Source organism: Panicum virgatum, chromosome 5N (genome assembly GCF_016808335.1).
Source record: "Panicum virgatum strain AP13 chromosome 5N, P.virgatum_v5, whole genome shotgun sequence".
NCBI classification, from domain to species: domain Eukaryota; kingdom Viridiplantae; phylum Streptophyta; class Magnoliopsida; order Poales; family Poaceae; genus Panicum; species Panicum virgatum.
In genome coordinates, this window is record NC_053149.1 from 59,546,404 (window position 1) to 59,612,128 (window position 65,725).

The following is a 65,725-nucleotide window of genomic DNA, read 5'->3' on the forward strand; positions in this document are numbered from 1 at the left end:
ATCACTTAAGAAAAATAGACAAAGCTAAACATTTTTATAATACAGGAACATTCTAGAAGTCAAGAACCATTTCCCAAATGTAGGCTATAGGTGCAGATGTTATCTCCTATAATGAATTGGTAGTTATCTATTTGATTTGCCTATGTTTGTAGTTAGTGTGGAGTATGCGATATAATGCGAAAATGTCTTTATCTAGTTTTCTTAAGTGAGAATTTCATGTACCTAGCAAATGAATATAATTCAGCATATGTGGACTTTGATAGTAGACCACCATATATCATCCTAGAGAAAAGATTGCCTTTCCATTTTGAGATATTACAAAAGGCCAGGGGCGAAGCCAGATCAAAAATAGCACCAGGGGTCTTGTGTGTTGCACACCGGGGTCTTTGCCTTTAAAAAACAATATAGAACACTAATATTATTGATTCTGCACAAATTCATTGTGGCCCGCCAACCTCAATAACAAAAGGCAGCTCCACCCCTGCAAAAAGCAGAAGCAATGCCTTTATATAAATCAAAAAGCTTGAAATATCTTGCCACTACAAGGATCCTCTCTTTGTTGCCCCCCTTATAGTTTTTCATTTGTATAACACTTGTTAGTCCAAGCTTAACCTGTGGAAGGTTTTAACTTTTGAAAACCGTTAGCAATTGTCATTCATCTTTTAGACCCAAAACTCCTACTTTGGGAGGTTGTTTTGCATTCACATATGAACCTCGTCATATATAGTGTTTTCTATATATTATCTAATTACCTTAAAACAGTAGTGCTGAGTCTCTTGATGCACGCCAGGAAGTTGAGAAAGAGATGATGACTGAATTGACTAGAGTGAGCATACTTCCTGGAGGTTGTCAATTTGAAGTGACCAAAAGCTTGTTTTCATGTCTCTTTTAACAAGCGGTATTAACTCTTGTATTATTGGCTTCATAAGGCATGGGGTAGATGGGTGAGTGAAAGATAGGGAGCTTTTGAAAAAAGAAAAAAGAAAAAAGAAAATAGGGAGCTAATAATGCAGCGAAGAAGTTGCTACAGAATTTCCAATTTTTTTTCCCTGAAGCTGTCGCAGAGGGGCTCACGCCCATGCAAGATGGGGAGGCCATGCGATCGTAGGCACGGTCCCAACGGTCGCAGACTCGCAGAGGGCTCGCTGGAGCGGCAATTTCGGCATCCGGAAGGGGGCTGCGCAGAAGAACACAAAGGCAAACCACAACCCTTTTGTCGCAGCCTCGCAGGGACGCGCGGCGCGGTGCGATCTGACGAGGAGCGCTCCCCGCTCCTGATTCGCGATTCTGATTCGTCGGCAGCTCAAGGACGCTCGGGGTTTGGTGGAAATTCGTTGCCTTGATTGCTCGCGGGTTTCTCTCCGCGTCACCGGAGCGGGGCCCGGGGGGCGGTAAATTCCACGGAAATCCGGCGAGCACGCCCCGGCTGCTGGCCCCGCCGCCCCGGCCCGCAGGAGGAAAAGTACACGCGTTGTTCTCGTTCACACCTCGCGCTGGGAACTGGCACTGCAGAGTGCATGGGCGCATGGCTGGCTGCCTTTCCGGTGACGGACACTTCCCGTCAAAGAAGCAGCGCGCGTTCCTGCAGCGCCGGAGTACGATCGTACTCCAGCTCCGCTGCAACCATGACGGTGAAGCATCGACCTCGATAGTCGTCGCTGAGATAAACTACGCAAGGCGGCAAGGGGGAAAAAGGGAGTTAATCGCGCAAGAAAACAGGAGGCGCACAAAATTACTCTAGGCAGGTTAAAAAAAGAAAAGGGAATCACCCCTGGTCTTGTTTTCGCAGTTACCTCGGCCCTGTTTCTTCGAAACTCCAAGGCAGGCACCAGGCAGCATGTACACATACTCCTGCGGTCAGTCCTGCCTGCGGTCCTGCCTGCTCAAGCATCGATCGGGCTTTGCGTTGACCTGACCGCAGCAAATCCTTTTCCCTCGGGAGGGGGGACGACGGACGAGGACGAGGACCACCGTGACGGCCAAGCCGACAAGAATACTTGTCCAGTTGTTCCAGAGGCCACTAGCAGGCAGGGTAAAGAACGAGATCATGTCGCCGTCGGCGCGCGTAGGTCATCTGGCCGCCCGAGTCGTCTCGTGCTCTCGTCCGTTGCCCAATGGCCATGTTTTTTGGTTAAGGCAAAAAAAACCGCGAAAAAGGAATTTTGAGTACTAAATGTAGTCTATTTATAAAATTTTTTCATAGTTGAGTACAGTTTGGCGCGACAAATCTAATGAGACTAATTAATTCATGATTTGCTATAGTGATGCAATAATAACCATCCTTTAATCTACGATTAAAGATTTTATTAGATTTGTCTCGCAAATTTACCCAGAAATTCTGTAAGTGCTTTTATAATTAGACTTTATTTAATACTCATAACTAGTGGTCAAAATAAAAAAAATCACAAAATCTAACCAAACACAGCCAATTTCCCAATGCGTTAAGTCCGCGTCAACACAGGCCTCTGCATACGCACTAGGCAGCATGGCTGGCTTCATCCTCTCCGAAACACAAGCCTGCAGTACTGCACCGACACACGCCCTCTCATCGGAAAAAAGAGCGTTCATACTAGAGTACTCGATTATTCCCTCCGTCCCTGTCGCTTTTGCTTTTCGAAAAATAATTTTAATTAATTTTATATAAAAATATTAATATTTATGATACATAATTAATATCATTAGATAGATATTTTAATCTAGTTTTTAGCAAATTTATTTAAAGATACAAATATTGCATGTTTTTTTACAAATCGAGTCAAACGTGTAGCACGCACACCAATAGCGACACTTAAAAAGGGACAGAGGGAGTAGGTATCTAGAAAGAGTAAGTTCCCGTCAAGTCATGCGTCTCGCCGCGACGCCGCGTGGTCACGTGGAGTCCTCCAGTCCACTTCTATTACGCTGGCCGCCGGGGCCAATTAAAAAGATATTTACCGTGTTCGGCTAGCCTGCTTACGGCTGCTCTCGGCTGCTCCTGGGCTGAATCCCAGCCTAGCTGTTCGGCAGGCCCACTCGAGCAGTTCGGCTGGAGGTTTCTAAGCTGCCGGACCAACAGCTCATTGCCAGCGCTCCGCATCAGCCGAAACGGCTCATTTCCAGACTTCCAGTGGCTCTCTGTCTCTCGCATGTGGCCTAGGATTTCATCCATCGGCTGCTGGACGGCTGCAAAAAGCAGCCGGCTACCGCATGCAGCCGCAAGCAGCCCAAAGTGAGCCAGCCGAACACAGTGATTTTGATTTTATTTAAGAGAGATCACCTACTTTTATAAAAAGCGAATAAAGTTTAGGTATATACTCCTATTTCATTGGGGATACCAACTTATTACAAGAGCGCACAGGACAAAACGAGGGGAACAGACTCCAGCGGCACCGAACGAAAGAACAGCAGGACGCAACCTGACTAATAAGCAGAAAGAGAGAGAACGCTAACTCCACCGATCTTCAGGGCGAAGGAGCCTCGTCTCCTCAAAGCACTTCACCAGCTCTCCATGCTTGAGTACGTCAACGCCAATTTCACCGCCGGGGCCTGTTAAAAAGATGTTTTGGTTCGATATGTCACGAGAGGTTAAGAAAAAAAACGGAAAAAGTACGAGTTTCCCCCGAAAGCATGATAGAGCACCCTTTCCGCCAATTGTGTGATATACTGCCAGGTAAATTTTGCTTAGCTCGGTGAAGTTTCCAACGAGTTCGCATGTTTTTTAAGCCTGAATTTTTTTTTAAGAGAAACTACGGCAGGCAAGAAGCCGGCCTGAAATAAGCCTGGACTTTGACGTTCTCTATATGTAAAATCGCAATTTACGCGAAACCTGCTATGTAGCTTCCAGAATGCAGATAAGGCACCTACCTCCATCAAAGCCCAATTAGTTGAGCAGGTGAGATAAACATATTCAACATTTGATGTTCAAAATGTTGAAATTGGAAGACCAAATGTTGAATGACAACTTAGACAGCCTTTTCTCTGGCGAGCTGGGCGGCGGCACGGGCAGGGCGTGGGGGTGGCGCACGGCCCAGCGGCGGCGAGCGAGACGGCGGCCGGTGGCAGTGTGGGTACAAATGTGGGCAGGTAGTCACAACCAGCCCACCTCCTAGAATTTTGCGCGTGACCCTGAGCGAGCTAAGGCCCGCCCACGAGATTTTATATTTTAGGCCTCAAATCGGCCCAACAAACCAGCCCACACGTGTGATCCAATTGGACTTGTTAACGATTTTTTTAACTAGAACAATTGTTATTATTCTAGTAATAAAAAATGTTCCCACAATAAAAAATATTCCGTAATAATTATTCTAGGAAGGGTTGGATTTCATTATCATAGTACCAGAAGATATATAGGAAAGGAAAAGGTCCACATTACAACCCTCATCTCTTCTCCGAGTCCACAAAACAACCCTAATCTCCAAAACCGGCCACCGCGCAACCCCCAACTAGCGAAACCACGCAGCGAGCCCCCCCCCCCCCCCCCCCCCCGCGTCGCTCGTGCCCCGGTTTCCATCCAGCTGGGCGAGACGGTGTCTACGGCAGCTTCTGCGGCGTCTTCATAGACGCACGGCACGGCGACGCCCCTCCCTCATTTGCTTGTTCCCGTTCTGCTCCTTCCCTAGCAAGGTGAAGCGCTGCCGCCGCCGCCCTTGCTCAGTTCCACCACGGTTTGGGCAAGCTCGCAGCTCATCCATATGAGAATGCGCTAGGAGTACAAGATCTGGTTCTAGTGAGGTGAGTCCTTCCTTCCACAGTTTTTATTGGTTTGGATCCATGCGTTTTGCTTACAGGAATTAGGGTTAGGGATTTTGTTCTGAATCTGGTCCTTCCTTTGTTTTATAGATGGATGATCAGGAAATGCTTGCTGTTAGATTTCATTATGGGGGAGAGTTTTTCTTTGATGGGAACAAGATGCATTACCATGGTGGATCAGAAGGATTGTCATACATAGAGCGTGATTTAATCTCATTGCCTGAGATTACTGGCCATCTGAAGGATCATGGAGTGGATGTAGATGGTGTTTTGTTGCACTGGTTGCACTCTGGTACAGACCTAGGTGATGGGCTTAGGGTGTTGCATGATGACAGTGTGTGCCTGGCCATGTCAGACCACATCAAAGGCAGTGGGGTTGCAGAGGTATTTGTGGAATCAACGAAGGTGCAATTGGAAACCCTTGATGAAGATAGCTCTGATGAAGTGCAATATATAGGGGAGAATAGGATTAGTGCCATCCAACCTGCTCCTATAAAAATTGAGGAGTGCCAACACCCACAGATTAGTAGCAAGGTGGGAGAGTCAGATAGCAGTTCTGATAGTGAGTACCTTCCTGGTGGGTTTTGTTCCTCAGAAGATGATGATGAAGCAAAGGAGATTGAAAAAAAATTCAAGGAGTTTAAGGTGAAGTGCAAGGCCCAAGAGCTGAAAAGCCTAGATGATGTTGTATATACATCTGCTTCGCAGACAGAGATTGCACAACCTGATCTGGAGCTTATAGAGGGATGTGACCTTGTGGATGGAAACTCGACACCATATGCTGACTCTAGTGGTGGTGAAGATGAATCATTTGAAGAATGTTCTGGTGAAGAGGTCATTGGGAAAGAAGAAAATTTCGATAGGTTTGACAGAAAGGCTGATATTCCAGATTTTTCTCTAGGAACGAAATTCAGTGGCAAGAAAGAGTTCAAGGAGGCAATTGTTAAGTATGGACTTGCTACTAGGAGGGTTCTGAAATTTATCAAGGATGAAGGAGATAGAGTTAGAGTTATATGTGATTGGCCCATGTGTCCTTAGGTATGTTTGTTGAAAAAAACCAGTCTAGCAGGCAGTTGGTTAGTGACAAGCTTAAAAGATGAGCACACATGCCCGCAAAGAAGAGACAACAAATTAGTGACAGCTAGAAGAATTGCAGACAGGTTTGAAAGTTTGATCAGGGCCAACCCATCATGGAGCTTACATCACCTTCAAGCAACCATTCAAAGGGAGATGTTTGCCAATGTCAGCATTTCTAAGTGTAAGAGGGCAAAGTCTTTAGTAATGGCTAGATGGTTGGACAGGGTTCAGGGTGAATACAGTAAAGTGTATGATTACCAAGAAGAACTACTAAGGAGCAATCCGGGCAGCACAGTTGTTGTAAAGATGGACCCAGAATTTCATGTGCCTGTGTTCCAAAGGTTCTATGTGTGCTTGGATGCTTGTAAGAAGGGCTTTTTGGTAGGATGTAGGAAAGTAATAGGTCTATTTGTAAACCAGACACTATGCTGCTTGGTGATGTACTATGCCAAACGTATGGCTAGAATCTGCTATGATATGCTTATTTGTAATGCAGAAACTATGCTGCTTGGTGATGTATTATGCCAAACTTATGGCTAGAATATGCAAACATGCTTATTTGCCATGTGCAACATTAATCACGTGTCATTTGCAAACATGCTGCTCATTTGAAACAAGTGGATTGTTGATCATTCATCTTACTCATAACATGAACATAGTTCTCATTTACAGCCATAGCAGTTTACAACCAAAATGGAATGGAATGACACTGCTCTGACCAGCATACTACCTACCTAAATAGCACACCTACAGAAACACAAGCACACACTAATATTGCTAACAGTAGCACCACTCTTTGTTTTTTCTAATTTTTTGACTCTTTCACCAACTCCAGCTAGCTGAACATTCTTTTCTGCTACTGCTCTCCTTTCCTGAACAAGCAGTTGTTGAATATACATTTGGTCCCCCGGCCTGTACATTCATACCAGAAAGAAGTCACTTGTCTGATTCATATTGAACCGAGCCAACCCAAGAACTCAAAATGCCAAAGAATACTTACCCAACGTCTCATGCATGTGTAGTACCTCATGCCCGGGTTCGCCGAGGTCCAAGAAATCCATCGCGCTGCCTTCTGCCCGCACTTACAGTAGATCGGCGGCGTGTACTGCAGTGGCCCCTCCCTGTACGGCACTGGGGGCCCTCCCGGTCTTCTCCGACGCCACGGGCTGAGGAGGTGCTCGACCGGCTGGAGCTCCTGCTACTCACGCTCGCCATCTCCTTCTGTAGGCTAACCTAGGGTTTCAGCTTGAGGAGATAAAGATGGAGAAGGGGGAGCAGAACAGAGCACAATGGGGCGGTGGGGAAGAAGTAAATAGGAACAAGGTAGGAAACGTACAGTCAATTGGAGACGCCGTGCCCTTTCAAGCCGTCGCCGTTAGGCTGCCGTCGACGTGAGCGGATGGAAACCGGGGTGCGGGCGTCCGCGGGCGACGCGGGGGGGCTCGCTGCGTGGTTTCGCTAGTTGGGGGTTGCGCGGTGGCCTGTTTCGGAGATTGGGGTCGTTTTGTGGAGTCGGAGAAGAGATGTGGGTTGTAATGTGGACTTTTTCCTATAGGAAATCAGATACCAGACCCATCTTTGTTGGGCCATGGTCCAACTCTAAACGAGGTTTCTGGGCTACAAGGATCTCAGAGCCCATTCCGCTCGGCACACCAACAAAAAATAAAGAACAACTGAAGAGGATCAAAACTAAGCCCAACCTAAGCCCGCTACCCACATGCCTATCGTCTAGTCGATTCTTTTGCAGCCCCCTTGGTTGGCGCGCGAGAGGCTTTTGCGGCTCGGCCGTTGTTGGACGACGGCCAACGGGCCAAGGGCCGAGCCGGCCGGGGAAGACGCCGCCGCCGCAAATCAGGGGACGTTGATTTGTACGCTCAGCTATAGCTTTGAGCCTTTTGTCTTTCGCAGCCGGTTTTTTTAGTCTCGAACGCCACCAGAAGGAATCCACTCCAACGGCCGCCGGCGCCGGGCACCAGTCCGGCAGTCCCTCCCCGCCCGGTGGGTGCAGGCGTGCAGCGCGGAGCCGCGGAGAAGAGGAAACCGAGCCCCATGTGGGCACGTGAACCGGCCGCTCCGTGCCGACGGCGCTGTCGTCTGTCCCGCACTACCAACAGGGACGCGAAGCCGAGAAGATGATAGCACGGCGCCGGGGGCGGGGGCAACCGTTACCAATCATCACGACCCACCCTGTTCGGTGTGTGTGATAGTGATCACGCGGCCATCTTTTCCGGTCTCGTGATAGGACCAAACGAGGTGCCAAAACCCCGCCCACAGCATGCCAGCCAGGGAGTGGAGTTCGAGCAGGGATCCTGCCTTGGAGCCTGGAGGGGAGGGGTGGGGTGGGCTACCCTACCGCCATGTGCCGACAGGTACCCGTCTCGGCAACGGCAAGGCTGCAGAGCAGCAGCGACTGCTGCTGATGCTAGGGGCCTTTGGATGCGCGTTAGAATTCTAGCGCTAGAAGAGAATCTTTTCCGCATGAAGGACTGAATGAATTCTATTTGCAAAACTTTTTCAGGGATGGATGTAATTTTTCGCGACGAATCTAACGATGGTAATTAATCGATGATTTGCTACAGTGATACTACAGTAACCATTCTCTAATCGTGCGGTCAAATGCCTCATTAGATTCTTCAGGGTCACTAGCGCGGGGGTTCTGGAGTTGGTTTTGTAAACTGGCTTTATTTGACACCGTAATTAACGGTCAAAGTGTTACTATTCACTAACGCGCTACAAAACCAAACGAGGCCTAGATGTGAACCAAGCCTCGCGCATGCGGACACGCCACCAGGATGGGGGCCAGTGGAGACGAGAGAGAAGCGCGAGCGCGGCAAAGAAGACAACGGAAAGACGAGCTGGAGTCTGGAGCGATCCGGCAGCCGGGCGACACGTCCGGTAATCTGGTCTCGTGGCCTTCACTCCCAAGGGACCGGAAGGTGCGAGCGAGCCAAGCGAACAAGAGCCGTGGGGGCGTTCTCGTGATCCAAGCAAGCTTTCTCGCCCAGTCGCGCGGCTGCTCGACTGCTTCTTCTGCTCGTGCGGTGCCACTCGGCGCTCGCTAGTGCCGCGCGCATGCGACCCTGCCAATTTTTAATCGGTGGCACATCCCCCTCGGATGCGGGTCCAAGGCGGGGGAATGCGCAAGATCCAGTGATCCATCGCCTAGATTGGCGAGCACCTTGTCGGCGCGGGGATCTGATTCTCCATGAATCTGCTGACGAGATGGTAAAGGACGTAAGCTGCTCGGATCGGTTGTTCCTATCTTCCAATATTCTCAAAGCATCCGATGTTAGGCGATCAGCTGATCACGGATCCCAGGCACATTGGCTGCGGCACGTACTGGACCAGCGACCAGGACCTGCGGAAAATGATGGCTCCAGCCTCCAGGCAACGGCAACACACTAGAATCGGGTGAAGATTCATCAAGCCGTTCTGATTACTGGAACGTCTCTGCAAAATAAGTGGAGGATACCAAAAAGCCAAAGCACAACAAGCATTTGTAGCTCCGACCAATTGCAATCGCGAGACGACTCTGAAAAAGTCAAAAGCTACGAGCATTTCCACTGACAAAGTTAACGGAAGGTCCACCAGGGCCTACAACTACCTCACTGAGCTTAACGTCTAGTAGAACTTGGATTAGCCCAAGGCTTTCAAAGGGAAATAGCGCGAGATCACATCAGCAGCACGGAGCTAGAGAAAGATGAAACATTCCAATGACACGAGCGGGTTCTCCAACGACTCTTTCCCGTCGCCGTCACGGCCGCGTTGGCCCTCGCCGCCAGCGCTGGCGTCCGGGACGCTATGCTCATCACTTGGCACGGTGACGTCGTCGTCTTCCGGCTGCGAAGGCGGCGGCGGAGAAGCGGGACGAGGCGGCGGCTCCTGCGCGCGCCGCGGCGACACGCGGCCGGACGGCCTTGCCGGGACAGGCAGCTTCCGCTGCGCGGGCGCGGCTGGGCTGGCGGCGCGACGGTGCTCCGTCGACGGCCGCTTCGCCGCCGGCGACGGCGACCGCCGCACGGAGCGGTCCCGGGGCACGTGCCGCGGCGGGGGCGGGGACGGCGAGGCCCCCGCGCTGCGTGAGCGGACGCCGTAGGAGGCCACCGCGGCGTGGTCCCGCCGCGCGGGGCCCTGATCGGCGGAGACCGGGCGCCTACGGGCCGACGGCTTCCTCCCGGGCGACCGCTCCGGCCCGGCCACCGAGCTGGTCGCGGCCGACGACTCCGACGCCGCCTCGGACAGCTCGTCGGTGGCAAGCGAGAGCGACACGCAGCTGCCGAGGTCGCTCACCGCGGCGTCGGCGCTGTCCTCCTGCTTCTTCGCCTTCTCCGCTCCTCGCTCCTCCGCGGCGGGGACGGCATTGGCGACGGGCTTGGGCTCGGGCCTCGGCTTGGCGCTCGGCGTCTCCGAGAGCACCTCCTTGACCGTCTCCTCCTCCGGGGACGGCGGGTCGCGGTCCTCGGGCTCGCACCGGCGCGCCCCGGGCGCCGTGCGGTTCTTGCGCTTCTTGCTGAAGCAGCAGCCCATTTCTTCTGCTGCCGCCGGCGCACTAGGCGGCCATCAAGGTGGCTGGCCGCCTGTTGGTAGCTGCGCGTGGTGGAGGGACGGGGTCGTGGGGGGTCCTCGGGGTGCTTCGATTTGGGCGGACTGGAGGAGGCGATGGGGATGGGAGCGTGGCGTGGGCCGTGGGGGACTGGTGGTGAAGTAGGTTCAGAGCAGTCCCAACGCGCCAGATGGACTGTGTTTGGTTTGCCGTGAAAAAGTTTTTATGAAAACCTTTCGATTCTTTAATCACTAATTAGTAGTACTAAATGTAGTTTAATTGTAAAAACACTTCCACAACTATGATATTGTAGCTGATGAGGTCTTTGACTATATATTTAGAAGATGATTAGGCATGGTTACTGTAGCATTATTGTAGCCAATTATGGTGGAACTTGGCTCATTAGACTCGTATCGAAAAGTTATACTCATCCGTGAAAAAATTTCACAAATAAATTTCGTTTAGTACTTCATGCATACATTTGTTTTTTTTTGAAAAAAATTTCGTGGGGCAATCCAAACACAGCCATGGGATCGTTTCCATCTCATTAAATGAGTGTGCGACATACCTAAAACGTTGATGTGGAAGGGTAAGGTCAGTCCTAACCCAAATTTTATCATAGAGTCTAAATTTCTTATTTATTATATTTTGCTGATATGACAGTATATTTATAAAAGAGAGAGGGAGAGAAATCAAGACTCCAAGTCTTATTTAGACTCCAAGTCTTCACACAAATCAAGAATAAATGTGAGAAAAATAAGTGGGTCATATAAACTAAAGTAACACACTTTGTACTGGAAAATATAATTTTTTGTGATGGAGTCTTTAAAATTTAGACTCTATGAGTAGAGTCTATATTAGGACGGGCCTAATAAATAAACAAAGAGATCAAAACGACATCGTTTCTCCTGCACGACGCGATGTCTACGCATTGCCCGAGGACGCAAGACTCGACCAGAACAGCGTTGGGGGTGAACCCGTCGTTTCCACCATGTGGGTCCCATCTTGGTGCCGCTGCCGACTACTGAGCCCCACCGGCTTAGAGAATTTATGCTGGGCCTACTCAGAGAAACCGTGCGGAGCCCGTTTAGTTACCAAAAATTTTCACCTCCCCTTTAAACACATGTATGAATCACTAAATGTAATTAAATAATAAAACTAATTACACAGTTTGGATGTACACGACGAGACGAATCTTTTGAGCCTAATTAGTGCATGATTAGTCATAAGTGCTACAGTATCCACATGTGCTAATGATGCGGTCAAAGGCCTCAAAAGATTCGTCTCGCGGTTTCCAAGTGAGTTCTGAAATTAGTTTTTTAATTTGTGTTTGAAAAACCTTCCCGATATCTGATAAAACATTGACGTGACGTCCAAAAATTTTCACCAAAGAAAACTAAACGCCTCCTTTCCAGCTGGGGTGTCTTGGTGACGTGGTATCTAAAAAACTGACTATGGAAACTCCGGGTTGGGACTGCTCTCAGGGGTTCAGCGGGGAAGTGGCCAGCGAGCGAGCCTACTGTACGGGATTTTTGCTTGCTGCTGGGCGCTGGCTTGAAACAGGTGCAACCGGGATACAGTACCGCAGTGGATGGTAATTGCCACCGTACCATGACCATACCAATCCAGCTGACAAAACACATTATTCAGTTTTATGAAGTTGCTAAAATTCCATCAAATATGTGTCAAGACCTCATAGGTCATATACCATTGAAGAATTGACAGAGACCAACGTTGCAAATGAGTTTTGATGTAACACTGTAACAGTATGGGCTGCCTAAGGTCGCTAGCTCGGTTGGTTGAGAGCGTCCAGTGGCACCCCGCGGCCCGGGTTCGATTCCTATGGGAAACAAATTTTCGGTTCGTGGGGTAAAAAAAATCTCCTCGTATGTTCTCGTATTCAAAATATGATTTGATGTCTGGCCTAACTCACAAGCCGACGGATCCCAACAATGCCATGAGGGCGGTCTTATTGCCCGCAGATCAAGTTTTTTTTAACAGTATGGGCTATGGCGAGAATCGCACTACCACTCGGTCGCTCCTTACAAAACAGACGACGTTTTTCTAGCTGCCCAACCCATCTCCCTTCGAATCAAAGTTTTCTGCAGCTACACTACACATGGCTATATGTGGCTTGATGGTGCACCCAACTTTTCTGTATCGCCGTAAAATAGCCTATGATCACTTCGCCACGTGGTACTACTTGATGTGTGAACAACCAAATTCCAAAGAAAACCGAAAAAGCTTCGTGGAAGAGCCCTTGGGATATCTTTTCAAAAGAAAAAAAGAGCCCTTGGGATGTATTGGAACTGCGTCTTTGGCTGTGAAACGCAGACGCAAGTGCTTGCAATACCATCCCAGGTTTGTAGGTTGAGTGTATGTACAATACTAGTACAATCTTACAGCTAGACTACATCCAATATAGTACGGCTCTACAGCTAGGCTAGGCAAAGGCTATATGCCTATATCCAATGTGGCTAGCTAGGGGTCCACCCGATCGTACGATACCGGATGACCAGACGGTCGGTATAGCCCGTAGCCGGGTGCAGCGTGGTCGTCCATGTCAGCGTCCCATCTCCTCCTGTCGTGATCGCCGGAGGCCACGTGACGTTGACGTGTAAATAGATACAAGCAGTACTCGCTTGCAGGGGCCTCCTGCTGCCTCTGCAAGTCTAAAAAAAATCTTATATATATATATATATGAAATATTAAATAAAATTTATTTGTAAATTTTTTTTACGAGTATAAATTTTCGCGACGAATCTAATAATAATAATTAGTCGATATAATAATACAGTAATCATTATCTAATCGTACGGTTAAAAACTAATTAGATTCGTCTCGCGAAGTGGTAGAGATTATGAAGTTAGTTTTGTAAACTGTTTTTATTTAATATTTTAAATTATTGGTCAAAATTTATACTACTTATGCTATTGTAAAAACCAAACAAGCCGGGCTGCCCTGCCCTACTGCTGCTACAGTCCTTTCCTAGGATGCTACTGCTAAAGTGCGTGCGTACTCCCTCCGTCCCACTGTATTTATAAAATTCAAAAAATTTCCCAAATTAAACGCTAGTATGCTAACATCTGTACGAAGTAGAGGGAATAAAATAATCTATGAGCCCATTTGTTAGTTAAAAAAGAAAATGAAGCTTCTAGCTGCGCCGAAAAGGCCAGAATGCTTAGTCTCTCCCGCAGGGCCAGCGTTTCCAACGCTTGGAGTTTCCCTCACTGACAATAAAAAAAATTACCCTCACCTGTGACTTTGGGACCCAGCAGCAAGTTTTGAATAGGGGCAAAATTGTAATTTGCTTTTTACATTGATTTGGCCCTTGATCCTTAAAATGCAGATATATTGGGATGGAGGGAGTATGCATCTGCTAAGCTTGTCCAGTGGGGTCACATGTGCGTGGCTCAATGTGGCGGGGCCCTGGATCTGCCAGGCTTTGGCTCCTCCTTGCCCGCAGCCTCCGCTAGGCTCTTGTTTAGTTGTAATTTTTTTTGTAATTTTACTACTATAGCACTTTTATTTGTATTTGATAATTATTATTCGATTATGGATTAATTAGGTTCAAAAGATTCGTCTTGCAAATTACAAACAAATTGTATAATTAGTTATTTTATTTAGCTACATTTAATACGTCATACATGTGTTTAATGATTCTATGTGACGGAAAATTTTGTAAAGTTTTAGAATTTTGAATACAACTGAACAGGGCTTGGGCCGCTGCTACGGTGATCCGATTCTGCTGCATCTACAACTCCACAGTCCACACGCCTGCACTCTCGTGTCTCAGTGTCAGTGGCGTGTGCCCGTGTCGCAGGTCGCAGAAGAGAGAACGGGGAGCCATGCACATAGCCTGCTGACATGAACGCTGCCTGCCCGTGCCCGGGCCTTTTTGCTTCTTGCTTGCGTACCAGTTGGCTGTGCAAGCACGCAATGGAGGTGGAGCAATGCGAAGGAGGGTATTTACAAGAAAAGAAGGAACGAGAGTGCACTGTGCACTGCATAGTATACTCCGTGGCTCGACCGTACGTTCATGGCAGCGAACATGTACGGTGCAGAAGTTTGGCGATGCGTTTACGGCTGATCAAATGAGCTTTGACTTGTCTCAAAGTACCGCAGCCATAAAGACCGGCCTGGTTAGTGGCCCATTGATTGGAATTTCCGTACGCGACCGATTGGGCCCAGAACGGCCCATATATAATGTACGGCCCGAGACAAGCTTGGTTTGTAGCCTCGTCACACTTGATGAGCCAGAGTCCCGGAAAAAAGAAAAAAAAAATCATTTTTGCCGCCCTCAATTTTGGGCCGAATATGCTTTTTCTCCCTGGATCATAAAACCGTCCGTCCAGCCTCCTCAGACTAACAAAACCGTTCACGTTATCTCCTTGAGCGGTTTAAGGGTGAGGTGGCAACGGGTTTTCTCTTTTTCTTTTATTTTTTCTTTTAACAAAATCTTTAAAAAATCACAGTAAACCAAAAAAAATTATAAAAGAGAAAATCCAATTTTGTTGAACTCCACGTAAGTAAGATCTACATATTGAATATATTATATGATATATTTTAGTACAAATTTTTTTCTATAGTTTTAGATATATGTTTTTCTGTAATTAATTTATATCTATAATTTCTATTGTCCAATTATGGTGAAATTTTTATGGTGGGCTAATCACTCTATGATTGAGCTATAGTACTGTCGTGGGGTTTATAGGGGTACCCACAGCCGGGTGACGGAGCGCACCCGCCTATTCCCAGTGAGGGAGTACTCGGGGAAGCACTAGGCGATGGGGCTGAATCTACGCTGAGGCGAGGACTCAAGAACACACGATTTAGAGTGGTTCGGGCCGCCCCGGAGCGTAATACCCTACGTCCACTGGGAGATGTATTGTTCTTGGTGGTGTGAATGAACCTATCCTCTGCTGGCCTTGGCTCCCACCCAGCCTGAGGTTTTCTAGCGGCGCCCCCTCCTTTTATAGACCAAGGGGGGAGCAGATACATTGGACGTTGGGGCCCCGACAGGTGGGCCCAACGTGACTGTGCAGCATACTACGCAGAGTACTCAAACGGCTACAGTAGTTGCGAATCTTTCCTCCGATATGCTTCCGCACACTGTTGCCCTTCTGACTCAGGGGGGTCTTCTCTTGTCCCGTCAGCTAGGTGCCCGTTGGAGTAATGTAGCTTACGGCGTGGCCTGCTGAGGCTATTATGTAGGCGTCATAATGGGTGAAGCCGAGCAGTCACATCCTTCTGTCATGGCAGACTGGCAGGCGCGGAGTGGGCGGCGCCAGCGGCTCCACTACGCGTCTTGGTAATACGCGATCAATAGCCCCCTGGTCAAGGAATCGCCTCGGCTTCTGCTGCATCAATGCGGACGTCCACCTACCACAATGAATGCAGCGGTGGGTGAGGCTTAGTACGGAGACCAAGCGGCCTTGTCCCTGTAGACACGTGTCGGCTCCGGACCGCCCCGAGGCAGGGCGTCGACTTCTTCCCTCAGAGAGGGGTCCGGTCACTATACAGGTGGTCCAGGACCCCATGAGGGGTCCGGGACTCCGCGGGGGTCCGGACTCCTCAGGAGGTCCGGAGCCCCAGCTGCTTGCGTTTGAGTGCCTGCCTCTCCCAGGACACGTGGCGTCTCCGGACCTTCCCCAGTCGTGGAACGGTTCCGGATTGTTGTCGGGAGAACAGGACTTCGGACCGCAGGGGTCCAGTTGTTTGGATGTAATCAAGGATAACTACAAAGGCCCTTGCCTAGACACAGCAAGAGGGGGTACCCCAGTCCTGGGGTACCGACAGTGGCCCCCAGGCCCACCTCGGGAGAGGTACGAACCCGCGGGTGGGCCACTATCGTGATGTGTTTCCACGCAAGCTCGATTTGCGTTGGTGTGCTCATGCAGAGAGCGGGTGCTCCGGACCCCTGAGGCCGGTACACCTGTTGCCAGGTTCAGGTACTAGAGCGCTCTCCTCAGGGCGACGAGGGTGTAGGCTTAGGGTACGGAACCAAGCTAAGCGGCTACACAGACCTCGGATCGCTCAGGGAGCAAGCACCACTTCCTGGACCCGGCACTTGGAGCGACCGTGGGGAGCGGTCTCCGCCGGAGCGGGCCACCGGAGTGGACTTGGAGCGACCGTGGCGAGCGGTCTCCGCCGGAGCGGGCCACCGGAGTGGACTTGGAGCGACCGTTGCTGACAATCCGATGAAGTATGTTACCGGACCTCATAGTAAGGTGCAAAGAAACCAAACCTTATACTAGAAGAGAGCCCGGGACCTCTAAAGACAGCAGTCCTGGATGCTAGAGTACTTGTAACAGGGTAGTGAAGTACGTAAACTTAGGGTACATTACCAGGCTAAGCTACACGGATCTTCTCTACCCCAGGATACAAATACCACCTCTCCATAGCAGGTCCTTAGGGGTCCGGACTGCCTTCCAGCTAGAAGGGGTGTCTTCACCTGACCACAAGCCAGCAACTTAACTTGGATTGTTAGCAACAAGGAAAACTCCATTCAAGAGGAAAGAATAATTAAACCAAGGCGAATAAATGTAATCAGGATGGAGTCTAGGTAAACTGAGGAAGAAAATCTCCTTTATTATTGTGGTTGTCACGGTATACATCAGAGGTCGGGATTACGAGGTCGAACCTCCACCGCTCCGGACCGCTTTTTGCCTGTTTGTGCGATAGGGCCAGAGGTCGGGTTTACAAGGTCAGACCTTGACCGCTCTGGACACACACGTAGGCGCCACGTTTTACAAAGGAGGAACTCTCTCTTAGTCTTTTCTTAGGAGTAACCTACGGCTGCATGCTATACAGCGTGTCCTTCTCCGGTTGGAAGTGGTGCGACCACTCCCGAATTCTTCATAGTCGTCGGAGGCGAAGGCACCCTGGATGTGCCTGAACCGCATCATCCAGCATCACCTCGGGAGCTCGGGGGACCCCTCCTTGCCTAAGAGCTGTCACATGCTTACATGGCACAAATTCTTTGGCTTTGAATGGGAGAGGCCCCCAGCCGTCGTCGTCGTCTGCCGATGGAAACCAGACGCCCTTGCGCAGCAGATGGACCGGACGTGGAGCGCGGAGAGGTGCGGTCGTTCGCCGGCTTGTCCTTGGTGCTAGCGCCAGGGGTCCCCGCGCCTGGCGACGGGGCCTTGTCTGCGGCAGCACCGAGCTACGCTGAGGCGGATCTCCGGTGCTGGCGACGGCAGGACGACACGGCCAACTTCCTCCGGGATAGCCGTCGGCTCCGGGCTCCATGTTGAGAGGAAGCCTTGAGCCGACGTCATGCCGCCGGAGGGGAAGGATGGCCATTGCTTGAGAGAAAATCTTGAGCCGACACCGGGATGGCGCGGGGCGGCATGCGACAGGCGTCGCCCCCGCGCACCACCGTGCCGGCTCTGAGGCGTCGCAGTGGCGACGCACAGCAGGCACAGCTGCCGTGCACCGTCGCACCGAGGGCGCTGGCGCCCCAGTGCCACAGCATGCGGCGTGGGTGACGCCCTGCCTTCCTTCATCTTCTTGTTCGTCGTTGCAGAGGATGAACTCGGCCCCAGAAGCCTGAAGATCCAGCCAATGCCTGTCGCCCCCACGGTCGGCGCCAAAATGTCGTGGGGTTTCTAGGGGTACCCACAGCCGGGTGACGGAGCGCACCCGCCTATTCCCAGTGAGGGAGTACTCGGGGAAGCACTAGGCGATGGGGCTGAATCTACGCTGAGGCGAGGACTCAAGAACACACGATTTAGAGTGGTTCGGGCCGCCCCGGAGCGTAATACCCTACGTCCACTGGGAGATGTATTGTTCTTGGTGGTGTGAATGAACCTATCCTCTGCTGGCCTTGGCTCCCACCCAGCCTGAGGTTTTCTAGCGGCGCCCCCTCCTTTTATAGACCAAGGGGGGAGCGGATACATTGGACGTTGGGGCCCCGACAGGTGGGCCCAACGTGACTGTGCAGCATACTGTGCAGAGTACTCAAACGGCTACAGTAGTTGCGAATCTTTCCTCCGATATACTTCCGCACACTGTTGCCCTTCTGACTCAGGGGGGTCTTCTCTTGTCCCGTCAGCTAGGTGCCCGTTGGAGTAACGTAGCTTACGGCGTGGCCTGCTGAGGCTATTATGTAGGCGTCATAATGGGTGAAGCCGAGCAGTCACATCCTTCTGTCATGGCAGACTGGCAGGCGCGGAGTGGGCGGCGCCAGCGGCTCCACTACGCGTCTTGGTAATACGCGATCAATAGCCCCCTGGTCAAGGAATCGCCTCGGCTTCTGCTGCATCAATGCGGACGTCCACCTACCACAATGAATGCAGCGGTGGGTGAGGCTTAGTACGGAGACCAAGCGGCATTGTCCCTGTAGACACGTGTCGGCTCCGGACCGCCCCGAGGCAGGGCGTCGACTTCTTCTCTCAGAGAGGGGCTTCTCTCAGAGAGGGGTCCGGTCACTATACAGGTGGTCCAGGACCCCATGAGGGGTCCGGGACTCCGCGGGGGTCCGGACTCCTCGGAGGTCCGGAGCCCCAGCTGCTTGCGTTTGAGTGCCTGCCTCTCCCAGGACACGTGGCGTCTCCGGACCTTCCCCAGTCGTGGAACGGTTCCGGATTGTTGTCGGGAGAACAGGACTTCGGACCGCAGGGGTCCAGCTGTTTGGATGTAGTCAAGGATAACTACAAAGGCCCTTGCCTAGACACAGCAAGAGGGGGTACCCCAGTCCTGGGGTACCGACAAGTACAAATTTTATAATTATTGGATCATATTTAGCTGAGTTATAGATTTATCTATATAACCTAGATAAATCTAGACCAATCTATACATAAACCTAGATAAATCAATAACTTAGTCATACATGATCTGATAATCATAAAATTTTTACTACGTCTCAATCATATTATGATTAGACCACCATAAAATTTTTATCGTAATTGGCCGACAGAGACTATAACTATAAATTAATTACAGAAAAACATATATCTAAAACTATAGAAATTTTTTTTGTAGTAAAGTATATCATATAATATGTTCAACAAAATTAGATTTCCACTTTTATGATTTTTTTTATTTACTGTGATTTTTCAAAGATTTTGTCAAAATAAAAAATAAAAGAAAAGGCTGCCACCTCAACATTAAACCGATCAAGGAGGTTATGTGAACGGTTTTGTGAGTTTGAAGAGGCTGGACGGACGGTTTTGTGGTCTAGGAAGGAAAAACAGATTCGGCCCAAAATTGAGGGAGACAAGAAGGAATTTTTCCCTGAAAAAACCTCGGGTCCAAAATCATTGCCCAAATGCGGGTTCGGCCCACACAGGCACGACGGTCAGTTTGGTTCTCTCAAGAAAGAAAATTTGTATCACGGCAAGTCTGCAGCTTGCAACACGAACATGAGTCCGTGAGAACTTGTACATGCAATTCATTTTACTTCCACCATTCCAAAATATAGGTTGTTTAAAAAATTAAGATACAAAAAATTTGCTACCAATCTAGATAAGCAATTAAATCTAGATATATATAGTAAAAATCATGCATTTAGAATTGTTAAAACGATCTAAATTTAGAACAAAGGAAGTAGTGGAGTGGTGATCTACAATTTAGAACCAAGGGAGTAGTAGAGTGGTGATCTAGTACTATGATTATACAGATGCAGGCTTGGCCTTCACATCCAGCACCAAATCTGAGAGCAAGTCTAATGGATTTTGCCTGTTGTGGGCGAGGAGGACGCCATGTCATCCAGCTTCGACTAGCACGCCACCGATATTTAATGCCCAGCAGCAACGTGGACGTTTCCAACTGGGAGAGCGCCCGCTACAGTGCATTTCGCCTGTTTTTTGCCGGCGTGTCACGAAACGCCGGTTCTTTTCTCTCTCATACACGTTGGATTTCGCCGGCCTCTTCGCCTGCTATAATACTTGCCCTCAAGGAGGCGAGAATCTTCTCCTGACAAACAGCAGTCGTGTCACGCCGAGGAACAGGAGTTATTTTTCAGAGAACGGGTCTTGTTCAACTAACCCCGCCATTAAAAAACGCTGAGCACAATCATTGTCATCCGTGCTGACCACGTGTCACTAGGGTGGTAACGGGTCATGATCCTAATGGCTTCTTCACAGCCCAACAAGATCCTTAAATTTTTTAACTTGAAATTGTATAAAATTAGAGCCGGATCCTTTTAAAACCCGACCCTTTCTAGTTCAAGTTGCGCCCTTGACCACCCCTACGTGTCACCGCTCCCCCTGTCGGCGCCCGGCGCCACATGCCGCGGTGGAAGCCGCTCCTCCACGCTGGGGACCGAACACCGACCCCCCGCGCAGCCGCCGCCCGCCCCTCCTCCCGCGCACGACACCAGTTCACACCACCAGCAGCGGCATGTGCCCGTGCGCCGCGGCCTCGACCCCTATTGGCTCCTCCGCCGCGGCGGAGGCCGGCGCCCAGCCGCCCACTGCTCGCGCTGCCTTCCTCGCCACGTCGCGCGCGTTTCCTTCCGCCGCGGCACGGAGCGTATCCTGGGGCGATCGCTTGCTTCCGGCGCGGGCATGGCGGCTTTTCCTGTCCGGTTGCTCGGTTGGAATCGTTTCCGAGCGGAAGGGGGAAAGAGGGGGAGGGGGTGGACCGGAAAGTGAGATCCGGCCGCCGCCTGTCCCCGAGCGATGTCTCACCAGACCACGCACCCGGCTTGTCCCTGCCAAACGAACCGAAGAATGGCATTAATTGTAGCCCTTTGTCCAGGGGGAGCGGCGGGTTGTTTAGTTTCCAAAATGATTTTTTTTTGTCAAATCGACTGTTTGACCAGATGTTGGGAGGGTTTTTCGGATACTAATTAAAAAACTAATTTCAGAACTTACCTATAAACCGTGAGACGAATATTTTGAGACATTTGACCGCATCATTAGCACATGTGGGTTACTGTAGCACTTATGGCTAATTATGCACTAATTAGGTTCGAAAGATTCAAACGGTGAAATTAATTTTATTTTTTAATTATATTTAATACTACATGCATGTGTTCAAAGGGGAGGTAAAAATTTTTGGGTGCAAATTTTTGGTAACTAAAGGGAAGGACATTTGCAGCTGTAATGCTGTGGCGGTGCCCTGTGCTATCGGGATGGATGATGACCCAGCCACCCAGCCGAGCGGGCGAATGGCTGCCCCAAGCTCGCGATCTTTTGAAGTCTTCCCGGCTAATCCCAGTACAAATTTTACATGATGATAGAGTAAGGTAATAATGAAAAAAAGAAAGGAAATGAGTTTTATTAGAATGAAACTGTGTATTCATTGTTTTCAAAATTATGCAACTTATTAAAATTCGCATTGGGAGTTATAAAGCTTTATTTTACGCAAATTGCGCCAATCGCATACCTCACAATTAGATACTATGGTTAGTCTATGAAATTGCGAAATGAAATTTTGCATTGGGGAAACCTGTTTCATCCCGAACTCAAATATATTTAGATGACATGATATTATATAAAATCGTGTAATAGAATCCTATACCGGAAATAGTCTTTGATCTCCATGTCTCCTGCAGCCCCAAATCGTCATCATCTGTCGAATTAATTTTTGTGGCCAGCGCAAGGGTCTCGGCGGTGCTCCTCTCCGGCACCGACGGCGAGCTCGTGGAGGTCGGGCTTCCCTTGTGAGTTCCGTGTACAGGAGTCCGGCGCCGGAGCTTCTTCGTCTTCGTCGTCGGCGTGGCGAGGTGTGTTCCGGCCTTTTTATCCAAGGTTGCAGAGGCAATTGGGATGTGCAGGTTGGTGGGAGGGCGGATCCAGCTCGACGTCCCTGCGGTGGTCTTGGCTGCCTTAGGTGAGCACAGTCTGTGCCGTTTGGAGCTTGGGGCGCTGCCCCGGCCGACGGTGCGTTCAGCTCTTGCTCCCCCCGAGCTCCGGCTTCGGGTGTCTTCTCCGGCTCAAGTTAAAGCCTGCGTGCGATGGAGCTCCCTCCGGCTTGGGTTTGAAGGAGACGGCCGGGTCTGCGGGCGGCGGCGGTGTCAGCCTCCGGCGTCGGTGGAATCGGCCTCACGAAGCTTCAGGTCCAGGGACTTGTTTGGATTTTCAGTTCTTTCTAGGGGTCTGTTCGCTTTTTGTATGGGACAGCTGTTCTCTATATCCTTGTATGGTGTATCTGTACGTGTACTCGTATATACTCTTAACCTTTAAATACAGGTCCGCTTTATCAAAAAAAAAAGAACGGGGAACCTTTGCTTTAGCCCCGGTTTGGTACAAAATAAAAGGAACGAGTGGCAAAAGCGGGGCGACGCGTAGGAGAGAGGGGAGGGAGACGACAAGAACTCCACTACCCACCCACCTACGCCGCTCCACACCTCTCGTTTTCACGGCCCTGCCGCAGCAAAGAACAAAGAGAGAGGAAGGGGGAAAAAAAGGCGACGCGCCTCGCTCTCGCCAAGTCCCCTGCTCCAGAAGACCACTCGGATCCCAATCCGAGCCTTGCTCATCTTCGGCGTCGACGGTCCCGCCACCGAGAGCCCGCGCGGGCGAGCCAGCCACGCAGCGGCGTGGTCTGGGTGGAAGACGGTAGCGGGGAGCCGGAGGGATGGACCCCGAGAAGCGCGGCTACAGGCTCCGTATCCTTTTGCTTCGTCTCCGAGTCGCCGCTCTGTTTCTTGATTCGATTTGGCTCGCGGGGGGAATAAGCCGCCGTCATGCGAGGCAATCCGGGCAGGCATTTGCTCGAACAGTAGAGACCACCGATTTCTTGTATTTCCTCAGTCTTGAATGCTTCTTGAAGTAGATTCTTGAAATTTCCTGGCGCCTTTCTACTCTTTTGGGCAATCTGAGCCAAGAAAGCAACTGTTCTTGAAGTATCCAAACTAAACCTTACTAAGCGGTTGCGACTGGTTCGGCAAACAGTTTCCCTTTTGTCCCCAACTTAGGCTACAGCGCCAAATTCCGAAATCTGTTTTGCTAGCTAATGCTATTTCAGCTATTTTTCTGCTTTATTTTTTCTTATAATTCCGTATTCACTTCAGTTGAATGCAAACCATGGTACCTAGGACTACGACTAGTTAACTATCTGGAGGTTTGCATTGTTCAAATTTGACATCTCTTAACTTGGCACCCCAAACTAGAGGAGTTTGTGGCGCACGATGCTGACGTGAGGTCCCTGGCCATCGGCAAGAAGTCTAGCCGTGTCTTCATCACCGGAGGCAATGATCGCAAGGTCAACTTGTGGGCCATTGGCAAGCAAACTCCGCTTCTGGTACATGTCCCCTATGCTAGTGACACTGCAATCTTTTTGCTTAGCTTAAAATTTGAACAATGCTGTTTCTGAATCGGTGTCTAATTGTTTCCACAGAGCTTGTCAGGCCACACAAGTGCGGTGGAGGCTGTGCAGTTTGATTCAGCAGAGATGCTTGTGCTTGCTGGCTCATCAAATGGTTCCATCAAGCTGTGGGACTTAGAGGAAGCTAAAGGTGTGGTTCAAGCGGTCAAGCCTATATAACGCTCCCACGATTGGGTTATACTCTTAAGAGCATGCATCTTGCTCTCATTTCTTTCTATGCTTGTTGTGTAAAACATGGCCATTTTATGTTGTGTTCTTCACAAGTTTCTTTTAGATTTATTATGATACAGTCATACAAATGAAAACACTCTTTGAGGATAATCTTCTGTTGCACTAACTTCATTTTATCTTTTAGTGTCTGTTTTAGAACCATGATTATAGATTTTCAAGCCCTGTCTTTTCAAAATGTCTTCGACGGCCACATTAAAATGCCCGTAGTTTGGTGGTTCCATGATTACATACTCTGCTGAGCTAATTAGAAAGCATTATCTGTACTGTCTTAACAATTTGTTGAGTGTTCTCCAATTTGTCTCAGTTTGCCCTGCATCATAGTTTAAGCTTGCAAACCAACTACTTCAAGTTTAACCATGTGTGGTAACTTTAAGCTTCTTGTGGATGGATAATGCCATGCTTTGGGGAAAATAAATATCTGATTAATGTTTTTGAATCGAGATGCAGTTGTGCGATCTCTTACCGGGCATAGATCGAGTTGCACTTCTGTTGAATTCCATCCATTCGGCGAGTTTTTTGCATCTGGTTCATCAGATACAGACCTGAAGATATGGGATATAAAGAAAAAGGGATGCATTCACACATATAAGGGTCACAGAGGAGCAATTAAAAGAATCAGGTTTACCCCTGACGGGCGATGGGTTGTCACCGGAGGGGAAGATAACATTGTGAAGGTGTGGGATCTGACGGCTGGAAAGCTTTTACATGATTTCAAGTTCCACAGCGGACAAATTAATTGCATTGATTTTCATCCTCAAGAATTTTTGCTTGCAACAGGTGCCTGCCTATCTTTCTATACGCACCATCTCTTTTTCATCAATTTTGTTATTAATGCATGACAACGTGACCCAATGCATGTGCAATATTTTAAAATATCATTTTTAGTTAGAAAATAAATGGTTTTGTCGGAGACATCTAAAGTAAGTGAAGTTTAAAGTAGTGGATATATACCCTGAATGATTTATATTGACATTTTCAGGTTCAGCTGATCGGACAGTGAAATTTTGGGACCTCGAAACTTTTGAATTGATAGGTTCTGCTGGACCCGAGGTATTGCAAGTGATTATCTTAAATCAAGCTAAATTTTTCATATGAAATTATAATCTGATAAACCATGAACTAGGGCTCCTCAATTCTTTGGTATGCATGTGTTATATGCATGGTAATCACTGCAACATCTTTTTGCAGTTGGCCTTTTATTACTATCTTATTTCTTTCAAATTAGCACCATAAGAGCTTTCTAGGAGGACTAGTTGACATTTCCTTATGTTTGATTCAATTTATCTAAGAGACAGTCTGACATCTAGCCCAAGCTTGCTTACGTCTTGTGCATTTTGTTTTGTGCTTCTTGATCTAGGATGCATCTTCCTCTTCTTTGGTAGCTTACATGCCTTCCTTGTCCCAGGGTTCTGGAGTACGTTCTATGGTCTTTCATCCAGATGGTAAAACCCTTTTCTGTGGATTAGACCAGAGCTTGAAGGTAGGTCTTGTTTTGATATGTTATTTATTGATTTTTATTTGCTGCACCTAATGACCTCTGAATATTTTCAGGTATTCTCTTGGGAACCAGTAAGATGCCATGACATTGTTGACATGGGTTGGAGTAATTTGGCTGACCTTAGTATTTATGAAGGGAAACTATTGGGATGCTCCTACCATGAACGACGTGTTGGTCTATGGGCTGCTGATATATCAGTGAGTGGCATACTTTGCATGCAATATGTATTCTCCTTATCTCCTGCCTTCTCTAAGTTCTAACTTTTATTGTTTGATCCAGCTCATTGGACCCTATGCTCTGGGTGTGTTGCCCAAAGCAAATTTTTTTGCTGAGCTTGTGCAATCTATGGATGATAATCCTGTGAAGCCAAGTGAAAGCACTGCAAATTCAAGTCCTGCTTTACCAATGACACAACCGAAAAATTCATACAAAGTCAAGGAGACTGGGACCGGTACAGTTTCATACCACTTATGCATTTTCTGTTTTTACTTTGACATGGGTTGTGATGATGCTTCCCTCCCTCTCTCTTGCTTCTGTGGTAATAGCTGAAAGCAGGGTTCGTGGCTCACATTTGACTCCAGCAAGTACAGATAAGATCAAGAAAGATAGGAGCAGTACAATTCCACGAAGACCCGATCCATCTTTTAGATCGTCTATTCAGAGTTCTACTCCAATGAGGCGTATGAAGCTTGTTGATAGTCCTTCCACCAACCCAAAAACAGTGGAACGTATTTTTGGACAGAAAGATACCTCATTAACTTCTCATACAAGAATAGCTAAAAATTCTTCTACTGCTAAGAAAGGCAATCTTACAGATTCAGCATCGGTGAAAGATATATATACTACGTCGCAGGCTGTTTCTGCGCCTGTTGTTGTACCCAGAGACATTTTAGAGGACAAAACAGTAAGCAGTGTTTGCAGAGGAACTGAAGGCACAACTACAGCCCCAGATGCTTTTCGGGTTCCTATTCACAGAAGAAAACCCTCACTTAGTGGCACTGCTGCTGATAGTGATAGCTCAATAGGATCCACACCCAGCGAACCAGATGTTTGCTCAGAGGGTTTGCCAAGCTTAAAGTTCTCCTTTGGACTATCTCCATATTACAAAAAAGAAGAATACGGCGAGGTGGATAAAGAAGATATTGCACAAATAGCACAAAAGATGGATAGAACAGTGTCACTGGAGCATCCTTTGCCGTCCAATGACGATAAGTGTATAGCCCTTCATCTTTGTTCTTAAACATCAACCCTGCTGTTTTGCTACTAATGGCGATGTAGTAACAGTTGAATCTGTTTCGTGCAGCCTTTGAATCACCATGCTCAACAACAGAGACAGCCAGGGTGAAATATGTCAGAGGAGGTGTGTATGCATATTAACTGATGTTTTTTAGGGCATATCTTTTATCCACTCTTAATCTGGGTTCCACTTGGCCTACAAAATAGCTTCCTAATAAGATTAACTTCTTTTCAGTTGCTGTGCCACTGGGAAAAACAAAGTCTCTTGTTGAGAGGTGGGAAAGGAGGGAGTCTTCTAGCAATGATCATTCACTACAAACTGGTTCTTGTGGTGATCGGATGTTGAAAAATGACAGCCCTCCGGTCAATTCAGTATGTGCTCTTAAGTTTGAGTCTAATTGTTTAAACATATTTTCTTTTACCCTATTATGGTTCTGTGGTATAGTTGTATTTTTGACTTGTATGTGCTTTCCTAGTCTAGTGCGTAAGAATCACAACCATTTCACTGAAACTATTGCAGCTATGCTGGATCTAGTTTGGTTTTTGTATTTACTTGTTAATCCTTTGAGTCCTGGCTGCCACATGTATTTATAGGAAAACTACTAACCAGGTACAAAATTCATGGGGCTGATTGTGTTGTAATGTTTGTGGACTTAATGCTGTTGGAGATTGAAGTGATGCTGAAGTACTCATAATCTACATACAGAATACAAATCAAACATACTTGACTTAGCTTTGCTCTTTTACTTTTTCATGCTATGTAGAGTTCTAAAAGATTGTTTTGGCTGTTCAAATTTTTATGTTTGTTACTGATTGCAATGAACAGGCAGAACCAAGTCAGACATATGAAAAGGATTTGTCAACAGTGGATGAGGTGATGACGCCTGCCAATTTAGTGCAGAATCATGACGAATTCATAAATGCTATAAAACTTCGGCTGACAAAATTGGAGGTGATCCCTTTTTATGTACTTGCTGACCACTCTTTGTTATCAGCTCATATGAATCATGGAATTCTCTTGTGAACTTACATCCAGCAAATAGAGAAGATCTTCTGAAACTTCCATAGTTTATTTATTGATGCAACATGTGAGTGGTTAATGCCATTAACCTTTACTTGGCAGTTTCCATATGGGCAAGGTTGTGGAGGAAAGATTATTTTCATTAGGCTTTTCAATACTCCCTCCTGTTTTAAAATATATGACATTTAGGACATGGTAATCAGTTCAAAAAAGAATTAATTAGCTTGGCTGGCATGTCATATATTTGAATGGTAGGGGTACATGAGAGAGCTTAACGTTAAAATGTATCATTTGATTCTGCGCCCCCCATCATTGATCTACCACCTAAACATTATTATTTTTGTGATCCAATATAACTTTAGTGTTATGTGTATTCAGATGATGCGGCATGTCTTTGAGCAAAGTGGTATCAAAGGAGCAATTGCTGCAGTGGCAAAGCTGCCTGACAACGCTGTAAGTTTCTTTGAGATGTATGATGATTATGCATGGCTGTATTTTCATATCCCTTTTCTTTTACAAGCTACTGTCTACTGATGGTTGAGATTGACAGGTTCAAGCTGATGTTGTTAGTGCTCTCAAAGGGAAGCTTGATCTTTTCAACCTGGAGATTTTCTCAAGCTTTCTGCCTGTTCTTGCTGGGTTGCTGAGTAGCAAGACTGAAAGGTAATGTATTGGATCTATTATTTCCTTGCAATTCTCTTTTCATTTGAAAGAGAAAACATCTGATGCTAACGTTCTTCATTATCTAAATCATGCAAATATTGGCATCTTACATTAGAAAATAACAATTGGTTTAGCGGTCACTTTGTCTCTTTAGTCGTTAGTTGCAATTTATTTTGCTTCAAATTTGCAGGCATGCTACAGTTTCTTTGGAAATGTTGTTGGATCTTATAAAGATTTTCGGCCCAGTTATACATTCAACATTATCAGCAAATTTAGGCGTAGGAGTTAACATTCAGGCGGAGCAGAGGTATGCAAATTCACTGCAAAACTTGTACCTTGCCCAAAAATATTGGATGTGAAGAGAAGAATGGTGCCTGTCCTGACATATCGGCGAGAAACTGCTGTGCTAAATCAAACCATGCAATTCACCAACTTTGCTTATCTAATGCAGGTTGCAACGTTGCACACGCTGCTTTAACCATTTGCAAAAGATTCAACAAGTTCTACATCCACTGATTATGTAATTCTCTTCCTTTCCCTTACTTCACGCTCCATCTTTTTAACCATCATTTCTCAATCATGTACCTGTTGCTACAAGAAACAAATTTTCTTCTAATATTGTGCGATTTCCTTTTTTGTGTTTTGTGGGTACAGGCAGGGCGGTGAATCAGCGCAACTCGCTCAAGAACTAAGTCTCTCGTTGCAAGACTTGGTGGTGATCTAAAACAACTCGGGTGAATCTCATCAGTACGGCAGAGTAGATACCATTCTTTTTGGCGAAAAGTGCCCACAATTGTGTAGCTTTTAATTTTGCCATAGCTTTGCAAGTGGGTCTTGCAATTGTGTTTTGACTTGGGCTGGCATTCGGCCTTTGTTCCCTGTTGTATATGTAGCCTGGCTGTGCATCAGTTTGTAATTAGCCACATTTGCTGTATGAGCAGCCTTGAACAAAGATTAGCGGAAACAGGAAAGTAAACAATTAGAAAAGGACAATTTAGTTTCTTGCTACTTTTGGTTACGACTGACACCCCCAGTTGGCGGTACGGCCATGTATCATGTGATGATCGTTCATTGTCCATATGCTCATTGTTTGTATCAGTTTGAAGTTTGAACATATGGTCAATGCTTACTTTGACCTAATCAAAGTGGGGTGCGAATGGCTTATCATGTGAAAATGCCCTGCTCCCTGCATTAGCATTTCCTTCGTTGCTAAGGTTGCAACCTAGCATATTTTTTTCTCCTCTATTTATATAGTATATCTTGCGAGATATTCTCTCCCCTTTCTTGGCGACATTTAAGCATTCTCCCGTGTATGAAGAGCTGATCCAGATATTATACTCATTTTCCACGGTGCTAGTCCAATGCCATGTTCCTTCAGTTTGTACATGGCATGCCAGTACAAAAAAGTGTTCCATCTGAGAATTCCCACTTGTTTAGCCCGTGTATGCTGCTAGCTTGCTGCATACCGACAAATTTTAAGAGTCAATTAGGGTACCGAAACTTTGGATTCGTCCGAACAATTGTTAATCCTGCAAGTGCTCGTTGATAATCGCTGACAGTTCTCTTGTCCTGCACAATTCAAGAGACGCAACTGCGTTCGCCATTCTGCTCTCCACACCTCGCGTTGCCGCGCCGGGCGACCCGGCTGCCGAAACGACCCCACATGTCGGCCGCATCACCAGCAGGCGCAGAATCGCACTGGTCAACCAGGCACCACGCGGACGCAACCAAAATCAGAGGCCCCCAGACAAATCCGAAATTCCAAACCCACTTCGTCAAGTAAACAACACCGGCTAAAGTGAAAGCGGCCGCCGCGTAGCAGTTGGTCGCCACCGTCACGTTGGAGGTTGGACTCCTCCCGCCCCCGCGCCGTGCTGCTGCTCTTCCCCTTCCCTTCCCTCGCCGGAGACCCCGCCGCCGCAGCAGGAGGCGGCGGCCATGGCGGGGAGGTACGACCGCAACCCGTTCGATGAGGACGACGTCAACCCCTTTGCGGTGAGTAATCGGTGTACCTTGTTGTAGCCGGGTGTCGCGATTGCTCCCCGCTCTAGGCCGCGACTCCTCTAGTAGACATGCGGAAGCTTGCTCCCGCGCTTGCGTGGATGCGAAGGTGGGTTTGGGTCCGGGTTTTGAGGTCGTTGGCGCTGGTTTCTGGCCGTGGGCGCTTCGTTGGTAGTTGGTACCCGCCGACGGTGGTGCATGCTCGGATCTGCCGAATTGTTGGCGCTAGGGTTGGTGGTTTAGGATCGGGTTCGATTGTGAGATGCCGGTCTGTGCTTGGGCTTGCCTGGTACGGTGCTTGCCGACTGCGTGTTGTTGCCAGGATAGGGCTTGGCTGTGGCTCTCTGTTCTGGGGTTTTCAAGGGAGAAATGATGCTTAAATTTGGAAATTTCTATTTGGGTTTAGGGGTGCGGGGTTGTCATCCTCTGATTTGTGGGGTTTTATTAGGACCTACTGATTGTAGTGGATGTGTGAAAACATATGAAACGAGAATTTACTGTTGGGACTGTATGATATGGTAAAAACATTTTTCGGTGCAAATTACTCGGATTAAGCACTCTTCGTAGCAGTAAGTGTTTGTTGAAGTTCATTTTGTGTAGAAACTTGTAAGTGACTGCATAGATCTTGAGTTTGGGACTCTGTAAGTCTGTATGCATGCTTGTTTGTTCCATCTATGCTACCAGTTCCCTTTAGGGCAACATTTCCTGCTTGCAGATAATGCAAATCAAGCTTCCAGTTGGCTCTAATCTTCTGTCTGTTTTCTTTAAACATTGATTGATCTTCCAAATGCATCTTATTCTGCAGGGAGGAAGTGTACCCCCTGCTTCCAATTCTCGGATGCCACCTCTTCCTCATGAACCAGCAGGCTTCTACAATGATCGTGGCGCCTCAGTAGACATACCTCTTGATTCAGCTAAGGTACATGATCTCCTATTGAGTTTGTTATTATTGTGCGACTCAATATTTACAAGATCTGCTCCGCCTAAGAAAAATCTTATTACTATGCTCTTTCACTCCAGCACTGTAAATATATTGTGCATATGTTTCCTTTTGGATTATTTTTTTCAGAAGGTCACATCCAATGTTATCAGTCAAGCTGCTATTTTTATAGTTGTTGTTTGATCCTAAATAAATTCCAGATATTCTTTCATTGATGTGTTTGTAGTTGTTTGATCATGTTGTTAATATGTTTTACGTAAATGTAGGACCTGAGTAAAAAGGAGAAAGAACTGCAGGCAAAGGAGGCTGAGCTAAACAAACGGGAAAGGGTATGTGCCTTTGCAATCAAAACTTGAAACCATGTTATATTGTGTGCCCTGTGTTTGGTCAAACCATGTGTTTACGAATTCATGAAGTGCTTCTACTTTTATGCAACAGTAAAATCCTCTCATGGATGAAATCCTGGCATGCCCCTCATGGATGAAAATCCTGGGATGCCCTGGATGATCCTGCAAGGCTCCTACATGTTGTGATTTTATTGTGCTTAAATATGTAGCAGTACAGAGCCACAAAGTATTACGTTATTTATCTTTCCAGAGTTATTGAAGCAGCAACCACAATGCAGTCTGGGAGCTAATCAGATAAAGTTGGAATGACACACTTAACAGAGCACTATTAACCACTGCCTAAATCATATTAGTGCACCTTTGGGTTGAAACTTTGAAAAATGAGTAACATCGAGAACATGGGATCTCTAATTCTCCATGCATCCACTTAAGCACCTTTTAGTTGAAAGGTAACAATGTAAGTGGAAACCACACACTGTTACCAACAGTTCACTTCTACTCATTTGTTGTTTTTCTAGAATTTGCTCTGTTTTTCTCACGAGAGACTTTTTGACATAATGGACCAATATACTGAACCCAAGGTTGACCTGTGTTGAGTAACTTGAGTGTTGACCAGTTCTACTCAAATAAGCAAAAGTTGATTCGGTGATGTTTCATATACTTGAAACAACCCAGATGTGTTACAGTCATTCAACTATGTTTCATTTCTTTGAATACTTGTACCTGATTTTTTTACCCTTTGTTTCCTTGACACTCAGGAACTGAAAAGAAAGGAGGAAGCTGCAGCCAGAGGTAGATTCTTACTTATATAATATATATGGGCTTGATATGTCTAATAAAAAAATTAAAGACTGAAATTATGTGATGTTCGCATACTGTCAGTTTGTTAATGATGTAGAAGTATACATGTATTAGGATTGGGTGTGTCATCGTGTATGACTAGGACTTAGAGTCCTATGCTTGTATCTCTTGTACCCTGTCCTACCCGGACTTGTTCTCTGGGATATATAATGAACACCAGAGCCCTCACTGGGTCTAAGCCGTTCCAACATATTTTACAAATGAGATTTATAGGAAGTTTTTCGGAGTGGTCTAGTCATTTGTGTGATGCAGAAGTTTTAGTCTAAGTATGTTCAAAGAATTCAAGCAATATCTACTTAATGGTTTAGAAAGGTTCCTTTGCATCCATTCTTGCAAAATCTACAAGTGTTTCCCATTTTTCTCTAAGAATGAAGTTAAATTAATTGTTGCTTATTGCTCGTGCTGTTACAATCAATAATATGCCCAATTCCTTTCTTTTGGCAACTGATGCATTTTCCTTTCTTTTGACAGCTGGTATTGTCATTGAAGATAAGAACTGGCCACCTTTTATGCCCATTATTCATCATGATATTTCAAATGAGATACCAGTTCACCTACAAAGGATGCAGTATCTGGCATTTTCTTCACTATTGGGTAAGTGTTGGTTACTCAATTCCCTCCAATTGTAGGAAATAGCTTTTGGAAATAAGTAAACTATTTAGCTAAACCTCAATTTTTTGATGTGCTATCTGCAAACACTGTGACTAGGATGCTTCATGAAGACCTGCACGTCCAAGTAATAGATATCCTCCAAATTAATGGAATCACCGCATTATCTCATTGGATTCGAAACTTTTTACTGTCATGTGAGAAGTGGCATCATATAAAACTCAGAGAAATTGCACATGGATTTTGGTTTAAAAAACATTCTCCTGTGCTGACTGCATATACCTTTTAAGGTAGATCATTTGAAAAGAAAATCAAGCCTCAGCTTTGTTCCAAAATGTGGTTCTTGATAGTGAACCCTGTAGATTAACGTGTAAACCATATTACTCTTCTTTTGTGGGTGACTTAAATCTTTAACCATTATGAAAAAAATGTCCAAAGAAATTCTCATATTTGTAGTTGGGATCAGGAATTTCGTTTAATGGTCTGCTCTGATGATGAGCAGACTAGCAGACATTAAAGTTGGCAGAGGAGATCTAGAAAACATCATGCATTGGTATAATATTGCTCCAACAGGGTCCTTATTTGTGCGACCTTTGATGGCATGCAGGATTGACAGCCTGTCTTTTTTGGAACATCATTGCAACTACAGCAGCATGGATTAAAGGAGAAGGTATGGGCGTATGCTGGACTTCATTTTACATCTTGTGAAGCAATTGCTACCAACTTGAAACTAATCTGGTGGCAAACTTGCATAGGTGTCATGATCTGGTTGCTAGCCATCATCTACTTCATCTCTGGTGTCCCTGGGGCCTATGTGCTATGGTATCGCCCACTTTATAATGCGATGAGGTTGTGTATATTTTTCTTCCTTGACACTATTCATGCACATTGCCACATTGTATCTTCATTTGTTTCACAATTGACTTATTGAAATGTCTATTACAGGACTGAAAGTGCTTTGAAGTTTGGGTGGTTTTTCTTGTTTTACTTGGTAAGATGATGATCATTTCATATATTAGACTAAAAAGTTGGTTTACTCCTTGCTAATGATCTTCATCCTTCCAGCTCCATATACTATTCTGTGTCTGGTCTGCTGTGGCTCCTCCATTTCCTTTCAAAGGAAAATCTTTGGCGTAAGTGTTACATGATTTGGACTTTATTCTTTTGTAAGTGAAGTTACTATTTTTTAGGTCATGCGCAAATCTGATAGTTACATGAGGATAGGAGAGCTCTGCTCGGACACTGAAAGAATTTTGAGGCTACCATTATCATTTTGCACTAGGTCCAAATTTACTGCTGACTTAGCCTGTGCACATGCTTCACACGCGTTACCTTATTTTAAAGTACCACTTTGGTGATTATCAAACTGTTTTGAGTTATTGGTCCACAACCCCGCCTTTGTTCCGCTTATTGTGTTAATTTTACATGGTCACCTTGTAACACTGCTAAATTTTACTCAATATACCTAGACTGATCCTATTCTGCTGTAAATTTGTAAGAACACCGAAGCAAACTATTATCTGTGTACAGTGCTAACTCGCTCATATTATCTAGTGTCTAATTACTTTTTCAATTTTTGTTCCTACAGTGGAATTTTACCGGCCATTGATGTCATAGGCAGGAGTGTTATTGTGGGGGTAAGTTTACACTGCTTAACTTGGGTCTGGTTCAGGTTAATCATTTCATAATAAAGCTATATAATACCCAGCAAAATGTCAAGATATGAGGAATCCCTACCTACATAGGATCCGGCCTTTAATTTTTGTGATGGACCTCTTGCATCTTGCACTAGTCCACAGGCCTGGGAATACCTGATGCTTTGCCTTTTCTGTTTGGCTGATCAAATATATTCAATGCATGTTTAAGCCAAGTTCACATATTGTCTGGTAAGTACTCACTTGTTTACACTATTTTTTTCACATTTTTTGTTTGACAGATATTTTACTTCATTGGATTTGGAATGTTCTGCCTTGAATCACTGCTCAGCATTGCTGTCATTCAGGTGGGTTTCTTTCTTTTTTTAAAAAACTTTGCTCACTGATGTGTAGGCACATTCTTTAGGAACATGATGTCTATGTGCATAGCTGGTCTCAATGCATCATATTCTCTCCTCAAGTTGGATCATTCCAGAAAAGAACTGTTCTGAGATCTATCATTTGAAACATGTGAAAATGCAGCAAGTATACATGTATTTCCGTGGAAGTGGAAAAGAAGCAGAGATGAAACGCGAGGCGGCCCGTGGTGCAATGCGAAACGCCTTTTGATAGAGTGGCCTTGCTGAGTGGAAGACAAACAGGTTGTGACGATTGGTGCCGGCGTCTTCTACATCCCTATACATGTGCAGTGCGTCTCTGAGATTACTTGTAGCTTATAGCCTTCTTGCCCTCATGTAATATATACTGCCTACGCTACCAGAGCTTTATCTCTTACCTAGGTTCAGATGTGTTTATAGGTAACTTAACTAAGATTTTAGGGGAATACGTTTTCCTACCTGATTTGTACTCAACTACTTGCGACCATCGTTCTTTTTTATCTTGAGTGATTATTTGCACCACTGAGAATGTGGCTTTGATCTTGTCAAAATCATACAGAAATATATACTCCATATGATTTTTGTTGTCTTTGTTTTTGCTGCACTTGCCAGGTCCAGATAATAAAGTATTCCTAAAGAAACAGATTTTTCGGATTCCGAGTAACAACAGAAACATAAAAAGATATTGCTCACTGTCACTCTGCTCAAGTTACGTTATTAAATCCTTGCAAAGCATAATAACATAATTATTGCATAATAGTACTAGAGCTAGCTAGCTCGAAAACTACTGGTAAACGGAAGATAAGGCCTGGGTGCCTAAACAAACTGAAGAGGTGAAAGATCTATTTGCTGCTCGGCAGTGCGGGCTGCCCTTGTTGCACCTTGGCCCCGAAGCCGCACTTCCTGGTGAGCAGGCTCCACGACCTCCGGGGTTTCCCGAGCCGCCGGATCTCCTGCTTCATGCTCTTGCACTCCTTCTCCAGCTCCGACACCCGCGCCTTCACGTCGGTGATGGTCTCCTTACCGTCGGGCGCGTCGTCCTCCGCGTCGGTGTCCACCTCTGCTTGCGTGCTGGCTGCGACGGCGGCGGCGCCCTTGGGGACCATGGCGCCACCATGGTGCGGGCGCGCGCCGTCACCCCCCGCCGCGTTGTCCGACACGAAGAACCACCCGGCGATGGACGTGCGCAGGCGGAGCTGCTCGAAGAAGAGCACCTGCACCACCACCCGCAGCGGCAGCCGCTCGTTCTGCGCCGCGTGCGTGCACGCCTCCAGCGACAGCTTCTGGCAGTTCATCAGCCGGCACAGCTGCTCCCGCTCCGACTCCGACAGCCACGGGTGCGACTGCAATACGGGCGCGTGCCGATCGATGAGAGAGATCACGAAAGGAAACCTGAATGTATAAGAGGGCGCGACGTGTTACCTTGAGGTATATGTCGATGGCGCGGTAGACGCCGTCGTCGACGGGGCGCGCGAAGTCCGGCACCACGGCGGCAAGCGCCTGGAACTTGGGCAGCTTCAGGTTGGTGTCCGGCGCCACCTCCGCGAGGTACCCGTCCATGAGTTTGGCCACCATGGTGATCGGCGACAGCGACGTCGACGGCGTCCCGCCCTGGGGCAACCCGAGGCTGCCGCCGCCGTCCTCCGCCAGCGCCGGCGACGTGTACCCCGTCCCGATCCCGTCCGTCGACGACATGAAGTAGTCCAGGATCCGCTGCACGCAGTCGATGTCGTAGAGCGTCTCGACGTGGTAACCGAGGTTGGGCACGAGCAGGTCGTCCAGCGACGCGTCCTCGAGCTGCGCGCCGATGCGCCGCTCCAGGTTCTCCCGGCACAGCGGGCTGGCGTGGAGGAGCATTGCCGTGCGCAGCATCCCGAGCAGGAACTTGGTGGACGCCACGCCCTTCTTCGTCGGCAGCAGCGCCACGATCTCCTCCAGGAAGTACCTCTGGTCGCCCTCCGACGGCGCCGACACGCTGGCGGCGCGCGGGGTGATGTTCCGGCTGCTCATGCCGCCGCCGCCGCCGTCGGCGCCGTAGCTGGCCAGCGCGTTGCTGAAGCTGGTGTTGCGCTTGAGCCCCGGCAGGAAGCGCCCCGCGTAGAACATGATGGCGCCGGCGATGCTCTCGTCGCGCATGCCCTTGGCCTCCATCGCCTGGATCAGGCGCTTGAACATGGGCAGGCTGAGGAAGGACACGTCCTCGTACCACCAGTCCATCCCGGACGCCGACGCCGCGGACGCCGTGTCCCCTGACCGGATGCCGTTCCAGAGCGCGTCCTTGTCGACGCTGGCGTTCCTGAGCAGCGGCGCGGCGGCGTCGGACGCGCAGGCCTTGGAGGCGAGCGCGGTGATGCAGCGGGAGACGAGGTGCAGGTCCTCGGCGGTGGGGATGACGCCCTCGCATGTCTCGAGCGCCTTGATGGAGTCCTTCCAGTTGGCGAGCACTTCGGCGATGAAGGACTCGGCCTGCGTGATGAGGTTGCCCTCGGCGTAGTCGTCCGTCATGCGCAGGTACTCGGCGGCGCAGCGGAGGCACACCACGTTCAGCGCGTTGAGCTCGATCTTGACGTCGTAGCAGAACTTGGCGGCCAGCTCGAACGCCTTGGCGCCGCCGGGGATGTCGTCCAGCTGCAGCGTGCACATGCCGCCGCCGCCGTCCGCCGGGGGCTGGTACTCGCTGATCATCCGCTGCAGCACGCCGCTCCGGCTCAGCAGCGGGAACTGCATACCAACCCAGGAGGCGCCGCGGTTCAGAGCAATCCAAGATCACGACTCTAGAGAGCGTATGGCCATAGACGATGGAAGCACTAACCTTGTGGAGGTAGAAGGACATCTCTCCTACCTCGACAACAACATCACTCTCAAGTTCGGTGGTGCATCTCCTGGGAATAAGATCAAGATGAAACATATGAACTTTTGTAACTGAAAAAGGATGCAAACACTCGATCTGATGGGGATGAAAGAAGTAGCTGATCCTGTAGAAATGTACATTGCGCACGCATCGATCTCGTTCAACCTATTGCCACGATTAAATTCATCGACACCCCACGTCCCCACATATATACTATAGATCGGGCGTGCATTCATCTCCTAATTGTTTAGACATGTTACAGTTTTTTTAATAAAAAAATTATGACGAATCCATAAGAAATGTCGAGAGGAAAGGGATGCGATTTGGATGAACATAATTTGAGGTTGGGAAAAATCCGATTTACATTCTAGGACTATCACAATGCTTGGTTTTCAACTTTAAACTACAAAACCAATAACAGAGGTCATCCAAATGTTAAAACCGGGCAAAATTGACATATTTTCTAAAAAGAATAAAAAATTTTAATTGGGCCTAAAAAAACAAAACTAATTAATTTTAAATTAGAAAAAAATATGAAACTAATACCAAAATTTTTCTAAAAATGTAACACATCTATAACTACTCAATTTGAATATTAGTTATTTAAAAATAATAGGCATAGCTACAAGCAACCAAATATTAAGAACATAAAATGGGATCTGAATAACTGATAGATATCATGCTAATAGATTGGTTATATTTTTACGAAACTTTTGGTACTCATTTATTTTTTATTTAAATAAATTACTTATAATTTTCAATTATCATAAAGAAAACCATCTTCGAAACCACCTAAAGAGTCAAATTTGCCTAGTTTTAACGGTTGGATGACATTTGCTATCCGATTTCGTAGTTGAATGTTGAGAATCAGACTTTTTATGATAGTTCGAGGGTGCAAATTGGATTTTCTTTTGAGGTTTACTGTAACAAGAGAGAGGAACATTCATGTAGAAATCTGTCCTGTTCGAGACAGTACAGGCTGAACATATCGTAAATCTATATACAACTGAAAAGACACAAGAAATCGAGCTAACCATGTGAGGTCTTCGAGGACGAAAATCTCCGGCTTGGAACCCAGCTTCATGGTCACCATCCTCGCACCGCGCCAACTACTTTGTCTCAATCTACTGATTCCTCCTCTCTACAGATCTGCAGGGCTGGGTGGCGTTCGTTCACTGCTCATGCAGTCACGCATGTCCTTCTTTGTGGAAATGGAAGCCCATGGAAGGAACCGGCCAAGGATTTATCAGGGACGGTGGGGGAAGGAGGTCAGTAGTGCGCTCGTTCCTACATCACTGCATGCAGACAGTGGCGAGAGGAAATGGCGCAGCCAGTCAAGGCTCCGGCCCGGGTCCAAAGGAGCGGGCACTTGACTCGCTACTTGGCCAAGTTTCTCTTAGGAAAAAAAAGAAGAAGAAGATGCTACTGGAAATCTCAGGCACTCACTGACAGGTGGCGCCTTCGCAGCTGCTCACACCTGGCCAGCCAGATCCACTTCTCTGGCGGGCCGGGCTGTCCGTTCGTTCGCATGCATGCGAGGAGCCGAGGACAGTCAAGCGCCGGTCCTCGATGGCACGTCGCTTTCGTAGGGGAGGCCGGAGGCGGATCAGCGGATGCAGAGCCATCACCCATCGGTCCCATCCGGAGGCCGGAGGATAGTTTTCGTAGGGCATCACTGTGTACGGAACGTGAGGTGGTGCCAAGACTAGGCCACATCATGGTTGTTAGTTTAGTCAAATTCAGAGTCTGCTTGGCAAGAGCTCCGGCTTCCGGAACGGCTCCTGCTGGAGCTTTACCAAACACTCTGAAAATAGAGCGGCTCCATACAAAAATAGAGCAGCGGCTTTACCTGCGAGAAAGTGGAGCTGATGAAACTTAAAAAACCAACTCCATCTCTAGCTCCAGCTCCACCTATTAGGAAGACCCCGTTTGGGAGGGCTTCTTGCGCGGCTCTGCGAGCAGCTCCAGGCGAAGCTCTCCCAAACGAATGTTTTTTGCAGCAGCTCCTGGGGTGGAGCCACATCTGGAGCCAGCGACGGCTTCCACACAGGACCACTTTGCCCTCGCCCATGCCGGGGCCGGCGGGGCCGTGGGTGCAAGGGCCGGCCGGAACTCGCGGCGGCGACCAGCCTGGCGGGAAGCTAAGGCGGCTGCTGCGCGGAAGGCCAAGTGGCGGTGGGCGCGGCCGGCGGCGAGAAGCCGAGAATTGGCGGCCGGTTGCGCGGAAGGCCAAGCATGGCAGGCGGCGCGAGACGGAATAGCGGCCGGCCGTCGGAAGCCGAGCAGCAGCAACAGCTTGGGCGGCGCGCGCCTGCAAGGGAGGCGGAGCAGATACGAGAGCTTGAGGCATGGCGCGTGGGAGTCGGTGGCTGGTGGCGCTGAAGGCTGAGCGACGCTCGCAATGAGAATGGACGCCTGATCCAGCCGAATGGATAATGGAAAGAGGATCGGAAGAAAAACTAAAAAATAGAAAGAAAAAAACTTCTTTTCATGGATTGACATCTTTTTTATATGAGGATTTACTCCTTTAAAATTACTAATAATACGAGAAGACAATAATTATTACCTAATCAATATTTCTCTTTATTTATTTTATTTATTTTTATATAATTTAAAATTTAAATTTAGTGCAAACATAAAATTCAACCGCACAAACACGTTTAATAGCCAAGGGCATATTGGACATTTGACCTCTCCAATCCATTTATGAAAGACAGGGTGGAACCATTTTACCAAACGTTTTTCAAAACGGCTTCAGCTCCACTAGAGAAGCCGCTCCACTGAAAGACCTATTTTTAGAAGAGCCGGAGCCCTGCCAAACAGGCCCTAAAAAGCCGGAGCTTGCACCACTTTGCACCTCATCATGGATTGAGGTAGAGCTCACAAACACAGCTTTTCCATCTCTACTCAGGCTTTCTCTTTTCTCTAGCACCGGGTGCCTAAATAAAACATAGGTGCTAGAAATTACTAAGTTAGCACCGATAGTTTTCATAGGGCACATTAGAGATACCTTCAGAGCAAGTACAATTTTAAGATGACCTGGAGGGGAGAGAGGATGAGAGAGGAGGCTTTTTGCAAGTTTTGTCGATCAGCGATTCAGCGCTACACAACATTTCAATGTGTCCATGGCCCTCTTAGGGGGTTCGCAATGGTAATAGCTAGTTGTCGTGAGCTTTTTAGGGTACCCACAGCCGGGTGGTGGAAGGCACCCGCATAATCCCCGAGGGGGTATACTCGGGATTGCGCTAAGCGATTAGGCGTATCTAGCTCAAGAACACAATCAAGAACTCGATGAACACACGACGATCTAGAGTGGTTTGGGCCGCCGGAGCGTAATACCCTACGCCCACTTGAGAGTAGTATTGCTCTAGTGTCGGTGGATGAGTCTATCCTCTGCCTTCCAGTCCTCTTTTGGACCTGACCTTTCTCTAACGGGTGTCTCCCTTTTATAGAGCAAGGAGGACGCGTACACGGGCGTCGGACCCCGACAGGTGGGCCCAACAAGGATGTATATTTTACTAGACAGTAGTGGTGCTACAGTGATGGAGAATCTCTTGCCGGATACACTTCATCGTCCTGTAGACTCTCTGACCGAGAGGGGTCTTCTCCTGGCTCATCGGCGAGGCGCCCGTTGAGGCAACGTAGGTTGCAGCGTAGACTGTTGGGTCTACCGTGTAGGTGTTATGATACTCCGTCGCCGAGTTGTCGTGTCTAATTGGTGTAGCAGTCTGACGTGAGTGGCGCCAGCGGCTGTACAGTGTACCTTGGAAACACGCGGTCAACAGTGCAGCCTAGCGAAAGTCTCCTCGGGCTCTGCTGTGGCAGAGCGCTCTTAACGCCTCCTGCATTGAATGCGGTAGGTGGCCAAGTCTTCTCGAGGAAGCTTGGCAGCCGCGCGCGCGTATCTGCGTCTGCGGACACGTGGCGGCTCCGGACCCCCCCAGGCGGGGTATCTGTTTCCTCCATGCCGAGGGGTACGGATAGTATATGGGGGTCCGGGACCCCGAGGGAGGTCCGGGGGCCCCGGCTGTTTCGTCTGAGTGCTTCCTTCTCCGGGACACGTGGTGACACCGGACCTGACCCCGAGCGGGATGCGGGTCCGAGACCATTGGTCCGGTGAGATGGAGTCGGACCCCAGGGGTCCGGTTGCTCAGCTCCTTTGGGCATAGTTACGGATAACTACGAGTTTTGACATAGCAAGAGGGGGTACCCTAGTCCAGAGATACCGACAGTGGCCCCCGGGCCCACCTCGGGAGAGGTACGAACCCGCAGGTGGGGCCATCATTGTGACGCAATGCTGATTGCGTTGGCCTGCTCATGTTGAGAGCGAGTGCTCCGGACCCCTTCAAGACCGTAGCACCTGTTGCCAGGTTCAGGTACTAGAGCGCTCTCCGCAGGGCGGCGAAGGTGTAGGCTTAGGGTACGGAACCGAGCTTAAGCGGCTGCTCGGACCTTGAACCGCCCAGGGAGCCAGCACTACTTCCCCGGACCCGGCTCCAGGCGACCGTGGCGAGCGGTCTTCGCCCGAGCGGGCCACCGGAGTGGACTTGGAGCGACCGTGGCGAGCGGTCTCCGCCGGAGCGGGCCACCGGAGTGGACTTGGGCGACCGTGGCGAGCGGTCTCCGCCGGAGCGGGCCACCGGAGTGGACTTGGAGCGAACGTGGCGAGCGGTCTCCGCCGGAGCGGGCCACCGGAGTGGACTTGGGCAACCGTGGCGAGCGGTCTCTGCCGGAGCGGGCCACCGGAGTGGACTTGGAGCGACCGTGGCGAGCGGTCTCCGCCGGAGCGGGACACCGGAGTGGACTTGGGCGACCGTGGCGAGCGGTCTCCGCCGGAGCGGGCCACCGGAGTGGACTTGGGCGACCGTGGCGAGCGGTCTCCACCGGAGCGGGCCACCGGAGTGGACTTGGATCATTGCTGACGATCCATGTCACCGGCCTTGCAGCAAGGTGTAGGAAACCAGGCCTTATACTAGAAAGGAGCCCGGGACCTCTAAGGACAGCAGACTCGGATACTAGGGGACTCGTAACAGGGCAGTGAAGTACGTAGGCTTAGGGTACATTACCAGACTAAACTACGCGGAACTTCTCTACCCCAGGATACGAGTACCACTTCTCCTGAGGAGGTCTCTAGGGGTCCGAACTGCCTTCCAGCTAGAAGGGGTGTCCTAACCTAACCACAAGCTAGCAACTCAATTTGGATTGTTAGCAACTAAAGGAAAAACTCCGTGCGGGAGAAGGAGACATGCAGGTTGAACGAACAAGTGATTTTAGGTTAAAGAAAAGATAGGACTGAGAAAGCAATTCTCCTTTATTGCTTGACTCGTGGTGTACATCAGAGGTCGGGATTACGAGAGCGGACCTCTACCGCTCTGGACCACTTGCTGGTGTCGCCTGTTTGTGCGATGGATGCCAGAGGCCGGGTTTACAAGGGCGGACCTTTACCGCTCTGGACCACACGTAGCCACCATGTCATTACAAAGGAGAAACTAACTCAATCCTATCTAGTGGTAACCTTCGGCTGCCACTTCATAAGGCATGCACGTTCCCGGCTGGAGTGGAACTGCCACCTTGGAGGTTCTTGTCAGTCGTCGGGGGCGAAGGTGCTCTGGACATGCTTACACAGCATCATCCAGCATCACCTCGGGAGCTTGCCGGGCCCTCCTTCGCACAAGAACTGTTTCATGCTTAGTTTGCATGAGAACAAATTCTTTGGCTTTGAATGGGAGTGGCCCTGCCACTGCCAGCTGCCGGCGAAAGCCAGCCCGAAGGCTGCCCTTGATGTGCTGAAACCAGCTTGACGTCCTGGCGCATCGGAAGGTCGGGTGCTCGTTTAGACGAGCACGGAGCGTGGAGAAGGGCGGTCGTTCGCCGGCTTCGCCCTGGGGCTGGCACAGGGCCCCCGCGCTCTGTGGCGGAGGTCGACGCCTGTCTGCAGCAGCGCCAAGAGAGGCCTGCGCCAGGCGAGGGAGAAGGCGACAGACATCCTTCCGGCTCCAGGCTCCATCTTGAGAGGAAACCTCGAGCCGACGCCGTGCCGCCGCAGGGGACCCCGGGTGGTTGCTTGAGAGGAAACCTTGAGCCGACTCTGGGATGACGCAGGGCGACGCAGGGCAGGCGTCGCCCCTGCGCCCCACCGTGCCGGCTCTGAGGTGTCGTGGTGGCGACGCACAGCAGGCGCTGCTGCCGTGCGCCACCGCACCGAGGATTCCGCCGCTTCGGTGTTGGGGCATACGTCGCGGGTGGCGCCGCGCCCCTCTCGATCTTCTCATCGCTGTTGCAGAGGATGAACTCAACCTCAGAAACTAGGAGGGGAGCGGAGATCTAGCCAATGCTTGCGCGCAATCCCCACGGACGGCGCCAATTGTCGTGGGCTTTTTAGGGTACCCACAGCCGGGTGGCGGAAGGCACCCGCCTAATCCCCGAGGGGGTATACTCGGGATTGCGCTAAGCGGTTAGGCGTATCTAGCTCAAGACACGATCAAGAACTCGATGAACACACGACGATCTAGAGTGGTTCGGGCCGCCGGAGCGTAATACCCTACGTCCACTTGAGAGTAGTATTGCTCTAGTGTCGGTGGATGAGTCTATCCTCTGCCTTCCAGTCCTCTTCTGGACCTGACCTTTCTCTAACGGGCGTCTCCCTTTTATAGAGCAAGGAGGACGCGTACACGGGCGTCGGACCCCGACAGGTGGGCCCAACAAGGATGTATATTTTACTAGACAGTAGTGGTGCTACAGTGATGGAGAATCTCTTGCCGGATACACTTCATCGTCCTGTAGACTCTCTGACCGAGGGGGGTCTTCTCCTGGCTCATCGGCGAGGCGCCCGTTGAGGCAACGTAAGTTGCGGCGTAGACTGTTGGGTCTACCGTGTAGGTGTTATGATACTCCGTCGCCGAGTTATCGTGTCTAACTGGTGTAGCAGTCTGACGTGCGTGGCGTGAGTGGCGCAAGCGGCTGTACAGTGTACCTTGGAAACGCGCGGTCAATAGTGCAGCCTAGCGAAAGTCTCCTCGGGCTCTGCTGTGGCAGAGCGCTCTTAACGCCTCCCGCATTGAATGCGGTAGGCGGCCAAGTCTTCTCGAGGAAGCTTGGCAGCCGCGCGCGCGTATCTGCGTCTCCGGGACCCCGGGGGAGGTCCGGGGTCTCCGGCTGTTTCGTCTGAGTGCTTCCTTCTCCGGGACACGTGGTGATACCGGACCTGACCCCGAGCGGGATGCGGGTCCGAGACCGTTGGTCCGGTGAGATGGAGTCGGACCCCAGGGGTCCGGTTGCTCAGCTCCTTTGGGCGTAGTTACGGATAACTACGAGTCTTGACATAGCAAGAGGGGTACCCTAGTCCAGAGGTACCGACACTAGTACTAGCTATTTAGTATGCTGATGTAAAAGTGAAAGAGAAAATAAAAAACTATTTTATACTATTAGACTCATATGCTCCTCTCACATATTTTGGACTACGTAAAATAGATCAGATATTTGCTCATCACTAGTAACTACTTTCTCCTATTTTTTTATTGCTACATGAGATTTAGCTGGCTAAATAGCTAACATTGGGGACGCACTAAAGGGCACCGCGACTCGCTACTGTGGCTTGCTGCGACGAGTCCTGATGCTGCATCATCAACGGTGTAGAATTAGTGGACTGTGGACCCCGCAAGAAATAAAAATTCTAGATTAATTGCTACGTAGACTAGGTAGAGACTATTGTTGTATGGTTTACTCCTAAATTGCTGATGTGGCTCGGCTAATAGCCAAGAGCTCACGGTCGCGGCCAGATACGATCCGATTCCGATCACCTGTGGCTGTGGACTGTGGAGTACGCTCCAGTGCGTATCCAGTTCAGCTCCGCGGCATCGCACGCAGCTTGGTGTTACTACTACAGTTACTGTTAGTCTGTTACAGTTACAGTAGGCTACGAGGTAGCAGTACACTACAGCCTACAGTACATTATCTACGGACCTACCATACGGTCATGTGGGACTGTGTCGTTGAAACACTCAACCGGCACGCAGGCTCTACTGGTATTGCGGCCCGCTAGAGGCCAGAGGAGAAGAGGGAGACGTGAATGCCAAAGTGCGCGATGCCTTTTTCAGGGGGCGTGGAGGTGGAGCCCCGTCTCGGCAGCGCTGCGACCGCAAAGCCTGCAGAAGTGCGCGTCAGCCTCGGCCAGGCAGCCAGCCAGTCAGCCTCGACTCCCACGTCAGCGTCGCCCGCCGCGTGCACCGGACTCCGGCGACCCCCCAGCCAGATCTCTTTTCGTATCTCGCTGCGCCATGCGCAGCCATGTCGCCTCCGGCGCAGCGAATCTCTTGATGGATCCACCGTACCGGCCATTGTCGCCGTCACGTCGCTTCCGCCGCATCTGCATGCGCCCCGGTTCTCGTGTGTTTTCTATCATCCGGACCGGACACGACCGGACCCGGAAGGGTGCAGGCGTGCAGCTGCAGCGGCACAGGAGGAATCGCGAGACGGGTTCGACGTTGTTATACCCGGCGCACCCGAACGCACGCAGGTCGCCCGTGTCCTGGCGTCTCAGGCCCCGTTCTCTTCCAGAAAAAATTTCTGCGGTACCCGTCACATCAAATTTTCGAATACATACATGGAACATTAAATATAGTTGAAAAAATAACTAATTACACAGTTTAACTGATTAACACGAGATGAATTTTTTAAGTCTAATTAGTTTATGATTGGACATTATTTGTCAAGTAACAACGAAATGTGCTACAATAACTTTTCGCAAACTAAACAGGGCCTCACGTTTTATGGACTGAGCAGTAGTAAGAGGGTGTTTAGTTGGTGAAAAAGTTTGGATTTGGGTACTGTAGCACGTTTCGTTATTACTTGACAATTAATATACAATCATAAATTAATTAATATCATTAGATTCATTTCGTAAGAATCAATTAGACTGTGTAATTAATTATTTTTTCTAACTATATTTAATATTTCATACATGTGTTTTCTAACTATATTTAATATTTCATACATGTGTTTTCTAACTATATTTAATATTTCATATATGTGTTTAAAAACTTAATGTGACTGATACTGTAGAGAAAAGTTTGGCAACTAAACGCTGCCTAAAAAATAAACAGAGGCCTCTGCGGCTCTGCCGGCAGCGCTGCTTCACTGGTCGACCGGGCAACTCTGGCTCTGCGCCTGCTGCTACAACTGAATGCTGGCCACAGGCGCCAGACCAGGCGGCCCCCTTCCCCCGCACCACGCCGCCACCGGCCGGCCGCTCGACTCGCCGCCCGCCCGTGCACCGGAAACCTGTCGGGTGTCCATCAATAACACGCCGGCCGTCGCGTGGGGCCAGGGGTTTCCATGCCGAGCGCCGAACAGTGAGCTGGCTTGGCCGCCGCGCCCGCGCGCGATCGAGCGATCATGTCCCGACGCCTGGCGCCCTGGCCGCTGGCGCATACTCCATCTTCCGTTCTTCACAAGCAGCGCCAGGCTCAGAGAGTCGCATCTTCAAAGGCCTGGGTGCTGGCCGGACAGAACAGGAGAAAGGTCAACCTTTGTGGCAGGCCGCCCATAACTCAGATATACTGTACAACAATGCGAGTCAGAGATCTAGTTTCTTTTCTTTGTTAGGCTGGTTCCAACGGGGGTCGGTACCGACCCGGCTACCGACCCGCGCCGGTCGGTAAGCGCGGAAACCGAGAGCGCGGGGCGGTAGCGCTACCGACCGGCCGGGCGGTCGGTACCGACCGGCGTTGGAGCCGCGCGCGGTCGGTACCGACTGGTCGGTACCGACCCGGCCGGTCGGTACCGACCCCGCGTCCGGTCGGCTGCCACGCGGCGCTCTGTGATTGGCCAACGGCTGCCACGTCAGCGCCACGTCAGCTAGCCGTTTTTGACCGTTTGGACTCCAAAAAATTCGAAAAAAATTCCAAAAAATCACAAATTTCGTCCCCAACTCATCTATAAATAGAGAGGGCTGGTTGGAGCTCATTCCACACCTCTCACTCCCCATTTCACCCACTTCCTCTCTCAAATTCTTCCACCATGGCAAACTGGAGTCCAAATATGCAGTCATACTTCGACCTGCTCAACGCCGACCCCGAGCGTTCGACTACCCATACGCCGGGTACCAATGCTTCCGAGGAGGAGTTCGACTACTCGCCGCTCCATCGCCGCTCGGAGACTGCTCCACCCTCGCAACCCCGAGCGCTGTTTCCTCCAGCTCCCGGGGCTTTCATAGGTGCTCCTCCGCCGTATCCGTACCCATCGTATCCCTACCCACCGTACCCGTATCCTACAGCTCCCGCCACTTCCAGAGTCGCTCCCCCACCGTATCCATATCCTGCTCCCACGACCGATGCTCCTCCGCCATATCCCTACCCTCCATATCCGTACCCTCCATATCCCTACCCTCCGCCTCCCACATTCACGACATCTGCTCCTCACGGTCATGCTGGAGGTGCTGCCTCCGCTGGCTCGGAGAATGAAGGCGGGGGTACGACCGCACCATGTCGTCCAGCCATTCCCAAAAAGAGGAATGAGTGGACGCCCGCAGACGAGGAGAAACTGGTACGTCCTCATTCGTTTCTCGTGTTCGCTAATGTCAATTGAAGTATACTTTTACTAAGTTAGTTTTGTATAGGTTAATGCTTGGTTGATGCACTCGGTCGATTGTGTGGACAGAAACAGCAAGAGCGGCCCAACCTTTTGGGGCCAAATAAGCGACACCTACAACGCCACCACTGACCCACTCCGACACCGCACCGCCAAGCAACTGAAGGATCATTGGTCCATGTACAATGCACGGGTCTCCTTGTTCAATGCAATATACAACCAAGAAGTGTCGAAGCGGCAAAGTGGAGCCGACGACGACATGGTGATGGACGAAGCCAAAGCAAGGTATGCACGAAGGGCTGGCCATGAGTTTAAGCTTTTTCATTGGTGGGAAGCTGTCCGTCACCAGCCGAAATGGTCAGTGAAGCATGGTGGTGGGCCGAATATAGACGTGTCGAAGAGATCACGTCTCGGAACTTCCGGTGAGTATAGCTCCGGCTCTCGGGAGACCGACGAGGAGGTGAACCGTCCCCCGGGTCGTGATAGATCGAAGGCGGCTGCGCGGAAGGGTAAGGGGAAGGTAGGCTCAAGCAGCCATACTTCTACTGATTCCGCAGAGATGGGCGAAAAGTTGGAAGATCTTTGCAAGATCACCCACGAGTACGCTCAAGCAAAACTGTGGAAGCAGTGGAACATACTCAGTTCACGCTCGACGGACGGTATGACGGATGCTCAGAAGAAGGTTCATGACCGAGCGTTAAAACGTCTGCAACAACAGCTTCACCTCAACGACGACGACGAGTAGATTTATGTAATTTTTATATTTTTATGTAATTTTCTTTATTTTAAATTGTCGTGTAATTTTTATTTCGAATTTTTATGTAATTTCTAAATTTTTAAATTTAATAAAGTAGTTTTGTTGTGTCAATTTAAATCATAGAGCAACGCGTTCTGAAATGGTTAAGTCTGGAATGGAGAAACTGACGTGGCGCTGATGTGGCTGTGGACTGAGACTGCAGGCTGACTGATGGAGCGCTGGGGTCGAGTGGGCTGGTGAGAGCTGACGTGGCACTGACGTGGCTGTGGCTGTGGGCTGGGGCTGCAGACCCGCTGTTGGAACCAGCCTTAAGAAAAAGGTCATACCAGGACACTGATGAAAACGCAACAAACACTGAAAATTTGGAGAATTTGTCAGAAATTATGTTTTGAGAAAAAAAACTCGGCACATCTATTTCGTTAGATTGATTAAAGCAACCGAGCAGAGAGCACATATAGGATCTTAAAACAATGCGAGAAAAGAGGAGAAGTGTTGGTAAATTGTACTATGTAGCAAAATTGGCTGGCGCCCTTCGCTACTCCACGAACGCCAGCCATGGAAAATGAGAGAACGGGATTGTTCAGAATAACGGCCTGCCCTGTCCCAATATGTTGGTTGATGAGGGCATCGATCAGCTGAAGGCTAAAAGCCTCCGGTTTACCCTGGCGGAAGCCATTTTTGGTGTCCTGGCCAATGGAACGAATGGTGTTAGGTCCTCCCTGTTATTCCTTCCGACTCCGAGTTGCGGTAGAAGTCGACGCAGGTCTGGCAGTCGCAGTCCTTGAAGCGGCAGGTCTCGCACCCGAAGCAGACGCACTTCATGCAGCCGGCGCAGGACGTGGCGCGGGAGCAGCCACGCAGCACCTTGCGGCTTGCTCGCTCCTCCTCATCGTCACAGGTGACCCTGGAGGCGATACAGGAGAGTCAGAACAGTGAAGCTAAGGATTTGCAGTCACACAGATGGAAATGGCAGAAATGGTCACAGGGAAACAAATATCCAGGTACAATTTTCTCTCTTTTTGTCGAAAACAAAGGCAGCACAAATAGTTCTCCGTGGAGGACAAAAAAAATGAGTTGGAATAATCTCCAGATAGGCATCAGTGGTAATCTTCTGCAAATGATCCCTGCAGGCAAGCTAAGGAGTGCACAAATGCTACTGAACGTGTTGCTGTGGCCGCAAGCAAGCGACAGGAACCCTGCAGAGATCTGCCAATGTTCGGCCAGAAACTTGGATGGCAACAGTTCACAAATTGCAGTGGAGGCGTGCAGTTTCTAGCTCCTAGTTTCCTACAGTATGATACTGAAAAGCATCTGATCTATGCTACAGTTAAACAATGTGCTTTAGCAGTGGTATGCTACCACAGTGGGCTTTACCAATAATGGTATTGGATATGCATCAACCACTTGCCTTGACACAGCCTGCAGTTCGACTTTCAGGGGTTTCCTGTCACTATTCTAGTAACACCACCAGTAGGCCAATATGGGAAGTTCCATCCGCTAAAGGGCATCCACTCCACCCACCAGTACTTCATATCCACATCAACCGAAAATCTACACAAAACTGGCTTTGCTAGGAGGATGGCAGCATTAATGAAATTAGCAAACACTATACTATAGAACACTAAACAGTACACCCAAAGAGAGCAGAACAATTTTTTTGACAGAACTGAAAATTCCCCCAGTATCTTAATTACACTAGCAGTCGTAGCTCGATAGAAGTAAACACTAAAAGCCACAAAATTAACTAGGCCAAAACAACAGAATTCAACAGTAGCTCGAGATGAATCTAAAATGGTGGCATGGAAATCTAGCTAGATTCAGACTTAACAATACACTAGCCAAAAAGTGCAAACACATACCTATCAGTTGTCAAATCTGCACATGTCCAGTTAATTTTGGCAAGAGCATCATGGTAAACACGGCACTCTTCTTTTGACCGGAGCCGAAATCTCCTATCCTTTCCACATCTTGTGCAGCGGATGAACTCATCACGGTGAGATGGACGTCCATTACGACCTTTGTGAGAACCATTGCTGGATTTGTGTGCCAAGTAGTAGTATTTGAGCAGAGCTGTCTTTGACAGTGGCACTTTTTCTCCCTGAACCATGACCCAGATAGTGTTCCTCCACTTTCCAGCGGTCTCTTTTCCAGAGTGCTTCTCAAAGGCTGCAGGTGTCAACTTATCTGAAATTTCAAGTTACAAAATTAACTTATATCACAGTAATCCTGAACCATCATGAAAATGAGAGCTATCAGTACACAATGTTGTGCTCACTCGTTGATTAAAAAAATGCTATCTCCAAGGTTTAGCCTAGAAATGTACTAACAAAAAGTCATACCATAAACATAAAGAATGGGTTTAACTAGAAGATACACACGCATTCTTGCGAGTCCTTAAGTTCATATAAAACAAGAACCATTTGAATTTTCGTGATATGTGATGTCACTCGAGCCAAGCAGCACATAAACAAAGTAGCTTCCCTAAAAAACTGGGTGCTGGATTGCTCCACCGAGGAGCACCGCAGTGTATGTAGCCCAAGATAGATACACATCTTATAGAAGGCTGCAAGCGGCCGTCATAAATTATTGGCATTAGGAACTGCATATTTCGAGTGCAGAGCCTATCCCATTTGTTAAATCCCACATACATATCTAGATTTCATAAACAAATCCTGAACTTCAGAATATATGGCAAACCATAATTGGCTGCTACCTTTTTACGGCTTTGCCATGTTGCTATCACTATGAATACCAGCGATAAAGGAAAAAAGTGCCAAAACAAATGAGAACTTACTAATACGGCTGAATAAAAGAAGACAATTGTTGCTTCACATGTTAGGCTCAAAAACACACAAATGTAACTATTCATACATTTTAGGTTTGAGACATAAACTCCCATACAGATCATTCCAAGGTCTTGTACATAGTATGCAGCAATACTGCCAGACATAACACTTATGTTATCTATATCAATATGTCGTCTGCAATAATCTACAGAAACATCAGTACGGGCGCACACTGAAATATAGGCATTGCAGATGAGAAGCAGAAAATATCATCTACAGATCTCTGAGACGAACTATTAAGGCCACACAGGTACCAAAGCAGAAAGTCAGAAACAGAGACAACGGTTCTTTTACATCTCACTCGTTGCAAACAAGCATCCTATGTCACAATGGAAGATCAAAAAGGCCACTTCCACTTTGCATACAAAAGAAAGCAGCATGCAACTCCAAACGAGAACAGATGCTAATCCATGCAAACGACAGCCTGAACATAAACAGAGACGTAACAATGTGCTGTACTGCAGTGATGGACACCACGACTGAACAGAGGGGCAAATCCCATCACCACCATCCATGCAAAGAGAGCGCACAGAATGAATCGACGTGCATTAGGTATCAAGGACAAACTGCTTTCATGTGCTGTACTAGACTAGAGGGTGTGGAGAGACACAACACGAACGGTCAGAATGAATGATACAAGTGATATTAATTACTCCCAGGGGCGCATGACCACCAACCAAACTAGTTCGGCGCATCCTAGCATTCAGATTGCAGAGAAGGCAATGGTTTATTGGCAAAAAAACAACGGCGAACAGGCACACAAGCTAGGCCAGAGCAACATTGCATGGGATGCAGCATGGTACCAAACAATAGAAGCAGGCAATGCCGGGCACAAGCGGCACCGCGGCGCGTGCACTGGCATTGCATGCAGGTTCAGCTTTGGGGGCAAGACGCCGTGACCCAGAGATCAAACACCATACGCGAATCGCGATGCACGGACATGAAATCAAGCCGGGAGAAAAGCAAAGCGAGAGAAGTGTTTGGTTGGTGACTGGCTCTGACCTTCGCGGCAGCCGGGGGTGCACTCGCAGCTGACCTCCAGGTCGCCGGAGGCGAAGACGCGGAGGCGGCCGACGGCGTCGCCGTAGCGGTGGCTGGTGCATCCGCACGTCATCTCCACGAAGTCCTCCCCCCGGCGCACCCCGCTCACCTCCCGCAGCTCCTCCTCGCTGAACAGCGCCGCGCCGGCACCTCCGTTCGCCGCCGCCATGCCTCCGACCAAGAACAGGAATAAGCACAACAACCCTCCGGAAAAAAGGGCCACAGATTGATCTGGTTTGCGTCAAATCAGTATATAACTATCGAATGCCGAGGCGTGGAAGCCACAAACTGGTGGATCGAAGTAAAAGAAAGTTAGGCAAGTAGGTGAACAAGAGATTGAGAAATATAGAGTTGGGAGCTGTGGGGAAACAGGAACCAAAGCGGCGCTTTTCCACAAGGGAATCGCAGTGAATTGGGTTCCCACCAAATCTTGACGAGGGCGATCTCCGAAGGGGCAAAAGAATAAATGCAAAGGTGGCCTCTTTTTCCTAGATGGATATATGATCCGAGGCCAAGAACGACGAGCAGAGACTCATAGAGAGTCTGGAGCAGCGGAAAAGCGGCTCCTTTCTGCAACAAACTATTTGGGGGCTTTGCTCCAAAACGCCCAAAGATACAACCCAGAAAGATGGATCTGCCGATCTGGAGAAGTCGCCACAGAATCTTCACAAATGCTTCCTCCAACTCCAGCCCCCGCACCCTACGCCGACGTAGATGGGGTTTGGAGAGGGAGAGGAGGAGGGGAGGAGAGAGAGGGGAGCGGAGGCCGAGATGGAGGAGGTGGTGATGACTGATGATGAGGAGAAGCTTGGTGTGTTGTGCGGGTGCTGGGCTTTTTTAACCTATGGATGGATGGGGGGATGTTGATGTTTGTATATGCTTTTTCTGTGCCCTCCCATTTATGATGCTTCTCCGCGCTACAGTTCCAACTGTTTTCCATTCTTCGTGATAAAGAATTACACTAGCCTGACTAAAATTTAGTCCTACGTTCTAATTAACAGACTAAATATGAGCTAATTATAAATAATTTGTAAGATGAATCTATTAAACCTAATTAAAATAGATGCTACTTTTTTTTGTTCCAACGCATTTGAATTTGTTGATAATCTAAGGAACTGCTATAGTTAATTAGGGGTAATATGCTCATTTGTCACTACTACTAATGTGTATGAAATTTTCTAAACAAACATTTATTTCCAATTACAATTGCTATGGTTAATTAGGTGTAGATGGCCAAAACTTCTAAGGAGCTTTTTTGGTTGTTTTTTACTCGCTAATCAAATAATTTTATGGACAATATTAATCGCGGATGTTATTAAGTACGCGTTGATTAGTGAAATGTTGGTGTCGTCGTCGGCCCTTGTGAATGAAAAATTCATCCATATTTGAATGTTTTATACACTAATGTTTTTTTAACCACCTCGGTTAATAACAATGACCGTCTCGATTGATCGATACCATTAACCGAGGCGGTTCAAATTTCTGCCCGCCTCGTTCGGAGGTGTTTTAAAAAGGTCGCGGTAAATTATCCTTTGTAGTAGTGTGCATTATATTGTTTGGAAAAAACTTTTATCTGGGATGAATGCATTCATGCGTTTGTTCCATTTCCAGCACAAAATTAAGCATAGAAAGTCAAAGTTCCCCAAATTCTGTTGAAGCTTATGCTCCTATATAGCCCCTTAAAAACTTAAACAAATATTTAAAAATAAAGAAAAATGTGTCTATATCCAATAGATTATTCATCTTTCTTCCTAATACCAAAAGTTATTTTTTTTGTTATTAGAGGTGTTCGGCAGATTCATTCAAAACTCTATTACTACAATATTTGAATGGTTGCGTTCACCTAGCATATCTTATCGATGATTGAATTTTGGTGGTTTGTTGTAGTAATCATCATAAATAAAAATGTAAAACTAATGATTATTAGATACGGAGAGGGAGTTTTTTCTAAGATTGATATTACATACTCTAGCATTCTCGTAGCATGCAAAATTCAAATCCGACATCAAATGCATTCTCGTGGCCGCATCCTTTTAAATCAAGAGTGTGTTTGGCACGGCTCCCTCAGGAGCTTCACCACCGCCTTCTCCACGAGCTGTACCAAACGGCTTCGGCACCAGACATCTTCACAAGCTGAATTTTAGGGTGTGTTTAATTGGTGAAAAAATTTGAGTTTTGGTACTGTAGCACATTTCGTTGTTAGTTGACAAATAATGTCCAATTATGGACTAATTAAATTTAAAAGATTCAGCTCATGTTAATCAGTTTGACTGTGTAATTAATTATTTTTTCAACTGCATTTAATGCTCCATGTATGTGTTCGAAAATTCGATGTGACAGTTAGTGTTCAATTTTTTTTAAGGAACTAAACAAGCCTTAGGTACCGTTTGGAAGTAGACATTGGGAGCCTCGATTTGGCTTTGGTATTTGCTGCCCTCAAATTCCATTTGTTTGGATGATCCTGGAATTGGTCCGAGGCATTGGTGCCCAATATCGCGGCCTCTTCCTGCACGAAGGAAAGAGCCCGCCCACGATTCTGAGGTCTCCCGGCTGTATTCGCCCGAAATAGCTTCCCCTCCCTCCCCCGACCCCCCGCGCGTACCCCTCCGTCGTTCTTCCTCCCCGTCCGTCGTTCGCAGCACGCAGTTGGGAGCACCACGCGCGAGGAGGGAGGCGACCGTCGAGCCTCCGCCGCGAGCTCCAGGGAGCCTCCGACCGGCTGCGCATCGCGGCCTCTGCCCTGGCCCTGCCCCGGGAGAGCAGGGGCGGGGGCGGGGGCGCCACTGCGAGGCCCGCCGCCAACTCCCCCCTCGTGCGGCCGGCACTCCGCCGGCGCTCGCCGGCGCCGCGCCCGCCCTCGCTCCGCCTGCGGCCGCCGGCGCCCCGCCCTCGCTCCGCCCGCGCCACGGAGGAGGATGGGGAGCAGGATTGGAGAGGGAGGGAAGGGGCGGAGGGCCGCTGGCGCCGTTGGAGTTGAGGGAGGAGGGGCGCCGGCTGGCTGCTAGCCGGCGGGGAACGCCGCGCCGCCGCGTGCTTCGGCCATGGGCGCGGAGCTCGATGGGGCCCGGCAGCCGCCGCCTGCCCCGCGTCGCCTCTTCGCCGGCGAGCTGCGCGGCGCCCCTCCCCTGCCCCCCTCTGTGGCGAGCCCCGCGCCGCTCCTCCGCCGGCGAGCCGTGCGGCTCCTCCTCTGCCTCCCTCAGCATGGACAAAATCAGATGCCACGGTGTGGACATCCAAACATATGAATCGGTATTCCCCAGCTGCTTTGATTCCATCTTCCAATTTTATCTACATCTAAACAATGGCTTTGGTATTGTAACATAATACCAATACTAGGTTGATTTGGCATTAAACTCAATTCAATACCAAAGCCTCCAATACCGACATACAAATAGAGCCTTGGTAAAATTGGATTCATTTTGGAGGAATGACTCCGGCTCCTGCCAAACAACCCCAAAACCCGCCAGAACCCTCCTGCTTCGCATCATACCGAGGGCGACGAGGCGTGTCGACTGGGAAATCCCAGATTCCGGTGCCCCCACGCTCGGCTTTGGCTCTCCTCCCCGCGACGACCCGCCTCGTGACAACCCACTGCCCGGCGGGCTCCCCGCGCGCCGGCCCCACAAGACCGGCAGACGGCCTCACCGCTGCGGCGCTCCTCGGGCCGGGCTGCCGGGTCGCTGGCGGGGCCCCGTCGTCCTGGGGCCAGGTCGCTGTATAGGGTGCGGAGGCCGTTTTGGGAAAAGGGAAAGCCGGGTCTCCCAACTCCCGTCCTGAGGAGAGAGGGATGACGAGGGCGGGTTGGTTGGCTGGCTGGCGCCTGGCGGAGCCGAAATAATGAGGCGCCTGGCGGCCCAGCTCGGCCGTCGCCGCCTCGCCTCGTCGTCGTGTGCGTGACATCATGAGCCAGGCTTGCCGTTCCGTGTTGGTCTTGCCCGGCCGGCCGGTCGGCCGGGCCCGGGCGTGGGCTCGCCGCTCACAGTCACAGCACGGCGGCGGGATCGTCGCGTACTCGACCGGTGCCGTCCCTGCGCGCGCAGTGCCGCAACTCACGCGCGCTTGGGGCTTGGGGGCCTTGGGCGTCCCTGCTTTGCCTGCTTGCTGGCGCGCGGGGCAAATGGTCTGTGGACACGGCACGAGCTAAACAAAACGGGTCTAAAAAGGATGGGTTGGAGTTAGGGGAATCTAGTTACGGTGACAATCTAATCAGTATTAGTTTACTGCAAGCCTGTAACGCATCACAGCACGGAACGCACTACCCCGTAGGAAGGGAACGGGCGGTTTTATATGGACAAGAGGGCAGCAGCTGGGCCGTTTCGGACACTGGTTAAGGACGATCAGATCAGATCGAGGGCGCAATCTGACAAAGCTTCATGGTCGTAAGTTCATCCTCGTGGATTATAAAAAAACAGCAAGCTAGCACGCACTATATATATCCTCTTTCGGCTGGTGGCTAGATCGATGGTACTACTTCGAGACAATATCGCATGTTGCTCACGAAGCAAGGATCTTTCTTTGCATCAGCTGAGGCCACCGGAAGCAAACAACAGTGGGTAAAAAATTACGCTAGGGTATGTTTGGTTGTTAACTATTTTTTTTTTGCATCAGCTGAGGCCACCGAATGCATTTTGGCTTACCGCCGCACATTACGCTAGGGTATGTTTGGTTGTTAACTATTTTTTTTGCCATATCTAAGAATAAGCAAGTGTGGTAAGTGCGGTAAAAAATTTGCTGTCATATTTTTTCTTGCCTAAAGGAATCTTGTTATACTTTTAGTTTCTATGATATGTGGAGATCAAAAGAATCATACATAAAAGGTGCATGCGCCAGGCTAAACAGGTCTAATTTTGAGTCGCTGAGAAAAGCATGCACTGTTCCGTGAATACGATGCTGGAGTAATAGCAGGATAGAAAGTAGTACTAGTATTATTAGGTAGGAATGTACCAACAAACAACGTCTTCCCAACTAGCTCGTGCCAAAATAGCGTAGCACGTGGCGATTTGTGCGCCTAAACTCAATAATTGGCGACGAATTTTGCGAGCAGCGCTGTCATGTATGGTTGAGACACCACGATTTGGTAGGACATCACGAGCACGCCCCTGATGCGTGCAGGTGCACGTAGCGGCGGCGGCGGCCGCGCACGGGTAGGGATGGTAATGAGTCATGATCATAGTGGCTTCTTCACAGTCTAATAAGGTTTTTTAATTATTTAGTTCAAATTATATAAGATTAGAGTCCGGCTTTTTTAAAATCCGATTCTTAGATTTTCTTATTTAAAATCTTGAGCTCTTTTACCACACTACGCACGGGACCCAGGCACCCAGCGACGAGCCGACCACGGCAGCCGCGCGCGGCCAGGGCTGGCGGGCACGGGTCTGGACGTGTGCTTCCCTTTATTTCGTTCCCACGACGGACCACCAGACTACCAGAGGTGCATGCGTCGGTGGCGCTGGCGCCGCAGGGAAAAAGTTCGGTGCGGATCCGCTGGCCCGGAGCCAGCCGCGCATGGCCAGGGCGTCGGCCGCGTGCGGGAAAGCGCCTGCTCGGCTCGCCTGCATGCGCGTTTCCCGTAAGAATGCACGTCCGTTTCAGCCGCCCTGCCCGGCAGACGCATCCACGGCAGGACCACCGGGCTCTCGTCGCCGTCGCCAGCCGTTGCGGCGGCCATACGGGTAGTAGATCGGAGGCTGGAGGGGGAGGGGGGCTTTACTGTATTTAGGCCTTGTTTAGTTTCTAAAAATTTTTCTACAGTATCTGTCACATCGAATCTTCCAACACATGCATGGAGTATTAAATATAGTTGAAAAAATAACTAATTATGAAGTTCAACTGTAAATAACGAGATGAATCTTTTAAACCTAATTAGTCTATAATTGAACATTAATTACCAAATAATAACGAAAATGCTACAGTACCCAAACCCAAAAATTTTTGCGGACTAAACACAGCCTTAGATTAATGGTAGTCCGTGTCAATACTCAGCGCCAGATTAACTACCGGGATGGTGACGCGTTGCATGACTTGTTCTCCGTCTCATCAGGAGTTCAGGACCTGTTCTTCGGAATAAAGCCGATGGCTAAGCTTCCTTTTCGGTATCCTGCATAAACTAAGCCGCCTAGATTCCAGGCAGCTTGTGGCTTGTACTACAGTACTAGTAAGTCTATTACAAGCCATGGTGATGTGCTCCCCGGTTCAGTTGCATATGCATGGTCCTTACTCAAAGGGTGCAAATGCTCCATGCGCTCCCTTTTGTTTTGTGCTGATGCTCATTGCGGTATAACTTTTGACGGGATCGGAATGTGCTCCAACGTTTTGCTTGTCTGTCCTTTACCGCTGAAGGTTTCATGTGTTGGAGAAATGACGAGGGCATCCATATGGTGGAATTTTACATGAGCGAAGCCGGTCTCGTACCAGCCCTAGCTCTAATCCGACTCAACGTTATCTATCAGTACGAAGTAGAGTTGTCTGTCTCTAATCCTTAGACCATGCTTGGTTACGTGCACTAGTACAGAAAGAATCTATAATTCTGCATATTAATCCCGGTCATCATTGGACTCAGAATCGATAAAGTCTTTAGTCCCAGGTTCAACGACTAGTGGACGGCAGGGAGCTTTAATCCCGATTGGAGCCACCAACTGAGACTAAAAGTCACCCTTTTAATCTCGGTTGGTACCTCCAATTCGGACTAAATGTTAGTCCTTGTTGGAGGCTTCAACCCGGATCAAAAGGGCATTTAGTTATGGTTGGTGGCTCCAACCGGGACTAAAGAGTTTTTATCATGTTATTAAAAGGAAGGCATCCTATTCAAAGATACATGTGCTGTGTATGTAGGGTGGTAAGGAAGCTACGCCCGCGAGACGAGATATCCCGAGTTCGAGTCTTGGGTCACACAGAATAATTTTTGTCTTGCATCTACCCTGTGACTTTTGTCTTGGACTCTCAATCCCAGTTAGAAAGCCGGGACTAAAGAGGGTTGATATGTGAGACAAAAGGCCCATTCTCCACTGGTGCTGATTTATTTTAAGTCACTCCATTTTAACTCTGTTTAAGTCAGTTGATATAAATAGATCTGACTTAGGATTAAAATGGATTGGAGAGATTTAATCCCGTTTGTTTGCTTTGCACTACTCGCGCTACAAAAAAAAATCTTTCATGCATGGTGACGGGGGAATAAATCAGGGGTCCCTAACGGGCCCGACTTATATAAAGTAAGGCCCAGCAGACTTATTGGGTTAAGGATGGGACGGCCCGACAAGCCGCGCGGGGAGCTGACTTCGCTGCTAAGCGAACGGGTCTGGGAGCCCGACCTCCCGGACACGAGGCGGCCCCCCGACCTAGCGCCCCGGTCCAAGGCTAGGCTGGTGGCCTAAGACGTGCGCTCCAAGGGCGCCGCGCCTCCTGACAGGCGTGCCGGCCAAGACAGCCTCCGTGCAAACCCCAAGGCGCCGGTTCTCCTTATCTTGCGCGAAGGGCCAAGCCAGCAGGCTTCCCCGACAAGGGGACAACGCCGCTCACTCGGGCCCCTTGACACAACGGGAGGGGGCGTCCGCAAACGCTGCCTCCCCTCGCCGTAATGATGGTCGCCTCTGCGCACCACTCCATTACGCCAGCGATTGTGACCGGACGCTCCCGGCCAGGCCTCGGTAAGACGCCCCTCACCAGGCGCGCCGTTTGGTGACAGAGCTACGTAAGATAGCCCCGCAGGTAAGAAATCCAGGCTCCGACGGATAAGACCGAAGGAGACCCCCGAGCGACCGACCGGGTGGTCGCGCCACCCCGACTGAGCCAGGATGGGACAGCGCCAGGGGGACACGCCGCTCAAGGAGATCGCCAGGATCATCCCTTGGACCAGAAGATTGCCAGGATCAAGCTTGCCCACTCCCGACCGACTGAGTAGGCCCCGACGACTGACAAGGACGATTTGCGCCCCGATGGTGCAAAGGCACAACGCTAGATAACTGTAAATGGGGGCCCCACCTTGGGCTATAAAAGGGAAGGCCCCCATGTAGGAAAGGGTTGGTTGGACTCCCACGGGTTCGACACTACTAGACCAGCTTGTAAGCTCCCCTCTGAACCTTGAGTACCCGGGCTCGAGAGCAATAGAGCAAGAACACCACCCCCATACTGGACGTAGGTCATTTCAGGACCGAACCAGTCTAAATCCTCGAGTCTTTGCGTGCTAGACCATATCCAATCAAGCGCACAACAATCAAGCAATCGAGTAGTTTTGTAGTTGCCCATTTCCTGCAGCGACAGTTTTGGCGTCGTCCGTGGGGAGCGCTTTGTGCGTTCACTGCTTCGGCGATCGGATGGTTTCGATCACTCCATTCGCCGCTCCGGCGGCCGGCAACGGCGAGACGATCCGCTTCGGCTCGCTGGAGTTCCCCGCGATCCCTCGCGATGGATTGTGGGCGCGTCCACCGTTCTCGCCTTCCTAGACCTTCCAGTTCGGAAGCCTAGAGTTCATCACCGACCAGCTCGGCGCACTGCACCTCCATGAGAAGGAAGCCGCTCCGGCGGACACTGAGGAGCCAACTCCTCCTCCCAAGCCTCGCAACCTGAGGCGTCGGCGATCAGTTTGCTGGCGCATCAAGAAGCACAGGCCATCGCAGCCAACCCGTGCGGTGCTCCGCCTCATCTCGCTCATGATGGCCTCCAACCCCGCCGTCGAGGACGTCAACTTGGTCCTCTTCTCTCTGGCCAACGTCTCTCAGCAGCTCGTGGGCGAACCGCCGCTCCCGACGCCGCGCTCATTCTCAGAGCGACTTCTGTTCGGCCTCCGCAATGCCGCGAGCATCTACGCTTGGGAGGCGCGCAAGGCCGCCCAAGGGTTCCAGCCTGCGTCACAGTTCGTGGGCATGACGGAGACTTACCCTGACTCTTTCCACGACCTCCTGTGCTACGAGGATCCCCTAAGCGATTCCTCCAGCACGGGGGATAACCGCCTAGAAGGGACGTCCGTGCCGCCGTGCATGTGCGCCGTGGCCGACGTCGATCCGCCGCCAGAGGCGGTGCCGTCCGAGCAGACGCACACCCCCGCGGACCACCGCGAGCACGCGCTCGCCAACGCGCTGGCCCATAGAGACGACCTTCGCCATCGCGAGCAGGTGCCTCCGCCTGTGGAGCGGCCCCCACGAGCCCCCTTCGGGTCAAAAGGGGTGAACCCCACAAGTGTCGCGCGTCAACGCGCATGTGCGGTCAACCACAACATCATCAATGACGCCCGCATGCAACTCCCGCAGGAGTTCCGTGCAGGTCAGAATATCGCAGCAGCCGCGATCCTGCTGTAGACGCTGCCAGAGTCGCAAGATCCGGCCCAAAGAGACCTTCACCGTCAAGTGAGGAATCTGGTCAAACTTGCCGCCGTCCAGCAAGCGGAGAGCTCCTCGTTCCACCGCGGTAGGCTGCTGCCTCATGCCTAGTTGGCGGCGCAATCCATGGTGGGCGGGAGCCATCCCAAGAACAATGTACCCTGCCTCCACGGCAGCCCGACGTGGGCGGCGTGGCAGCCCCAGCGGTGGCATCCGCTCCTCTCCCGCCGAGGTCACTGATCCACGACCGCGTCGGTCCTAACTACGACGTGCGCAGCGTGATCCGAGGTCGGCAGCAGGCGAGGCACCACGCCGACGTCGATCGCATGGCCGCTCAGGCAGAAGATGCGCGGGTATGTGCCCCAAACTAGGAATGCTCACCGCTCCATCACGGAGGACGTCCCTGTGACCCCGACGTGGATCACGACCGGAGTCCAAGTCCGGATCCCACCGGGCCGAACGCCTTCTACAAAGCGATCCGAGGGGCACCTTTCCCCCAACGCTTCCGACCGCCGGCGAATGCCGTGAAGTACACTGGGGATACAAACTATGGCATGTGGCTGGAGGACTACCTTCTCGCCTGCCGAGCCGGAGGAGTAAATGATGACCGCTTCATCATCCAGTACCTCCCCATATGCCTGGGAGAGAACGTCCGCGCCTGGCTGGACTTCTTGCCCGCCGACTCCATCGGCTGCTGGGCAGACCTCCGCAAGGTCTTCATCGGCAACTTTCAAGGCACGTACGTGCGCCCTGGCAACTCTTGGGACCTCAAGAGCTGCAAGCAGGAGCCCGGTGAGTCCCTGCGCGACTACATCCAGCGCTTCTCCAAGCAGTGCAACTCACTGCCGGGCGTCGTCGACGCGACGTCATCGGTGCGTTCCTCAGCGGGACGCACTGCAAGACCCTGGTCCACAAACTGGGGTGCCAGAAGCCGCGTACCACGCACGAGGTCCTGGAGATTGCCACAAACCATGCTTCCGGTGAGGAGGCGGTCGGGGCCACCGTCTTCGAGCGCGACCAGCACGCGGCGAAAGAAAAGCAGAGTGACCACGACAGGCCTCCTTCAGGCAGCGAGGATAGGAAGAACAAGAAGAACCGCCGGCCTCCCGCCGCCGGTGAGGTCGCGGCGGCCGAGCGCCAGGACAAGCATCCTCCGAGAAACGACCACTTATACCAGCTTCTGGATAAGTCATGCACCAACCATAGCTATCCGGTGAACCACAAGTTCAAAGATTGTGATATGATGAAGCGCCTCCTCCGACGGACAGCCAAGACCGACGGCGATGACCGCGACAAGCGGACCGATGCCGGCCAGGAGAAAGAGAAGCCGGCGGAAGGAGAGTTCCCGGACGTGGACCGGTGCATGGTGATCATCGGCGGCCTGGAGGACGAGTGCTCCAGGCGACTGCAGAAAGTGCGACTCCGCGAGGTATGTGCAGCCGTAAGTTCTATTCCTAGAAAGTTGAAGTGGGCGTCCACGCCCATTATTTTCGATCAGCACGATCATCCGGCGAGCATCCCTCGACCTGGGAGCTATTCCCTCGTCGTCGACCTCGTCGTCCGCAACATGCGCCTGTCCAAGGTGCTGATGGACAGGGGCAGCAGCCTCAACATCCTTTTGGACACCATGGAAGCCATGAGAATCCCGCGAGGCCGCCTACGGGATTCCCCCTTCCCCTTCTACGGCATCTTGCCGGGCATGAAGGCCTACCTGGTCGGCAACATCGACTTGTCGGTCACGTTCGGCAGCAAGACCAACTTCCGCACCGAGACCCTCACGTTCGAGGTGGTGCACTGGAAGGGGGCGTACCACGCCCTCCTTGGACGCCCCGCTTACGCCAAGTTCATGACGGTGCCCAACTACACCTACCTCAAGCTCAAGATGCCGGGCCCGAACGGGGTCATCACTGTGAGCGTCTCCTTCGAGCAGGCCTACGTCAGCAGCCACGAGTACTACGACCTCGCCACTACCGTGGCGAACTCGACCAAACTTGGCCAGCATCGCGCCACTACCGCCGAGTGCCGCCCCGACCCTGGCAAGCCCAGCCAAACACCGGCTTTCGTCTCAACCACTGAGACCAAGGCGGTAGCGGTCGACGACGCCGAGCCAACCAAGACGGTGCGGATCGGCTCCCAGCTGCCGACCAAATAGGAACACACGCTCGCCGACTTCCTTCGCGCCAATAAGGACACTTTTGCCTGGAAGCCGTCTGACATGCCGGGCATCCCTAGGGAGGTCGGTGAGCACGAGCTCCGCATTTTGCCGGGATCCAAGCCCGTCCAGCACGACTGCGCCGCTTCGACGACGAGAGGCGCAGGGCCATAGGAGAGGAGATAGCTAAGCTGTTAGCTGCCGGCTTCATCAGAGAAGTCTACCACTCCGACTGGCTATCTAACCCAGTCCTTGTAAGAAAGAAAACCGGTCAATGGAGGATGTGTGTTGACTACACCAGCCTGAACAAGGCTTGCCCTAAGGATCCTTTTTCGTTTGCCTAGAATAGATCAGATAATCGACTCCACCTCCGGGTGCGAGATCTTATCCTTTCTATACGCTTACTCGAGCTATCACCAGATAGCGATGAAGGAATCCGACCAGCTCGCGACATCCTTCATCACGCCGTTCAGCTCGTACTGCTACGTATCGATGCCTTTCGATCTCAAAAATGCGGGAGCAACATACCAGCGAAGAAGATGCGATCAAGAACGGAACTCACCGAAGGCGCGGGCCTGCGCGTCCGCCGCGGCATCCCTCGCCCGTGCGCACCTCCCTCTCGGCGACACCCCGAGCCACCACGACCGCCTACAGGCTGTCCCGCAGGTGCTCGATCTCGACCGTGGCGGCCGAGAAGCGACCGCGCGCCAAGTCGCACTCCCGCTGCAGAGCCACTATGTCCGGGTTGACTCCCTCGGAGTCGGACCCTGAGGAGGCGGCGGACACAGCAGGAGAACCCTGCGCGGGCGAGTCCGGCGCTGGCAAGCCCGGTGCTCCAGCTGCCGCGACTGGCGGAGCCGCAACGATCGGTGGCGGCGGCGCGACAGAGGTCGACGCCGAGCCACCGGCGGCAGCACCAGATGCCCCAGCGCCATCCCGCACCGGGGCCCACCGGACGAAGAGTACTCGGAGGCGCTAGGGCCGCCCGATGGTCCAATGCCGCCCTGCCCGGCGATCCATGCTCCGAGACCCGACGACGGCACCCTACCACCGCGCAGGTATCATCATGAACACAACAAAATGAAATACAGGGACAGAAGAACGAGAACAAT

The 65,725-nt window shown here is 50.0% G+C and overlaps 6 protein-coding genes across 10 annotated transcripts; 3 read left to right on the top strand and 3 right to left on the bottom strand.

The window, feature by feature from the left end:
* Positions 1 to 9,274: 9,274 nt before the first annotated feature.
* LOC120671965 (atherin-like) lies at positions 9,275 to 10,515 on the bottom strand. Its single transcript, XM_039952244.1, has one exon. The coding sequence runs from the start codon at positions 10,330 to 10,332 to the stop codon at positions 9,496 to 9,498; it is 837 nt and encodes a 278-aa protein (XP_039808178.1). The 5' UTR covers positions 10,333 to 10,515; the 3' UTR covers positions 9,275 to 9,495.
* A 12,076-nt stretch (positions 10,516 to 22,591) lies between these two features.
* On the top strand, positions 22,592 to 29,376 carry LOC120676330 (katanin p80 WD40 repeat-containing subunit B1 homolog KTN80.1-like). 2 transcript variants are annotated; one of them, XM_039957579.1, is made up of 17 exons: positions 22,592 to 22,910; positions 23,415 to 23,545; positions 23,642 to 23,759; positions 24,308 to 24,637; positions 24,840 to 24,910; positions 25,266 to 25,340; positions 25,412 to 25,555; positions 25,638 to 25,809; positions 25,904 to 26,572; positions 26,662 to 26,718; positions 26,830 to 26,966; positions 27,421 to 27,546; positions 27,994 to 28,068; positions 28,166 to 28,278; positions 28,469 to 28,585; positions 28,730 to 28,798; positions 28,933 to 29,376. In XM_039957579.1, the coding sequence occupies exons 1-17, from the start codon at positions 22,880 to 22,882 to the stop codon at positions 29,000 to 29,002; spliced, it is 2,505 nt and encodes an 834-aa protein (XP_039813513.1). In that variant the 5' UTR covers positions 22,592 to 22,879; the 3' UTR covers positions 29,003 to 29,376. The 2 variants fall into 2 exon arrangements, with proteins under 2 accessions (XP_039813513.1, XP_039813512.1); XM_039957578.1 differs by having other exon boundaries at positions 22,608 to 22,910; positions 25,218 to 25,340.
* Positions 29,377 to 30,043: 667 nt separating this feature from the next.
* LOC120676332 (secretory carrier-associated membrane protein 2) lies at positions 30,044 to 35,613 on the top strand. The gene is made up of 12 exons (XM_039957584.1): positions 30,044 to 30,273; positions 31,085 to 31,198; positions 31,486 to 31,548; positions 32,325 to 32,358; positions 32,899 to 33,021; positions 33,644 to 33,706; positions 33,792 to 33,885; positions 33,982 to 34,027; positions 34,102 to 34,169; positions 34,625 to 34,673; positions 34,973 to 35,038; positions 35,214 to 35,613. Exons 1-12 carry the CDS (start codon positions 30,217 to 30,219, stop codon positions 35,298 to 35,300), a joined length of 864 nt encoding a protein of 287 aa, XP_039813518.1. The 5' UTR covers positions 30,044 to 30,216; the 3' UTR covers positions 35,301 to 35,613.
* A 116-nt stretch (positions 35,614 to 35,729) lies between these two features.
* LOC120676331 (BTB/POZ domain-containing protein At5g03250-like) lies at positions 35,730 to 40,355 on the bottom strand. 4 transcript variants are annotated; one of them, XM_039957580.1, is made up of 5 exons: positions 39,769 to 40,355; positions 38,954 to 39,624; positions 37,881 to 37,950; positions 36,491 to 37,789; positions 35,730 to 36,411 (listed from the first exon to the last, which is right to left on the bottom strand). In XM_039957580.1, exons 2-5 carry the CDS (start codon positions 39,010 to 39,012, stop codon positions 35,911 to 35,913), a joined length of 1,929 nt encoding a protein of 642 aa, XP_039813514.1. In that variant the 5' UTR covers positions 39,013 to 39,624; positions 39,769 to 40,355; the 3' UTR covers positions 35,730 to 35,910. The 4 variants fall into 4 exon arrangements, with proteins under 4 accessions (XP_039813514.1, XP_039813516.1, XP_039813515.1 ...); XM_039957582.1 differs by having other exon boundaries at positions 38,954 to 39,120; positions 39,366 to 40,355; XM_039957581.1 differs by having other exon boundaries at positions 38,954 to 39,214; positions 39,366 to 40,355.
* Positions 40,356 to 48,244: 7,889 nt separating this feature from the next.
* On the top strand, positions 48,245 to 49,374 carry LOC120672017 (glutathione S-transferase T2-like). The gene is made up of 2 exons (XM_039952299.1): positions 48,245 to 48,461; positions 48,535 to 49,374. Exon 2 carries the CDS (start codon positions 48,550 to 48,552, stop codon positions 49,249 to 49,251), a length of 702 nt encoding a protein of 233 aa, XP_039808233.1. The 5' UTR covers positions 48,245 to 48,461; positions 48,535 to 48,549; the 3' UTR covers positions 49,252 to 49,374.
* A 228-nt stretch (positions 49,375 to 49,602) lies between these two features.
* Positions 49,603 to 53,997, bottom strand: LOC120675942 (protein ULTRAPETALA 2-like). The gene is made up of 3 exons (XM_039957143.1): positions 53,112 to 53,997; positions 51,123 to 51,447; positions 49,603 to 50,167 (listed from the first exon to the last, which is right to left on the bottom strand). Exons 1-3 carry the CDS (start codon positions 53,317 to 53,319, stop codon positions 49,972 to 49,974), a joined length of 729 nt encoding a protein of 242 aa, XP_039813077.1. The 5' UTR covers positions 53,320 to 53,997; the 3' UTR covers positions 49,603 to 49,971.
* Between the last annotated feature and the right edge of the window lie 11,728 nt (positions 53,998 to 65,725).

Coding starts and splice junctions, on each gene's coding strand:
- LOC120672017 (XM_039952299.1), top strand. CDS start 48,550: ATGCACTCGGTCGATTGTGTGGACAGAAACAGCAAGAGCGGCCCAACC.
- LOC120671965 (XM_039952244.1), bottom strand. CDS start 10,332: ATGGGCTGCTGCTTCAGCAAGAAGCGCAAGAACCGCACGGCGCCCGGG.
- LOC120676332 (XM_039957584.1), top strand. CDS start 30,217: ATGGCGGGGAGGTACGACCGCAACCCGTTCGATGAGGACGACGTCAAC. Junction 30,274..31,084: donor ACGACGTCAACCCCTTTGCG/GTGAGTAATCGG, acceptor CTTATTCTGCAG/GGAGGAAGTGTACCCCCTGC. Junction 34,674..34,972: donor GCAGGAGTGTTATTGTGGGG/GTAAGTTTACAC, acceptor TTTGTTTGACAG/ATATTTTACTTCATTGGATT.
- LOC120675942 (XM_039957143.1), bottom strand. CDS start 53,319: ATGGCGGCGGCGAACGGAGGTGCCGGCGCGGCGCTGTTCAGCGAGGAG. Junction 51,448..53,111: donor CACCCCCGGCTGCCGCGAAG/GTCAGAGCCAGT, acceptor TTGAAATTTCAG/ATAAGTTGACACCTGCAGCC. Junction 50,168..51,122: donor GCAGATTTGACAACTGATAG/GTATGTGTTTGC, acceptor TATCGCCTCCAG/GGTCACCTGTGACGATGAGG.
- LOC120676331 (XM_039957580.1), bottom strand. CDS start 39,012: ATGGTGACCATGAAGCTGGGTTCCAAGCCGGAGATTTTCGTCCTCGAA. Junction 37,790..37,880: donor TGTCCTTCTACCTCCACAAG/GTTAGTGCTTCC, acceptor GTTGGTATGCAG/TTCCCGCTGCTGAGCCGGAG. Junction 36,412..36,490: donor CCATCGACATATACCTCAAG/GTAACACGTCGC, acceptor CCCGTATTGCAG/TCGCACCCGTGGCTGTCGGA.
- LOC120676330 (XM_039957578.1), top strand. CDS start 22,880: ATGGACCCCGAGAAGCGCGGCTACAGGCTCC. Junction 26,573..26,661: donor GCCGTCCAATGACGATAAGT/GTATAGCCCTTC, acceptor TGTTTCGTGCAG/CCTTTGAATCACCATGCTCA. Junction 28,069..28,165: donor CAAAGCTGCCTGACAACGCT/GTAAGTTTCTTT, acceptor TGAGATTGACAG/GTTCAAGCTGATGTTGTTAG.